A 71,387-nucleotide genomic window follows, 5' to 3' on the forward strand; every position below is an offset into this window, starting at 1 on the left:
TTGAAGGAGCAACATTATGAGGAATTTTGCAGTAATTCCCTAGATGTTTGTTTTTTCAGTAGGCCTACAGCTATCAGTGCAGGATGATATTCTTATCCCTTTGAGGGTGACTACTGTGGGGTAGAAAGCTTTCTCATTTACATCATTTACATTTTCATGAGTTTTTAAACTACATTTCAGTGGCACTGTTTATTGAAGGCTGAAGTTCCTATTACAGAAGTCCATTAAGCACCAACCTTCTCCTGAGCTGGCTAAATGGAGTTGATTGTGTAATGCTATTCCCAGAGCTTGAATTCAAAGCAAACCTGTGATTTTTGTACTGAAAAAAGACTTACCCTTATTTAATGTACTTGCAATTTTTTTTACCCCAAATAAAAATAGCAGACTTTTCTCTTAGGAACTAACAACAAATCTGACAACCAGTGTCTGTATTAAAAGACTGAAAAATATTTATGTATCAGATGACAACAATCACAATTAGATCAACATCTGTAAAGCCCAAATTATTTCCTATCCTAAAATATAGAGGCAATAAGAGACAGCATTTCCATACTATAAATGCATTGCTCCCTGAGCAGCTAGGAAAAGTTAATGAGAACAAAAATTAATTTATGAAAATTCACCAGAAGCTGAGCCTATTCCATTACACAATAGCCAAAGACTTTTTTTTTTATAAAATAGCATTGTTATTTTTAAACAAGTTTCACATAAGTTCATTTATAAACATAAGCCTAAATAATTTAAACACAGCAACTTTAACAGTTTGGTCATGCTACAAAATTACAGTATACAAAATGTCATCAAAAGTAGATGTTAAAAAGTGCTTTCTTGCTTGACGATTTTCCTAGATGGATCTACTTCTCTTGTAATTTGAATCAGCTGCTGGTTCTTGGGTCTCTTCTCACATTTTTCCAGCCATTTGAAAGATAACCACTGCATACATCATCTCTTTGAAGAGAGGTCTGTGCTAACAAGCAAGTAAAATACCTATTTTCTATCTCTAATTTAATTATAGGATATTTCTCTATATAATTAAGTGGATGCTAATCCTCCATAATTTCTGTGGGAAAAGCAGAATTCCACATGGCTTGCAAGTTTTACATGGGTGCTCTTCTCATCCATGAATAATAATGTGCTTAGGACATCATTAGATGTGGTGAGATGTGGAGGCGCAAAGAATAATACAGGAAGAATTCTTTCAGCATCTAACTGCTGCTCAGCCACTCCCCTGGGCACACAGTCTGATCTCTGATAGTGTATCTATGACGCAGTGCAGCTCCATCTGCATTGCAAATCAGTTGCTTAAATTCTATCATCTGTATCTTCTACCACATCCAGTGCATAATTTTTAAAGTGCAAATTTTAGAAATTGATTGAAACTTAATTTATTTGGGGCTAGTAAAGTCCATGGGATTTTGATTTGTGCTAGGCAGTAACCCACAATTCATCACATATAACGTTAAGCTAAAACTTAGAAAAGGGTTAACTTAAATGCAAAGGTTCTGCAGTATGCAGGAGGGTGAAAGGCAAAGGAAAAGCTTCTAAGTTTACCTTGCTGCTGCTACAATTGTGCTGAGACTGGATGCCCTGTTCCTTTCAGTAATGACTGCTTTTATTTTCATATTTATAACGTAGTTGCAAAAAAAGAGAACTTGTGCTGTTAATTTGTGAAAAGAGCTGATGCCAACAGGCATGTGCTATACCCAGCTCTACCAACGAACAACTGCAATAGTTATTGCTGGACTGATTAATGGTAATTAATCCATGGAGCCTCAACTTGTCAATTACAAGAGCCAGGAACCTCTTGGAGGTTCCTCAAGCCTTGGCAACGGAACTATCTCCACCTAGAATGCTAAAATTTTATTCTGTTCTCAGATTGTCCCACAATAGTCAAAGTAGAGTCTTTGCTGTATCTAATGCTGCCTTTGTAAATGTACAGAGTTAGACCATATTTAGATATTACAAAATTAACCAGTAGGATCATGTAGCACTGGACAACATTCTCATCTCTGGAGAATGGATCTGTCTTGTTTCTTTTGAGGAGCTAATTTATTTAATTAATTTAAGCTATACGTACCATAACTGCACACATTGGTTTTTGAAGGCGCAGGGATTTAAATGCATTTCCTCTTGGCCAGAATCCATGCATATATTCTGCATATTCTATCCTGAAAACAGCTGCACACACATCTGAAATTGGCTTTTCTATTTGTTGCTAACATTTGAAGTTCTCACTATAAGCACACTTTAATCACTTCATGCAAGGGCCCAAGCCTATTCCCTGTTGCCCTACCACAAAAGCTGAGGTCAGTGAAGACCATGTGTGCCCATAAGCTAGGTGCTCCTTCAAATCACATCCACTTTTCCAAAGCTGATTGGCTGCAACTGAACTGAGTTGGTTTTAAGAGGCTAATGTGAAATGGTTGTTTGCTGTATAATGCTCCCTCCCTGCGTGCTTCTTAATCAGTGCTGCCTTTCCTAACGATAAAGCATAACACTAGAAGGAATTACAAGAGACTACACAATCTGTAAAATAAATCCAGCTTTGGCCATTGTTCTTCTGACCTTATTTTAAGAAATGGATCTAAATGAAACTCGAGACTTATTTGTATCTGCCGGTTTAAGTTGGAATGCTTAAGCATTTCTCTAAAAATCACAGAATAACAAGAAAGAATATATTGAAACTAGGCTCTGCTTTCCTTGTAATCTTCACACCTTTTACTTAGATATTGATGAGCAATAGAATTATCTTCTACTAAAATCACACCTGGAGCTTGAAATCAATATCACTGTCGCCTGGGTCCCTTCCACCCTTTTATCCCTGCCCATGACTTTCCAGGATATCAACCCCTGCCACTCTTTCACAAACAAAAGTGGTGTTCTGAACTTCGTCCCTTACATGTCTGCTCTAAAACCTGCAAGCACACTTTTCTAGTTTAAACAAAGATAATGCACTGAATTAGAAGAAAAACTTAAAAACAATAAAAACAAGCTGCCAAAAAATCCACTTAGCTGAGTTGATCTATTTTCTAAAGGAAGTAGAGAGGAGGGAATGTTTTTTGCATCCAACAGTGCAATTATGTCTGTCTTTAGCATTATATAATGCTTTTCACTAAAAATAGTTACCTGCCATATAAGGAGGTTCACTAAAACAGTTAACGTGCAACAGAGCATGTTTAGTACATCTTCAATACTTATTTTCCAATACCCATTTCCCACCTTGTCTCACCTTCCTCAGTAACCACGTACACATTTCACTCATCTGTGCTTTAGAAAAAAAATTAGTATCCCAAACCCAACACTTTACATCTCAAGCCCAGGTCTCTTGTTCACTGTTTGTTTCTGAGTTTGTTTCTGAGCCCACTTCTAGTTACACGAAAATTCCAGAGCTGAGAAGGATTACGTCCATCAATGAGCCAAAACAAGACTGGGAACAGGAACCAGCTGTAGGCCAATAGTCTACTTATTCCAATCAAAATAATTTATAAAAAAGAGAAAAAAAGATACTTTAGTCTCACTGAAACCATGCAAAGAATTCCCACTGCCTCTTTAAAATAAATAACATCATATAAGTTATACATGGCCTTCTAAGCAATGAAGTTAAGAGTTCCAATGCAAGAAGCCCAATTCAAAACTTGCAGTCCATAACAAGAGATCATGAGCCCATTACCTTTCTTGTGCGTATGTCCACAACTTCTGGGCCTATTTGGCATAATACTTAAGGGGATGAAAAGGCAAATTCACATACTTAAAATATTAAGGGATTCCCGTAACAGGATTAAACACAACGAAGTCTATAACATAGTTCTAAAATGTAACATTGTTCCTTTAGCAATGGTGTTTCAACTGAATGTTGGCCAGCTGCATCTAACAAGCTAAAATTGCTCTGTTGTAACACAAGAGCGAACAATAAGCACCACTAGTCAGGAATTAGGAATAGCTAGGTATTAGCTCAGGTAAAGATCTCTCACTAACCAAACAAAAGATGAACTCAACTCCACTGGTCTCTGCAGAAGGTGTCAGAAGCTTGACGAAACTGGTGTGCCTGAAGTTTGGTAAATAACTCTTTGGGTAAGAGACTGTGGAGATAAGCTGGTCTTATAAAACTTGCCCAAAGCTTTTCTTCAAAACAAACATTTATACAAAAGTTCTATGTGCTGAGCAATCTGGAGATATTTAAATTATTAAACAACCAACGCAAAAGTCTCATCAGTTTCCTCCTTCTTCATCTTCTTCTTGCTTAATAACAAGGATACCTACAAGGAAAAAAAAAGAAAAGAGAAGATCTACAGCTTTATGAAGAGATTATGCAGAGAAAGGTACAGTTAATGGTGATCTGCTTGAAAGCTAATCTGGACTATCAAAACTAGGAAAGAGTCAGGCTGTCAGAAAGAGGAAATAATTCTATTTCCTGCTGCTGTCCAACTCCTGGCTCCACACAGGACCACCCTAAAATCAGAACGTGTCTGAGAGCGTTGATGCTTTGCATTTCTTTGATCTCTGGCAAGCTCAGTGCCATGGCCACTTCTCTGGGGAATATAGTGACATGCTAAAACTATTTGGCTGGTTAATTTCAAGAGTAAAGCCCAACCTGTGGGCTGCACACCACGTCGACAACTTTTCAGAAGATCCTGCAGCTGGTGCAGGATTGCACAGATGAGGTTTTGAGGTTACAATTTATTTCCCTGATCTTTCTACTATGCTTGTCACTTCTTGTCACTTAGATCAGTTGCCTCATGCCCCAAACTTACCATCCAGCTTTTTCAGCTTGGGCACCCGTTTGGTTGCTTCTTCAATCCAGTTGTTCTTCTGATCAGAGGCGTATTTCTCTTGCAGTGGATTGCCTACAAACACCAGATCCTCTAATAATGGCAGCTCTGCCAGTCTCGCAAACTCTGCTGCAACCACAAATATGAAAACACTAACCAGATTATGAACAAGGAAAGGACATCTGCACCAAACCTTCCTTTCAAACTCCATGCACACATAAATAGCTTGGGATACAAACAGACAGGGATCATTTGGACTTGAACTGGGAACAGGTTAAGGAACAAGTACACGTTTCAAAAGAAGTCCAAGCAAGGTGATTCAAAGAACAAACTCCATTGGGCTTAGAGTTTAAATTCAATTTCCTATTTTTAATTTCTTGCATGAATTATTTAGGGATTCTGTGTACTTCTGCAGGCTTATCAGTAAAACTTAAGCCCCAGGACACGGAGAGCTTTTTTTTTTAACTTGCTTACTCATGCATTCACCATAATTTATAGGAAGCTGCAGAATAGACTGGAATGGCTTACCCCAGTCTTTCACCAAATTATTGGACATATAAAGAACCTTCAGCTTCTTCATTACACGGATACCCCTCAGTTTCTCAATGAAGTTGTATGAAATCCACAGCTCTTCTAGTGTATCTCCAACTGCTTCCTGGAAAATGACAGAGCTACTCAGGTAAGTGAAAGTAAGTCTTCATTCTTCAGACTCTCTTTTCTTCACCCCTGCAGGTCACCTCATGTAAGAAAATACTAAGATCTACTGGTCTTCATTTCCTTTTAAGCAGGTTTCTAGTTAAGTATTACAAATACGCACGGGAACAAGAGCAAAGGATGTGAAATATATTTAGGATGTCAAAAATCACAGTATTAGAATAAGAGAAGGAACAGCAGTTGTTCTTAAGGCATAGGGACAGAGGAGACAAATGTGGCCGTTTGTGCACACAGTGGCTGCTATTCAGCAACTCTTTCATTGGGGTTTTTATGCAGTACTAGGGAATGGTCTGTCTCAAGTGCACGTGTATTTTGGTCGTGTAGGGCAGAAGTTGCTTTTATAACTCCCTCAAGAAGAGTGTTTTTATAAACCAGTTATTATAAATTGATTTCATTTTATGCTTAAGAGATAACGGCACCTCTAGAGGTGGCAATAGTTTTAAGCTGGAATATTCTGCAGGAGAAACACACAATACCTGAGAAGGAAGAAAATAATATCTATACTCATTTTTAACAAAGTTAATTGAAAAATATTCTGCTTTAATAGAGATATAATACAAATATAATAAAACTAATCCCATTTTTCCTCCAAGTATTCTTCCTATGCCCAATAGATTCAGTCCCACCAGGATCTTTTCCGCAAAAGCAAACAAACAAACAGACAAAAACTATCTGAATTTTCAGAAATAATAGGAAAGAGAGTAAACATACCATTGTGCCAGAATAAAATCAAAATTTAGGGAATACAATTCAGCCAAGACTTATAAACATGGGGCAATTATCCCACATCCTCGATAGCGCTCCACTCGGTTAGTAAGGAGTTAAGATTAAGATGCACATACCAATCCATTCAAGTTCTTAATATTATTTCTTCCCAAAGACAAAATCCTCAAATTTTCTGAAATAGATAACAGAAAGTTTCTCATTCATAAGTGATTTCTTAAGCATAAGAAGATGTTATAATTCAGGTAAAACTCCATACTCCTAAAAAACCTACATTCCAAAAAGATTGTCTTAAGAAAGAATGACACAACAGAAATAAAAACTGACGATGACTGGGAGTTGATGCAGAGGATAACCCAAAAATGTGCTCACAAGTACAGAGTTGTTCATTTGTAGGTTACCTACTGAAATTCAGTCTACATAAATACTGAAAAAAAACTAGAATTTCATCCTACACCTGAGCTCTGTTGGTTTGCTAGCACTGATTTCAAATAGTTCTTACCCTTTCTTTTACAGGTTAAAAAATAAAATTGTTCTAATCTCATTTTAATGCTGTATAGAGGTAGCATATAAAGCTGTCAGACTGAAGTCTGATAAGAAATATTTCAGCTTAATTTAGAACCCTGACAAATAAGCTTCTGAAGTGAGCTATTCTTGCTGGAGGTCAGTGTAATATTAGTGTAACTCAGATCTATGACAAAATAGCAGTCTTTCCAGAAAACTCCTTTTCAGTATTCACATAAGCTTTCTTGCAGGTATTAACAAGCAAATAACTAATAACTACAATAACTAACGGTGAGACTAATGAATGTCCCAGTCCAGTAGCAACAGGCTGCAGAAATAGCAATGTAGTGCCTGGAGATTGCTACAGATAAAGATTTGAGGCTGATCTAAAACAGGTAGTTGTATGTTCTATCTACAGGAATGCAGGGATGAAACCACAACTGGCAGACGTTCTAAAACAGAAAAACTAGTTAGAAAATAGTTAGAATAAAAATAGTTAGAAACTAGTTAGAAAAAATATGAGGCACAATCAGAATTCTTTTTCTCTTTAAATACAACAGCTTAACACATGGCCATGGCTCAAAATATGAAAACTCATCATCAGTCACAGTCTAAAGTCAGCTACAGCTAATATTCTCCAGACTATCCCTACAGTTCCCCATCCACAGGAGAGAGACGATCCAGCTACCCTCATTCTCTCTGTACCACATGTTTAGAAAGTACAAGCCTGCACTAGCTTTAGAAATTCCTAAGAGGTGAGAGGATAGTGACAAACACAAAAATGAAAGACTGCAGAAAACATCACACCTTCAAGTCATTTCTAACTGCCATTATTGTTCTTTAGTGCTCCTCTTCTGAGATATTAAATATTTTAGAAGCAGTAAGAAGTTCCTCAAGAAATATTTTCACACAATTGAACAGGAATGTAACACTTGCTGCTATCATTTAAATCCTCCTCACGTGCATGGACACTGAGGTGTGGTGCTTTGCACAGAATTACCTACTCAGCATGGTGACGGTATCACTATGCACACTAATATTAATCTTTTCTATCTGAAAACAGTGCTGGACGCTTAAGAGGATTTCTCAGTGTCCTATTTGCAATGAACAAAAGCAAACACGTAATAATTACTTGATGGTTTTTCATTGCTGTAAGCATCGATTTCTCTCAAGGAAGGCAATAGTAACTGTGAGCTCCTCCCATTCTGTACCTTACAGACCGTGAAGTTCCATTTTGCCTTGCCTCCAGATTCCATCCCGGCCCCCAACACTCTGACCTCAGCAACAGACTATGCCACAATTATTACGCTGTTCAACTGCAGACTCTCCCCAACATCAATGTGGAAATTAGTTGTTAAATCACTCTAGAATCAATTACTGTTTAATATCATAACTCAGTCCCACTGGAGACTACATAGCTACTTCTGGATGGATTTTTTTTACTAAGCTTGCACAGCAAAACAACTGCCCAGACTGCACAGAGACACATGCATTAGTATGCTTTTACTGCTAAACATGCATTCTTCAGGAAGACTGACAATTTTAAAGTCAACTGCAACCTTCTAAGAGGAAGAAGTTAAAAAGGATAAGAAAAGGTATAAAGCTAGACACACATTACAAATTGTAGCATATTTCCTATCCACAACTAGAAAACAATTATAATCACTGGTTTGTCACTTACTTAGGCTGTTCAAGTTGGCAATTCTTTCAATGCAGTTTGTAGACAATGAAAGCTTCCTTTAAAAGCAAGAACAATCAACTCAGAACAAAAGGAATCACTATATTAGAAGAGTTCCACATCTAAACACCACTGCGCTAGACATATCTGTCTATTCTTCTCTCAAGCATCATGATTTCTGTGACTTTGTTTAGCTTCTAGGAAAGTACCGCATGTTCCTAACTTCACATACAGGATGACCTTTGTAAGCACAGCCTTAACAAGTGCACAGAAACTTAGTTCTGAGGCAGTTCTAATTTCTTTTGGAAAGCCCTGACTCTGTCTCTTTTTTTCCTCTGTCTTATCGCCTACACAGACAACACTACATTTTTCTCAGCTGAACAGCAGCTGAGCTGACTTGGTACCTAGAGCTAATTAGATAACCTGCATGCCACTACATGTTGCCATTTGGGCACATTAACCAAATTAGTACAAATAGAAGAGAATGCTTGGTTTCCAATTTGTCTTTAGCTTAACTTACTCGCAGTTAACAAGGGTGGAGAGAGATTCATCCATCTTCTCTACAGGAGGAATCTGGCCGTACAGTTTCACTTCTTTTGCCTCTGAAGCCTTCTGGCCATTTTTTTCTTCCTAAGGAAAAGAGAAGGTGAAGAATATGCTCACTGCACAAAATCTCTAAGAACTGTTGTACTATAACATTCCTATGAAAGTAATTACTACAGAGGTAATTCCAATATATTAATAAAAGAGATTACTGAAAAGAGAAAGCATTTTTAATACTGTGCTTCAAAAGCCCTGCTAGTGCAGTATAAAGAGTGGAAGAGTAGCTTAGTTCCAACATACTAAAAGCAGATATACATTAAATACCCTTTTTTTTTTTTCTTTTTTTTTTTTTTAAATTGGAGTTACATTTAATCAAATTAATTCAGGTGTCCTCTACTAACAAGAAATTGAGAATAACTGGAGGTCTGAAACTCTGAATCACGGTGAAGACTGACATGCGGGAGCCAGAAGCCTACGTAGCAGAAACACATTCCTAAAATCTCTGACAGAAATCTCCTTTCCTCTTCGCTCAGAAAACTCAGAACTCACACCCATCTCGCAGCACAAACTCAGAAGGCAGGGGAGTGCATTCTGGGCGGAAATCTCAACAGCACTTTCCCCAGATCTTCCCTCAGCTTTAACCATTTTTATAGCTCCCATGTATTCCTCCTCCTGAAATGGGAGCTGTGATTGCTGCTCCCCTGAGGTGGCGCTAGCGCTCAGCCTCAAGCCCGTAACTCAGCTTTACCTCCTACAGAACACACATGAAAAGAGAAACTGATCACACTCTTCAAAAAAAAAGGAAGAAAAAAAAACAACAACAAACAGTGTAGGTCAGAAAGGAGAGAGCTCTGAGTCTGGACTGATAATATTCCACCTTTGAATCAAAGGCCAATTAGAAATCAGAGAAATTGCAGTGTAAAGTAATAAATCCTGATAGTTCACAGAATTCTCCAAACAAACAAAAAAATCCCTTCTAGTTAGTCATTAGAAAGGAGTGGAAGATTTCACGCTTCAGAGAGTACATTAGAAGACAGATTTTCTATTTACAACTAAAGTTGGTGACTTTCTAGATTAAATACTTCATAAGAGTTCAGAGATTTGGAAGAATTGTCGTAACTGCAGCACTTGGGTGTGTTTATTAAAAAAATACACCCTGTGAAATCTTTTAAAATTCCGAAGTGATGGTAATTATCCACTCAACACTTGGACCGAGTATCTTTTTCAGCAGTAACACCAGTTGTGAAAGCTGCTTCCCTGACAGCACAAAGGGAACGCTCTGTCGATTCACTCGGCGCTCAGTGGGAAGACTGGAGCTCTGTTAACAAAGGGGAAATCTGTTCTGTTTTCAAAACAAGGAGTCTTGTTTTCTCCCCCATTTTTATGCAGCTAATGAAAAGTGAGAGAGCTGAGGTCAGTTTTATATCCTTACTTGAGAAGAAAATGAATTGCTTCCCAGAAACACGTAAGAATAGCACAGCACACAAGATCAGACATCATTTTGTCTTACGTGCCCAAAATACTTCAGGCAACTTAATTTAATAGAGCATTATTATGTTGCCATGTTTCACTAAAAATTCCAACCTCTGTCCAAATTCAGTACGATAGGATTTTTATTCATAATTAGCAATTTAGTAAACAAGTGCGCCACACGTTTTGCTAGAATATGGTGAACTGCTCAGACTGAGTCACCACACAAACTTGAAACTTCAATTTCCTTTGCTAACGACAAGGACAACCGTGTATCTATCTGCATTTAGCCTTGGCTTATAATCTTATAGTCACCTTAAACCAACAGACAAAATTACATTATCTCTTAAAACAGGACAGAGAGGGAGCCCCTAACATGGCCTGTGGTGGAGAGTGTGCAGCTAAAGAAAGAAGATTCTTCCAGGCTGCCACCCACCTCTGAAACAAACCTCAGATGGAATACCACCATAAGCACTGAGAAACCACAGGTAGAAGAGCACTTTTTTTAAGCACAGGCTACCTGGTTGCCAAGTTAAAGTTGCTTTGATTTAATTCATTTCGTTCTGACTGTAGAACACAGGTAAACCATTATGCCAAAGGGAAGAAATACATCTGGAATGCAACACAACAGCAGATCCAATGTTATAAATCACATGGACACACATTAGTAGCAGGACAGGGAAAATTTTCCTCCTCCAAAACAACATGAACAGAACAGCACACTCAGCACTTTGTCGTTAACATAAATGGAAACTCGCTGACATGGATCTACTGCTTCTGAGAGACACGTGACAAAGGAGCAAATGTGAAATAAATCTTTAACAGAAAACATGAAGTTCAGGTTTTGGAGGGCAGAAAGAGTGAGAGAGGAGAAGGAAAAGCACTTTAAAAAAAACCTCAGCTCATATCTCTAGTAATAGAAACATCTGTAAGCTGTTGTATTCTCACCAAGGGAGCAAGAGTGAAGTTCATGGGTGAAAATAAAAATAAATGTGAAAGACTGAAGGTACTAAATGATGACTGTATTAAAACAGTACTTTAAAAACAAGAAGCTCAGCTTTGCATGGTGCACAATGTGAGGGACAGCACTACCTGCCAATACAGAAGGTTCACTGACTTCAGTACAGTCAGTATTTCATACTTGTTCACCCTGTGGGAAGAACTGTACTCAGGTAAAATGAACAGGGCATAATGCAACATACAGCATCTCCAACTTTAAATTTCTTTGTAGCCTCAGGCCTTCTATCAATGCATATTCAGCAGAATACGGTGAGAGAGCAAAACAGGCTCATCTTTACCAGACATATCAATTTAGCAAGACCACACAGAAAATCCAACAGAACTGATTATTATTCGATAATAGGAATAGAATTTTTACTCTGTGAAACTTCTAGCAAACATTTGTTAGAGTAAGCCTGAAAAAAAAGAAAATTAAATATAGTAAAAATCCATGCCACTGAGTACTGCAAAGCAGCTAGATACTCTTTTATTACTTACCCATTTGGCTAGAGCTTCTTTGATAGTTGTTGCTTTTGCCTAAAACAAACAAATTAAAATGAATGTTCATTGCAAATTTTCAACTGGCTTCTTCACTTCTCCCCTTTTTCTTTTCCTGTCCTGCTTTTCTCCTCTCTTCCACCACTTCCCTGCAGGATCTTCCTCTGGCTGATGCTCAGAAGCTATGACTCCTAGAGTGGCTCTTCATTTTATTTTGGGGAACTCGGAAGCATTTTCAAAAGTAATAAGCTGGACTTCTGAGAGCACATTATTCTACTGATTTTATTCTCTTGCCCAGCTTGGAGCATAATCTGGGCACTGTCACCTCTGACAGTGAAATTCAACTGAATTCAAGGGCATTAGAAATTACTGCATTGAAAAATGTGGTCTGACACTCTTATGAAAACACACTATCACTGTGCATTAGTAATCTCCTGCTCATCTGTGAATAGACAGAATGATAAAGCCTGTTAGAATTCACTGGGGAAAAGAAGATACCTCTTACCAAAAAATTAAGAGCAATCTGAAATGTGTATATTTCTTTTTTTTTAACAATTTTGTCATCAAATCACATAACATGAACACATATGTTATCGGTTAAAAACAATCTGAGTGCTCCTCTAGGAGGCTCTTCAAGGATCGACTGTGCCACTAACTTTCAACTTTTCTGCCTTACATCAGTCCCATTACAACCAGATGGCAATATCCGTAACAGCAGTATGAAGAGAAACTGATATATTCTGAACACATTCAAAGACATTTTTCAAGTTAAAAAGGCTCCAGAGACTGACATCCCACCAGCACTGACCAACAGCCACCTTCCTAGCAAGCCAGTGTAGCACAACCACACATGGCAGCTTTTCTGGTAGTCAGATCCTCCCAAAAATGGGAGAGGGAAGGAAAAAAGGAAGAAAAAAAAAAAGAAAAGAAAGAAAGATAGCTAAGAAACTACTGCCAAAAATCTCAGGGGAATTCACCTCGGGTCACAGAGCTTTAATGCCAGATACTTTAGACCACTGAAAGTTCTGGACTCAGTGGTAAAAGACCCATGACAGCTGCCAAGAGAACAGCTACAGGCACAGAATGCCCAGCGACACTTATACTTATCCAGACCAAGGACTTTGAGCTTCATCTTGTCTGTCCCACACAGCAGCCAGCTCCAGGCCCAGCTGCAGACAGGGGGTGAACTTCTGCCACAACACAGCCTCCTTGGCGCCTGCTGCAAGCCATCCCAAGTGATCACCTTTTGCTCGGAACACAACCCCAGCTCCCACTCCAGCAGTCTTCCTGAGACTCCAGTTAGCAGCCATAGCAGTGTGACAGCTAAGCCAAGTGGCTTCTAGTTGTTTCTTTTTTCAGAGGGGAAGTTTCCAGCACTTTTCCACAGTTCTGCTAGCTGACTGTTGTACTATTTGAGGCCATGACCTCAGTCCCTCACAGAGCCTCCTGCTGTCCCAGCTCCAGGCATAAAACCAGACCAGATTTAAAGCGGAGAACCAGGTGCACACAGAAACAATCAGCACAGGGCTTATCAAGAGAACGTGTGCCAATGACTTTGTTTTGCTCTTTGAAGCGCACTGGAAATTTCCCTAGATAAGCAGCCTCCTGCAGCAGAAGGCACTATGGCTGATGGGGAAGCCTCTCTCGGAAGGCTGCTTTCGGAGTCCCCAGATGGATACTGAACAACCTGCTGCAGGGATGGAGGCGAAAGAAAGTCACACAGCCTCAAGAGCCATCAGAGGCTGAAGCGGCCACCTGAGACATCGGCATCAGGGCTCCAGGAACAAGAAATATAACATCTTAGCAGAAAACAAATGTATTTAAGCTATAATGGTTGAAATATTCTTCTTCCCACAAAGAGGTCTTTTGAGCACGGGGCGTACCGACACCAAGCATTTACAAACTTCGGTCCCGCCAAGACACCGGCGAGGCGCTGCCTTCGCTTGCATCCATTTATCGGCAGTCAGGAGCGGGTCGGAGCCGCCCGGCAGGAGAAAGCAGGCCCGTCCGTGCGGCACCGCAGACGCCGCCGCCCCACAGCCGAACGCCGGGAGCACCTCTCACGCGACGGCACCGCAGCATCCGCGGGCGGGATTCCTCCGCTCCCGCCGCCGCGAGCCGCCCGGAGCCCCGCTTCCCAGGGCACGGCGAGGCCGCACCGCCCGTCCCACGCGAGCACCGCTTGGGGACGGCGCCGAGGGACCGCCACCGCCCTGCCTCGCTCGCTCTCAGCCCTGAGCGGGGCCCCCCGCCGCCGCGTCTCGGGGACGCCGCAGCACCGTCTCCCCAAGCCGCCGGCCTTCCCCGCGCGCGCGGCCCTCCTCCCCCCGCCCGGCTCTGACGGGACCCACCATCGCCGTCGCTACCGTCGACGCTCCGGTTGCTATGGCACGGCCGTCTCCCGCGCATGCGCGGCGCCGCGGACGCGTCGGGGCCGAGGGGCCGAGCAAGAAGGAGGCCGCGCCTGGCGACCGCGGAGCTCCGCCGCCGCGCGCGCGCCCGGCCCGGAAGTCGCGTAGGGGGCGCTCCGCGACGCATTGTGGGACGCGGCGCACGGGCTGCCGCGGTCCTCAAGCCCGGCCCGGCTCCGGTACCGACAACAGAAAGGCCACGCCCCGCCTCCGTCGCCGTGCGCTTTTTATTGAATTAAGATCAATGCTCTGTGAAAGTTACGGCGATTGGCGGCGGACGACCCTTGCCCGGGCCGCCCCTCACGGAGCCGGCGCCCCCCGGCTGCTGCCCGCGCTCCTTCAGCCCTAAAGCGGGTCCGGATCCCCACGTTGCCTTCGCCTCCTTCGTGCGGCACCTCCGCGCCCGGCTCATCAGGTGAATCCAGCCATCGGAGAAGCGCTACGGGACGTCTGCCGTGGAAGGCGTGCAAACGATGTAAGTGATACTTGAGCCGGGCACCCAGCTTAGCTTTCCTTCGCTTCGGGCAGTGGCTGCGCCTGTCTTTGCGGTGTCTGTAAGGTAGTTTTGGTCTCCCAGCAGCGATGTGAAATACAAAACACTAGTACAAAAACTGGTCGGTTTCCTACGAGCCATCTAGTGAATGTTTATGTTCAGAAGCATCCTGACCTGTCCACCAAAGTATCTCCACAGTAAAATAATAACATTTTATTTAAACAAGGGAGGAGAAATAAAGATACCTCATTGCCAAACAAATGAGCTACTCAAAACACAGTATCTAATTCTCACACTGCCTTGCTTTTAAATAAGTACTTTACTTGTCTTTAAATCGCAGGTACCTGATGATATCTAATATTGAATTACTTTAAGGGCTTGATCTTTTAAAACAAAGTTTGGAGACTTTTAAGCTACCTGTCATGGTTTGGGTTTATTTTTGTCCGTCTCATTTCCGAGTCTCCAGCTTGCAGTGCTGCACAGCAACTGATGTACTGTGGTCAGACTGCAGTACAGAGACAGGTATCAGTCCTGAGCGGGTCACGAGTGTTAAAGCAGGTCGTTTGTACTGGCAAGGACAGACAGAACAAGAAACCTATATGCAACCCTTTTCTCAATAGCTGCAACTTGGAAGAAAGGAAGGGCAGTAAGGATGAGCAGCGCCTCAAGGTGCACATCACAGCAGGATGTGCTGTGGGATTCCTGGGGCAGCTACGATGAGTGGAGGTCCGAGCATCAGATAAGGCTCTGCAAAGGCTCTTCAGCCAGAAAGTTGAGGAAGGCTGGGTGTGAGGACATCTTTGCTGGAGTTAAGTGGATGAAGTTTATCTTGTAAGGAGTGTATGGTTAAATAACTGGCAGTGATGGTGTGTGGAGAACAAGTGACTTAACTCAAATGATAAGGAGTAATATGAGCTGCAGAAAGCTAATCAGGCCTGAACATAATGATAGTCAACAGGAGAGAAAAGATCCCTGAGAGCAGAGCAAAAGTCACTATCGTTTATGATGGTTTTGTTTCTTTTTGGGCAGCTCTGAAACAGGTCTGACTTGGAAGGAGAATTCTATCAGTTGAAGCCCCTATTAAATAGGCCTTCAGCATTGGCAAGACCCTCGTCACAGACAAGAGTCATTTGGGAAGAAATTGTTTCTTTCTACCTAAATGGTAGAGAACAATAAGATACTAGGATTAATTAGTATGAAAAACAATCTCAGGCAGGCTGGGTCAGAAGATCCTAGATTACCCTTTTCTTTAGTATTATTTTGTATTATGATCATTACTGCAAGAGGACAGCTTTTTACAACCTGTCTCACAGTCTTCTACTTGCCAGCTCTTCTGTCTCTCACCTTCCTTCCTAATAACAGCTGTCAGCATCTGTTGACATCATTAACGAAGAGTTCCACACGTAATTAAACTCTAGCTTAATAGCAAGTGTTAATTATTTAAAACAAGTAATGAGAGAAGCAAGATTTGCAGATGGTAATAACTGCATTAACTGTGCTACGCAACAGAATATCGATACTCCCAAGACTCAACTGCCCACCCAAGGCATTACAGGAACAGATGGTTACATCCCCAATTCAGGACACCGCTGGTGCTGCCTGCCTCTATAGCTGGAAGTACTCTTCCCTTTCTGGATTTAAGCATAGCTGTTGTTGGAAAGAGTCAAGATTGTTTCCAACAGAAGACCACTGTTTCAGGCCAATGTATAAGAAACTTATTAAAATGAAGATCCCCAGCTTTGTGTAAGTAGAAAACACATCCAAAGTACCAAAGTGTATGGCTATAAATCAGAAAGTTCTAGGCTAAAATAATCTGAGACCCGAAGCCAGAATCATTCATCATTTTGATATCAAAGTTCATGGCCCACAGGTTGCCAATGTTCTCCCAGGCAAAAAACAATCTCTCATTTCTAAGGGTACAGGCTGGCAGTGAAGTTCTTTGATTCATAAATACTGAAGCAAGAAAGCAGCTATCAGAAAGCACTTTCTTCAGACACTTGTTTCTTGATAGCATGACCAATTCAGACTCAAATTTGTACTACAGTGCAGCCCACTTATTATCGCTTCACTTCTCTTCCGCATACCTACTTAAAATAACTTGGGCTAGTGCAAATCAATCCCTTTCTGTCTTGATTTATATATGTAACTGTCATTTGGCTATTTCACATTTCAGAGCTTTTCTCAGTCAACACCTCCAATTCTCCAGTCACTTTGGCGGCTCAAGTTCAGCGGCAACAACTTACAGGTGCTGAAGTGTTCATCCCAGATGCAAGTGCAGAAACTCCCGAATCTTTCTCCAGGAGTGTTCCTGGGCATAAGCGTGCGCTTTGCTCTCTCCACCCCCCAAAACAGGCACCCCCAGAACACGATCCAGAGCTACCTGACAAAACGGAGTAGAAGGAGGATCGATTCGGTGGCCTGCTCCTGGATAACTCAGCAGTTCAAAGTTTTCTTTCCCATGCTGGCGTAGGCGCCCAATTGCTAGCTCAGCGTATAAGGAGCTCTTCCACATACGATCAGCTTCCCCTACTACTAGGAGAAAGTGACCTTCTGCTTTTTCTATGGGGATTGTGCAAGAGGAATTGGCAGGATTTGCTGGGTCATCCAGAGCTTCAAAAGTGTCAAATACACCAGTGTCAGAAACGCTGACCTTATTCATATCAAAACGCAGCCCAGGCAGAGTTATCTCACCATAATGGAGGTCTGCAACCGTGTTCGAACTACAGCCGGAGATACAGACAGCAGCCACTACTTCTGGTAGGAAGGTGATCATGGAGAGTGCTAATTCTGCACCTTTCCCAGTCCCAATCACTCCAACTCCTGGCCCCTTCACCTTCAGATTAAGATGCGGTTGCAGGGAAGAGAGGAAGAAAGGAATAAATACATGTTATAATAGGGTTAGCCATCAAATGTCTTTGAAGTTGTGTTATTAAAAAAAAAAAAGTTAATTACTGATGTGACCTATTGGAAAGCTATAGCCTGGACCCAGACTTCTCCCAGGTGTCTTATTCTTCAGAGCCAATAATAAATGTCAAACACCGTAAAATAACACTGGTATCACATTTGTGCTAGGAACAACAAGTACAATCACTTGGAACTCAACCGCTGTGTATTTTCTTGCAAATATTTTCCCCCAAACAGGTAGCAGGAAATTCAAATACAGTCAATTGCAAAATATGTCCCTGGCACATAAAGTCATCTCACAAATGACATTTGAGAATTAAGATACATATTCAGCCTTTTCCTGTTCTAGCCTGGAGAGTAAAACAAAAGAACATCTCAGGTTATCAAATCAAATCATCTGTAGCACTGAGCAGTGCTGTGCCACCCTCTCGTAAGCTAACTGCTTTCATTAAAACAACAAACAAAACCCCACAAAAACACCACATACATACATCACCACTGTTCCAGCTGAAGGTTGTTCCAGCACTTCATTGTCCTCGTGATCAGCATTTGTCAATTTTCCAGTGTGCATTTATTTAATGGCCTGCTTGTGGTGGAAGAAATACACTCTGCAGTGATACGCATTGCTGCCTACATAGGACCTACACTTTTTCCATTACGGAGCCTAAATCTGCCCAAAGACATTCCAAGAAAATCACTGCCACCACGTGGGCATGGCTACCAAATCTTCCCTAGTTCCTTGTCTGGAGAGATCTCTCCTTACACTCACCTTTGGGTGACGCTGTAGAAATCTAGCTGCCTCCTCAAAGTACTCAAGTTTAAATTCTTTCATGACCTTAGGCAGATCTTCAAAGTCAAAATATGGCAGAGAAAGAGCTGCAAAACCACGGGTAGCCAGGAGACTGGATCTAAATTCAACCAAACCTCCTTCATCACCATACATGTCAATGACTCCTGGAAAGGGGCCATCCCCTGGATTGAGAAGAGGTACAGAGCACAAGTTATCAAACAGGACTCTAAGAAGCATCTAGTTAAGTTTGAAAATCAAAATATAGAAAGCATTAGATGTTTTCTGTAACTACTCATAAATTTTCCATTTGCACAGCTGAGATTACAGACTGGTGCTGTGTGTGACTTCAGCTAATTCAGGTTCTGAGCTTACTATGAAAGTAAGAGAACAGCTAAACATATTTTGTTAAAAAAAACTGTTTTCTCAGTGTATTTTGCAACGATCTTAAACTCTCACCCTCAGAACAATCATGCTTCAAATCAGCTTTTTCCCCACAAAGAAGCCATTCCTTAATTAGCAAAGTGAAAACACGTTACTAATGAGGCAATAGCATTAAGGCCAAGGATATACAAATCCCGAAATAAGGCACACCAACAGAAGCACAGCAGAGACACCCACTGCAGGATGAAATCAGCTCAACTCACTCGCTCTATCTCGGCATCAGCACTGTCACAGCCAGCAGCCAAATTGCTATTGCAAGTGTGAAATGACAGAGTAAAACTGAGAGCCGCGTGGGTGCACTTAGGTGTGTGTGACTGATGCACAGATAAACATGCATATATGTGCTTGCCCTGTAAAACTACAGGGATTTCCAGAACCACAACTTCAAGCAACCATGATTTTGCAGTGAAGTTTGTGTTGTTTATATTTCAGTCTGTTATTCAAACAGATTTTGTGTTAAAAGCTCTTGCAACCATAAAGAGCCCGGGTATTTTGGGGGTTTATTCTGGGGAGGTGTGGTGTCTTGCCACCAGATGTCACCACTGACGGATTCAGACCCAGATCACAGCTCTCATTAGAAAAAGTACCCTTTTGTGCAAGAGTGCATTGAGCCTCTGGCATTATTTTTATGCTGCAGAGACCTCTGATGTTTCAAGGTGCTTAAGAAGATTTGGGCAAGACAATTAGATTGGAGAAACCTCCTAACGAAATGCAAAAAAAGTCAGAAAAGTGCTGAAACATGCTTTTGGGTTCTTTGTCAGTTCCAAAACTTCTCATTAAAGTTCAGTATTCTGTATGAGAGCAAAAACTGTAGCATTCTTTTATTTCTCACCCCTACACATTCTAGTGAGAATGTGCAAGCAGGACACAGTCAAGGTTATCTTCTCTTTCATGAAGATAACCTTCAACTTACACAAGGACACCCAACTGCCTTCCTGAATGCCTGCAAAGCCCAAGCGTAGTTTCTCCACAGTTCACGAAAAAACAGGATAGCTTTCTAGACAACTTTATTACTACTTAAAAAAGATTACAGCCTGTAACTTTATAACTGAAATGAGAAATATCTTTCATACCATAATTGCAGCATAAACCCATTTACGTAATCTCACTTTTACCAAGGATGGCTGACCTTTAAGGTTCCTTTCTCAACAATCCCTGAAGCAAAGAAAGATATGGTGGTAATGTCGTAACTGGATCCTTTATTTAAAAGGATGCCAGCATCATTTAAGCAATGATCTCGGACTTTTCCATAGTATTACAACACCAGACTTTCTGAAGGGAAAAATACAGTTCCAGATTGCAGATCTCTGGATTTCCCCTGAGTTCAGCAGAAATTCGGCTCGTTCTCTAAGGCAGGATGTATCAACCACATCTCAGCGTTAGACATTTCAGAATGCTGACTAAACATTTGATCGAACATTCAAAGTCCAATCTATGTTGGGTTTTTTTTTTCCTTCTTTAGCAGACTTTGGATCCGTACCTAAAAGGTTAATAAAGATTACTGGTTTGGAAATCATTCACCAAGATTTTAATCCCTGATAATTGTAGCAGCGCTTACAGGATTTGCAGAACCAAGCTATTCCAGAGGCAGTGCGGATGGCAGTTCTCACAGTACAACAGCCAGTGAAACACAGAAGTTTAAATCATGTCTGAAGCATTCCAACACCACCAGCAGTGTAAGGTTTCAACTTCCAGCAGCCCATCGGAATGTCACACCTCATAGAACACAGCCATCCCACGGGGAGAACAGGCAGAGCTTCTTCAGATAACGATTTGTATTTATACACAGAACAACAGAACTTGCTAGAACTTGCTAAACTAGCAGCTTAGCTTGAGCTCTGGCGTAACAGAACCGTAATGCTTTATTACAGAGTCTCCTCTGCGGCTCTGCTTATCGGCATATGCTTTGCAGGGAGAAAAATTGCCTCTTACACTTAATCCTCAGGATAAAATCCTGCACAGAGGCTCACACGGTCAAAGCCTATCACCTTTCCTGAGCGTTACGGGTTCCGGGAGCTCAGGAAAAAACCCACAATCTATAGAATCTCCCAGCCCGAGAGCAGCGGCGTGGAAAACGACAAGCCTTCGTCTCGCTCAGCTTCCACCCACGCCAGAGGCACCTGCCCGCGCCTGCGCTGCTGACCGGCACGGAGCAGCGTCCCCAGAAGAAGGCGACTGTCCTCGGGCGGCCTTCGGTGCTGCTCTGGAACACGGACGCCCCCGGTGACCCCCGTCCCGGGCAGAAGCCGGGCCCCACTCACCCGGCGGCAGGAAGAGAGAGCCCCTCACGCCGCCCTCCTTCAGCCGAATCCTCCTGACGCCGGGGGCCGTGAACCACCTCTCCACCTCGGCCTTGGCCATCACCGGCCCGTGGATGGCGCCGGACTGGCTGTGGCCCCGGTGAACCAACATCTCCACCTTCATCGGGATGCCGGTGCTGCGGGGGACGAGCCGCTGGTACGGCCTCTCCATGCCCGCGGGCGCCAGGCTCCAGAAGAGCCCCATGGGCTCCACGCCGGTGTAGTCCCCGCCGTGCGAGGCGTCCGTGCCCAGGTGCAGCTCGCCGCGGCCGTCCGCTCGGTAGTGCGCGCACGACTGGAAGAGGCAGCCCCGCTCGTCGGACGCCACCGCCCGCAGCGTCACCGGCTGCCCCGGGCCCAGCCCCGCAACCCGCGTGTCCACCCGCTCGTCCGCCAGCCCGGCCGCGGGGGTCACGGCCACGCTGACCGCCCTGCGCGCCGGGGCGCGGCGCACCGCCCACGCGGGGGCCTTGGCGGCGATCGCCGCTCTCCACATGACGGCGGCGCGGGGACGAGAGCCACAGAGCGGACGGCGCCGACGGCGGTAACGGCCGCCCCCGCCAGGCAGCCTCAATCGAGAGCGGAGCCCTCCCGACCGGCGGGCGTTCCTGCGGCGCCGGCGGCTCGGGGCGGCCTCGCTCACCGCCCGCCCCCGCGCAGCGTCCCGCCCGCTGGGAGCCGGGGGTGTGGGTGTGCGGCAGAGGGGCTGCCGGATCCCCGCCCTCCCGCCGCGTCCAGTCCCGCGTGCACAAACCAAGCTGTGCTCGAGTTAACGTTTCACTTTAATGAATTAGAAAAGCGCGGAGAGTGCAAGGTGCGTTAATAACCCGTGGAAATGACGCGCAAGTCGAACGCTGGATAGAGCCAGTTAGCTGCGTGCGCTCAGCCTGCCGCTGTAAGGCACTGAAGGGTTTTTCAGGTAACCGCGAAGAGTCGCCAGCACTTCTCTAACAACATTCAGTGCTTTCTCTTTCACGTGCGTGCTCGGGAGCCAAAAACTGCTCAGCATCTCCAGAACAGAACCCCACTGCTCCCCACGCCTCCTAGAAAGCCAGAGGGGAAGCCTACCAGTTCTAGTATGTATACCCAGAATGCACTTTTGGGCTGTGGGCTGTTGTCATCTCTCCCTGGAGACGTGCTAGATGCTAGATCTCAAAATGGACAGAGTTAAGGCAGACACACAACTTAGTGACATGAGATTACTGGATGTTGATAGAGGGAACAGCTGCTTTCAGACAAAAAAGAAGTGCACTGTCTCCAGTAAGGACAGCAGCATCCAACACACTTCTTATAAGGAAGATTTACAAGGTAAATAAATTTTCATCCCACTTCTCAGCTGATTTCTTTCCACTTAAACTTGCATTCAAAACAGTCCCAGCCTTGTCATCATCATGCTTCCACATCCCTCCCGTACTACACACAATGGGAGGCCAAGATATCACTGGGTGTTAGAGGAAGGTGTGGAGAGGATGCAACTCTCAGCCACCACCTGCTTGGGAAAAAAAACCAACTGTTTATTCTCTGATGTTCTTTGCTCTCATTCAGAGCCAATTAACAAAACAACTGTGAAACACAGAATGTGAAAAAACGTGAAACGCTAGCATCTTCCTCTATACAGTAACCCAAATCACATCACAACTTATTGGCCGTCCTGAAAGGCTCACCATTAAGGTGTCTGTGGAAGAAGGCCTGGATCTGCTGCCAGGAGTCTATCTGTGCCTCACAGTGCGCCTTGGGCTCCCCACCCCACATCACAGGCATGCCAACAAGCAGGTGCATTGAGGCAGCACACATTGGGAAAAAAGGGGGTTCAATATAATGTCCTGCTCCAGGATAACAGATTATCTCAGGCTTTTCCTTCCCATGAGCTTGCAAACGTTTGCTCCCCTCAATTGCAAAGAATTCACTTTTCCAGTTGTGATCATCCTGGCCAACAACGAACAAGAAGCGACACTCAGCTTTCTCCAAAGGGATAAAGCTTTGGCGGTCAGGCCCTTCTAAGGGATTGTTAAGTGCATCGATGATATCACCGATCCCAGACTTGTTGACCTTGATACGTTTTGTGTTGGCACCGAGGGGCGGGATGGTGACGTCCTTGTAGCGGACCACTGCGCCCACGTTCGCCACCGAGCCATTGATCACAGCGGTGGCCGTGATGCCCTTCAGGAAGGAGGCCATTGAAATGCATAAGTCACCCCCCTTGGAGAAACCGAGCAACCCAATCCCGGGACCTTTAACCTGGAAGGTAAAGAAACAGAAATCATAATCAATGAAATATGCAAACCATTTCTTGAAAGTGCTGCCGTGTCAACACAGCCTGTCCTGATCTGCACTGCAGGTATAAGCATCTAAGGTCCTGTGTGCAAGGGACCCTGCAGCACTGTTCTGTGCTTGGCTTATGGCCAGAAGCCCTGCTGAGACTGCAGCAGCATCCTAACAAAACTACAAAGCCTCTTTTCTTTTACACAGACAAACTATAATAGGAAAGCTAAGTGATCTTACAGGGTGCTGAAATTCAGGGTGTCAATGTCACAATAGCTCCTACATTCAAAGACCCTCAGGGCTAAAAAGGCTCTGAGAAAATGCTGAAATTTAGTATCTTTTGTACTTTATCACCAGCATGAGAAGCTCTACACCCACCGAGTCTGAAGCAGAGAAAGGGGGTAATTTGAAAACATGGCTAAAATTTTGCCAAGTGTTAAAAATGTGGCATGAGAGAGGCATCAGTGAAGGTGTTAACAAGAGTCTACAATACTGTTCTCAGGGGAGAGAAGAAAAAGAAAAAAGTGCAAGATTTGGGGCATAGGAGTGGCATAAGCAGTTAGGGTTATTGCAACGGAAAGGCCACCAAGGCCTTTACTCATCTTTCTAGGAAGGTATTTATTTTGAGCTCTCCAGAGAGGACAGACATTGCCATGTGGAATTCTAGCTATTGTCATGTGCAGCTACTTGGAAAAAGATGCAGAGCTAAGCAGGGCTCTCTTCCAGGAGGTGCCAGCTTAGGAACTCAGCTGAATTTGCAGCCAGCTACCAACAAGCACATGCACAACATATCAATATTTGGACTGACTGTAACTACAATACACAGCAACAAATGTGTATTTATAGACTTCCTTGAGCCTTAGATCACAGAAGCATATCATGTGCTCCAAGGTTAAAAAAGCCATTTAGTCCTCAAGCACATTACATGGAATGTAAACTTAAAAGCCCCACTGGAAGCCTGATGTGCCTCTAGGCAACTGGTTCCCTTGTTAGGACACTGGGTTGAACAAAGCAGAAATAACTAGTATGTGACTCCACGTCACTGTGTCACCTGGCCAGTACAAAAGGAAGAATTGGAATTATCTGCTAGAGAGCCACTGTAATGGGAGTTAAGGATATGAAAGGAATTATTTTCAGTTGACCTGAACAGAGATGCTATTCCAAATACAACAGCTTTGCCCCACTTGCAGGCTGGTAGGAGCTGACTAATGACAGTTCCCTGTAGTTAGGCTGTGTCAGTGTCTATACCAACCTGCTTGTGTTGTAACATATAGTTAACAGCTTCTTCAAAATATTCCAGGTTGATCTCCTTCATCTCTTTGGGGAGATCTTCATAACCATAGAAAGCCAGTGCCAGCACAGCAAAGCCAGAGTTGGCCAGCAGGCATGCCCTGTATTCGGGGAGTCCTCCTCCAGTGCCATACAAGTCAATAACTCCTGGAAAGGGACCGTTTCCTGAAAGAGGCCACAAAATGGGACAGCTTGACCCATCATTTCACATTTATACCCCAAATTCACAGGCCTGGGAATGTGCCTTCAAAAAACCAACCAACCAACCAACCAAAAACAAAACACACACACAAAAGCACAGAATGGTAGTAAGCATTTCAAATTCTGTACTACATTTCAGTAAATGGCTGCATTGCTTCAAGATTAAACATTAAACAAAGGTACAAAACAGTTGCCTAGCCAATGTTTTACTGAACATAAGGAAACACATGACTGGCAGGGAAAGGATGATAGTCACAGCTAGCTGTCTGTATCATGTAAACTCACTGCAAACATAACAAACTCTGCTCCAAAAATACCCAGGAGGCTTTTCCCCACTGCATTTCTCAAAAAACTGACCCAAAAATCCCATCTGGCATGGTTCCAGCTTCTTAGTTTCAGTGTAAATGCACTATAGCTTGTTTATTCTGGCACTAAGGGAAGAAAATATTTGCAACCAACCTTGCCACTCTCATGAGGGAGGCTGAGAAGAACTGCAGGAAACTGATGAAGACTAAAGGAGGAGGACAGAAGGAAGACTTCCATCTCTGCTTCCACACATGAGCGTGCGGAACTTGGGCAACAACTGGAAACTCACCACCAGCCACAGGGAGTATGAAAGAAGGTGCTGGCTAGGACATGTATGATTGCAGTGTTCCAATGGAGAAGATACAAGGGACAGGCAAGGGAAAAAGGCAGGGGAGGGGAAAGTAAGGCATATACTACGTAGAGATGCTCCTTGACCACATGGGATTCCAGCACAAAACCAGAGACATGCCTGGTGAGCCTCTGGGTCACAGGGAGAATTAAAGGTGTGAATGTGGCGGTGGTGGTGGTGACAGCTGTAAATGAGCACCAGATAAAGATGGGAAATGGGAAGAGGCTTCCTACAGAGAACTAGCATAAACCTGGGCAGCTGCTGGGAGGACAACACAGGATTTGTAAGGCAATCAGGAGTAAGGAGGACCCCAGGAACTACAGGCCGGTGAGTCTTACCTCTGTGCCTGGGAAGATCATGGAACAGATCATTCTGGATGACAGGCGTGAACACATGAGAAATGAGCGTGTGATCCGAGACAGCCAGCATGGCTTCACGAGGGGAAGGTCATGGTTGACCAATCTGGTGGCCTTCTATGATGGAGTGACGGCATCAGTGGACAAGGGGAAGGCGACTGATGTCATATACCTGGACTTGAACAAGGCCTTTGACATGGTCCCCCACCACATCCTTATCTCCAAATTGGAGGGACATGGATTTGATGGGTGGACCTGATGGATAGGAAACTGGTTGAAAGGACACAGACAGAGGGTGGTCATCAATGGCTCTACATCCAGGTGGAGGCCGGTAATGAGTGGTGTCTCCCAGGGGCTGTCTTGGGACCGGTGCTCTTTAACATCTTTGTCAGTGACATCAATGACAGAATCAAGTGCACCCTCAGCAAGTTTGCTGACGACACCAAGCTGAGTGGAGCGGTTGAAGGAAGGGATGCCATTCAGAGGGACCTTGACAGGCTGGAAAAGTGGACCCGGGTGAACCTGATGAGGTTCAACATGGCAAAGTGCAGAGTTTTGCTCTTGGGCCGGAGGAATCTCAGGCATCCATACAGACTGGAAGGAGCGGTCCTTGAGAGCAGCCCTGTGGAGAAGGACCCGGGGGCCTTGATAGATAAAAAGCTTAACATGAGCCAGCAGTGTGCCCTTGTGGCTCAGAAGGCAAATGGTATCCTGGGCTCCACCAGAAGACGGGTGGCCAGCAGGGACAGGGAGGAGATTGTCCCCCTCTACGCTGCTCTTGTGTGGCCCCATCTGGAGTACTGTGTCCAAGTGTGAAGCCCCCAGCACAAAAGACAGGGAGCTGTTGGAGAGGGTCCAGAGAAGGGCCACAAAGATGATCAGGGGACTGGAGCACCTCCCCTGTGAGGACAGGCTGAGGGAGCTGGGCTTGTTCAGCCTGGAGAAAAGAAGCCTGCGGGGTGACCTCACTGCAGCCTTTCAGTACCTAAAGGGAGCCTACAGAGGGAAGGGGAATCAACTCTTTGAAAGAGTTGGAAGAGAGAGAGTGGTGAGGTGCTGGAACAGGCTGCCCAGAGAGGTTGTGGATGCCCCATCCCTAGAGGTGTTCAAGGCCAGATTGGATGGGTCCTTGGGCAGCGCCTGGCCTAGTATTAAATGGGGAGGTTGGTGGCCCTACACGTGGCACAGGGGTTGGAGATTCATGATCCTTGAGCTCCCTTCTAACCCTGGCCATTTTGCGATTCTGTGATTCTGTGAAGCAGAACTATGACAAAAATGCCATAATCACAAATGTGTGCAATGGTCTGCTTGACTTTCTACTCACAAATGGAGAGAAACAGGGCAAATTCATTCGCAAAAAGAAGCTTGGGCTGCAGCAACTCTGAAATGACTGAGTTGGGGATCTGGAGAAAGGTCGGGAAAGGAACCAACACAGTCAGGACTTAGGACTTTTGCAGATGAACCTTGTAGCTAAGGTACACAAGGAGGAGCGTGGCAAGCAGGTGGAAGCTGACTGCGCCGATCGGGTTGCGTTGGCCGGCGAGTCCTAATTCTGCGCTGCCCCGGCACCGCGCACAGGGGCCTCTTGGGAAGACACTGCCAAAGGAGGCGGCACCGCGGACGGCGGACGGGGCCGCGCCGGTACTCACCGGGGGGCAGGAAGAGCGTTGCCCTGATCCTCCCGTCTCGCACCGGCACCCTGCGCACCCCGTCGCGCAGGAACGCCCGCTCGTGCTGAGCCTGGGCCAGGAGCCGCCCGGGGTCATCCCCGTGGCCCTCCAGCACCTCCAGCCGCAGGAGGAAAGGGGTCTGCACGTCCTTCTTCACCAGCCGCCAGAAGGCCTTGCGGGGCTGCAGCGCCCACAGCAGCCCCATGGGCTCCAGGCCGCTGAAGCTGCCTCCCGGCAGCGCGGGGCAGCGGGCCAGGTCCAGCTCGCCGTCCTCCGCCGCCTGGTACCGGGCGTGGGCCTCGAACAGCTCGCCCGCCTCGTCCCGCAGGGACGCCCGCAGGGTGACCTGCTGCCGCGGGCTGAGGCCCTGCACGGCGATGCCCAGCGGCTCATCGAAGAGGCTGCGGGTGGCTGGTGAGAAGCGGATGGTGGCGGCCATGGATGAGAGGCGTCGGGCCGGGGACGCCCCTGCTACTCGCCGGGGGCTGCGGTGCCGCGAAGCGGGGCCGACCCGGGAGAGCCAGCTCTGCCAGCAGCGGGAGCCCGCTCGGCACGCCGTCAGGACGCTCATTTGCCTCCGTGGGCGGGATCCGGAGGGCGGTCCGCACCGCGGCGGTGGGTGGGTCTGCGCCGAGAGGAGCTCGTCACGGAGATTCGGGGCTGCCGGTGAGGAACGCTGGGTGCTTAATACGAATATAGTAATATTAAATACTTATAATTATGCTGCCGCGCTCCGCCCCTTGTGGCTTTAAAGCCTCTCAAATGCTTGGTGCAAAGTGTAGGGCTCACGTGCCCGCTTCCTGGCGCTTCCTGTTGATGACTGCTCCAAGGGGCCGCGCTGTCCTACTGCCTGTCCCCACCTCCCTGCCAAGCCGTTGGAAGGGGCGGTTGGGACGGGATCCTCCCAGGGTGCGTGTGTTCCTCCCCTCCCCTCGGACCCGAGGTACTTGTTGGCCGCCTCGTGTAGAGCCGGTCTGCCAGCTGCAGAGCGTGGCACGGTCCGAAGGAGGGCACTAAGAGAGCTTCCTTCACCTGAGGATAGACAGATATCCCACGCTTTTTAGGGATCTGCAGTGTTAAAACGCCTGGTAATCACAGGCCAAGTTCATGCCGTTCTTCAAGTGGTGAATGAGGAAGGCACATAGGCCATCCTTTAAGAATCTCCTGAGGTGACAGGCTGTACGTCCTGTTTACTGTGCGGTTGCATATATGTCAGCAGCAGTGCTTCTGGCTGCTTCAGTCCTGTTTCTTAACATACCTTGGCCAATTCACATCTCAGGTCAGAGATTCTTCCTTCTGCACTGCTGGGCTGAGGCATAACATAGGTGTTGCTAAATGTTTAAAGCTGTGCAAATATTTTTAATAATTTGGCTTGTGAAATGAGCACCTTGATTACTATCTATATCAAAGAAATGTCAAATCAAAGTATCAAGTCTCTTAAAGGTTTCTTGGCTGTAGTAGTGGCATCAGTATGTTTGCAACCCTGACTACTCATAAAGGACAACAAGCACTGTTATCTGAATTACAGTGTTTGGCCATCTGGAGGACGTGTATCTGCTGTGTTTGAAATATACTTGTATCTGATGTTTGGGATGTGCTGCAGGTGTTGGTTTTGTACACTGGCCTGTGTTATGGACTAGGCAACTGTTATGGGCAGGTACAGTATGGACAGCAATACTGCTGTGCTTTACAGAAAAATTTTGGATTTCTGCTGTACTGCAGCGGTAATTCTCTCTTGCTAATGTGAGCCATGCGGTATGACACATAAGCAGGGAGGGGTAAAATGGAATGAGACACGACCATAAAGTGTTGGGTATAACTGGCAACCACTGCAGAGCCAAGAATCCTCCAGGACTCTTCCTTCACAGTTATAGGTTCATTGTTCTATAATAATGAAAGTTCTGAAAGAGAAAGTGAATCTGAATCAGAAAGATAATTAACAACAAAATTTGAAGCCTGCAGCCAAGGTCATCATGATCAGCCAGGTCATCTCCTTGTGTGACATCTTCATAAGAAGTAGCATGGGCCTGCATTGTCATTTCCACTGATGCTTTGCTCTGGATTTAGGAGGAACATAATGTTGGTAACACACTGATGGTTTTGTTGTTAGAGGGTAGTGCTTACAAAGAGCCAGCAGTGTTTCAGCTTCTCACACTGCCCTGCCAGCAAGGAGGCTGGGGGAGCACAAGGAGCTGGGAGGGGTCACAGCTGGGACACTGAAATTGGGCAGAGGGATGTCCCGTACTGTATGGCATTGTGCTCAACAATAAAACTGGGTGAGTTAGCTGCCACTGCTCGGGACTAGCTGGGCATCTGTTGGTGGGTGATAAGCAATTGCATTGTGTGTCGCATCTTTTGTGGTATTTTTCATGTCATTGTTTCTTATTTTCCATTTTTCTTTCTTTACTATGAAGCTATTACTATTTACTATCAACCCACAAGTTCTCTCCCCATCCTGTTGTGCATGGAGAGAGTGAGTAACCAGCTGTGTGTTGCTTAGCTGCCTGCTGGGTTAAACCACAGCAGACCAATCCTATTACATTGTCTCTTGCATATGTTTTTGCTTTTGTCTAAAGTTAAATAACTATTTAAAAATACTACCCAGAAATCTGCAATGATGCAGGATGGTTACAGGTAGCAAAGTGTATGGGAGGATATAGGTGTATGGGATCACAGTTGCCACCTTTGATGGTTTTAGAATTCATCTCCAAAGAACTACGGAATCATAGAAAGCTGACAGAAATGTTTGAAAAAGGTACATCCTGACTGTGGCAGTGTCAGAGTTACAGCTCACCACATAGTGCTGGAGTCTGGTTTATACCTATCAAATAATCATCACATTATTCAGCTGCCTCAAGGGGTAGACAATGTCTCTGGTTCTGATGCAACTTGTGCAACAGGAAGTCCTTATTTTGGGTCCTTTCTTGAAAAAGCTGTTATGGTTTAATCTGGCAGGCAGCTCAGCACAGCACAGCCATTTGCTTATGCCCCTCCCCCACAGCTTAAAGAGAATTGTGAAATCTCATGGACTAAGGATAGTTTAACAAAAAAGGAAGAAAAAAAAAGAAAAATAAAAAAAGAGGGAAAGAAAAGAACAACTGTGCACATCCATGCTCCACGCTGGCAAGGTAGCTTGAGAAGCCAAAACATCTTTGACTTAGAGGAAGCAGTGCTCAGCAACAATTAGAACATAAGTGTGCTATCAACACTATTTTCCTCCTCAATTCAACACATACTGTCAATGGTTTACGGGCTGGTTCAACCCAGTTCTGTGACTAGCGTGGCAGAGGGATTTCACAAAATCTGTGCCTCCAGAAAAGGGAAACAGGGAACCCCAAAATAATTAAAAGAGTGGCAATGATCTGAGGAGAAACAAACTAATTTACTAAGTATAGTATCGGAATGCAAGATAATGCACTATAATACAATATAATTGGAATTGAAGCCAATAAATCAAATATAATGAGAGCAAGTGTCCGAAAGGTGGATAGGCCTCACCATAACGCTCAGGTGAGATGTGCAGTCCGGTTGAGCAGCGGGGAGATGAAGAAGAGCACATCAGGTGACCTTGCCAGGGGTTAGATCTCTTCTATGACTGCAAAGCCCCCTGGGGTATGTAGCTCTTCTTCTCTTCCAGACAGGTGCCCGGAACTTGAGCGTTAACACTTTAACTCACAGTATCACAGAACGGTCAGGGTTGGAAGGGGCCTCAAGGATCATGAATCTCCAACCCCTGTGCCACAGGCAGGGCCACCAACCTCTACATTTAATACTAGACCAGGCAGCCCAGGGCCCCATCTAATCTGGCCTTGAACACCTCCAGGCACGGGGCATCCAAGACCTCTCTGGGCAGCCTGTTCCAGCACCTCACCACTCTCTCTGCAAAGAACTTCCCCCTGTCATCCAACCTAAATCTTCCCTCCCAACTCCTAGTGCACTACATGATGTTATGATGTGGAATACTGATAACAAAAAATCACAAAACCATGATGCACACACAATGTGGTACCAGCTACTATAAAGAAAATTAACTCTATTCCAGCCAAATGGAATGGGTGGAATAGAGTTATGGCAGACTGACATTTAACAATAGCTAAAGAAGACAGTAGAAAGGCTTGTAAAAGAGCATCCACATACATAACATCTATCCTTCACATGGGAACCTGCTGACATAAGAAAAGCATGTTGTTTTCAGAGCTGACCAAAATGATACGCAACACCAAACACAAGGCAGGAGTTGGTGAACATAGCTGCAGATTGGCTATGTGCCATAACACAGGCACAGATAAGAACAACAAGTTTAGCAGTTTGTACAGAAGGAACAGAGGAAATATACTGCAATATATCATGCATCACAGACAGCATAGCTGGAAGCAAGTTTTCCACTTGAGTCACAAAGGCAAGAGCCATCTACAGAAAGGATAAGATCTGGATTGAGCAAGGGTACATTCCGGAGATCAGGACATGGGATAAAGGAGCTGTTCAGTAAAAGATGGTCACAAGATTCACTATCCATAGGGGCTGCAACAGGGAATCAGTTACCAGTCAGATACCTTCCTCAGCTTTCTTTGAGATAGGATGATGAGGAACACACAGGAGAGGCATTTCCCTATTTGAGTATGAGGTTCATAACTTAGCATGCGACCTGCTTCGTTAGTGTGAGAAGACAAATCTGGGAAGACACTTGCACTAAGATGTCCTGAAGAAAAAGAGGGGTCTGGAGAGATAGGTGTCTATGCATAGAGAGATGAATTCTTCCTGATGCACTGGTGAAACATCAGTAAACATTCAGTCGGGGTAATAATAATGGCACATCCTAGTTTAAATGAGAAATCTTTGCTTGACAAGTGAAGTGGAGCAGTAGGGCTTAAAAGAAAAACAGAATAATCAGAAATAGGACCGTGTGAAGCACATAGGGAAGTCGTTACAGGAGGTGCGGTGGATTATCTTGCAGTACCCATACCTTCAGAAGACAAGGCAATGTGCAGAAAGTCAGAGGCATGTGAAGTGGAGCAAGAAGTCCCGGTACCAAGGAGATAAGTTACAATTTCCTCTGCAACAGGGAAATTCAAATAAGGTTTGTTTATAGAGCTAGTAGTGGACTCGATTTCCTCCCCTGTTCATCCAGGTTATCTGGAAGATATGAGGAGGGCAAGATGAGAAAAATAACCTAAAGATTTAGGGTATTAAAGGTCATCCACAACATAATAAGTGGATGATAAGGCCATCCACAACATCTAGCTGTACAGGAGCAGCAGTATGTGTGCCAGAAATATATCGATGTTGAGATGATTTTGTTTGTTAATCAAGCAATTTTGATTTTAAATTTTTATTGTCTTAGCTTTTCCTGGGAGTCTTCTAAGCTCTGAGTTCTGTGATTCAGTGCACTGTTCAGCTGCATCACCTTATCAACTAAAAAAAGCATCACACTGAATGTGTGCTATCTTGCTTTCATTTTTTTTCCTGTTTTTTTTTCCTCCCATCTTTTATCAAATTTGAAAGTCTCAATGGGAAGCTTTTGAGGGAGATCATCCCAGGTGTAGCTGTTTCATTACGAAAACAAAACAAACAAAAAGACCAACAACCTTGCCAATTTAGTAGAGTAATCTTTGTATATAAACCGGGCTGGGCCACCATTAAGGGCAACCTCTCTCACTTCGGACAATCCAGTGCCCACCTGTATTCAGTCTCACACACACACATGCCATAAGGTCAAATTTCAGGGTATCCACGCCTATGTATTATCCTCACCAAAATGAATTTTGTCAGCCTGTGATTTTAAAGGTACCTTCTATTTACTTGTAAGACTTATTTTTATATAAAGATGTTGATTTGCTGTTCAAATCTCAGCCCAAATTTTAATCACAGTGATTGAGATGACAGCCCTCCCAGGGTCTCAGCCTGCATTTCAGTCCCACCAAGACCAATGCATTTCATCTCCCACCTGAGACTTGAGTGTCTGCTCTCATTTTATCCACACTGATATGGCTTGTACAGTGGGTATGAGCCAAGGAAGGAGACACCCACAGTAGGGGTCTGCTCAAAGTCACACTCTGCTTGATCTGGCCGTTCTAATTGAGGTCAGACTAATTTGGCAACGGAGCTAGAGCAGTTGAGTGCAGTGGTAAAATATGTAAGATTTGAAAGGAATGGCTGAGAATTTTATCCAACCAAAAGCTAGCAGTGTGTGATCATTTCCAATGCCCACTGCTACCTCCACTTGTGAGCTCAGCTAATACTGCTGTGCCTCTCCTACAGGGCTATCAGAGAGCCCTCTCTGTTTTGTCAGCTGTGGCTGCTAACAAGCTCCTTAAGGACTGCATCCCTCCTAGGCGTGGAGGGATTTGGCCTTTCAGGCATATTCATAGTTGTCTAGAATTTGTTTTTCCCAAGAATATACAACTGGCTTTGCTAACATTAGGAGGATTTTCCTTATTTGAAACAGTACTTTCCTTTATTTGAAACAGTACTTAAGAGAGGTCTCTACAGACATCTGACAGAAGAGGAGAGCAGAGGGGCTGATGCTGCCCCAATGTTTTCTAACTGTGACTGTAGTCAATAAGGCTTCTTCTGATCCATGTTAAGTTGTACTTGGGCTACTACACACTTGGGGTCTCCATATTCTCTGGCAGTCACGGTGCCATGACTCAGATGGCCCATTTGGTGCTACAGCTTGAAGGAATTACAGCCTCAGGATTCCAGGTGCCACCCTAAAAAAAGCACTTGAAAAAGCACTCCCTATTGGGATTATCGGTGAGGATTGTTTGCAGGCTCTTTGCTGTACTCTGACATTACCACTTTGACTTTAAATACAGGTCAGTACAGAACCTGAAAACCCGATAAAGTAAATGTAAACTGACAAGTAAACTGACAAATTTGGTAGGAAGATGTTATTTATTGAGGTAAATGTAAAGTCTTAATTGTTTGGAGAATTAATTTTAATTTGTCTGCAATTATTTGTGACTGTCTGGTTAGTTGTCAACGTGTGGATGAGAGAAACTCTGTTAAGATGTGAACCACTGACCAAGACCAAGAGTGGATCTAGCTACACCTAGGCCATCAAAAGGAGTATAGAAAGCAAGGGCGTCCACTCTGAGTCTCATGACTCAGCGGAAAGATCCCTTCACGCCTTTGGTTCCTGTATGAGCTGCTCTAGCTCTGTTCCCTCATTAGTCTGACCTCAACCAGCTCTAGTAACAAAGCTGAAAAGTTTCCACATTTTATGGGAGAAGATCACAATGATTGTAAATTTGGGTTTTTGCATGACGTGTTAGAGTTGGAAGTATGCATGAAGCAAAGCACTTTCTTCTGAAGGGGAAATGGAAACAGAAGACGAACAACCCTTCCAGAGGGCTAACCAGAGAGACCATGGCATTCTTGCCGTAACATCCATTATTGCACACTTCCAGTGTCTTGGAGTTCAGAAGCATTTTCATTTATGATTTTTACCATAACAGTAGTGAAGTCCATGCACCAAAATTATTCCTTGAAAGGTTTTGCTTTGAAGTATGAGATGTGAATAGCATATGCACGTGGAGGCCACATTAATGTGAAAAGCAAATATAAAAATAGAAAACAAATGAGAAAAATAACTGAATATTTTTCCTATTCTCCCTTCCTTTTCTTGACACTTGACCAAAATGTAAAACAGAAAATGAAAACCAATTCTTTTCTGAGTTATGGTTGTGCAAAGTCACCAAAGGCACTGTAGCTGTATTGGTACAGCTGGGAAAGGGAGTTGACCTGATAATTTTAAAATAATTCATCAGATGTTTGTTCAGAGTTGTGCATTTCTTGTACATGCATCACTTGTCATTTAAATGTTTGTGGAAAAAAGCCTGTATCTGTAGCCAAGCATGAACCTGTGCCTTAGAGTAAGCTGTGAGCTCTCCACCCAGGACAGCTCGTTTGTGAAAAACTGGGTGGTTTCCTATTGGATAAAAAGGGGAAAAGGGAGGATCAATGCAGTGCCCTGCTCCGGGATAAATGAGTGTCTGAACATTTTCCTTCCCTCGAGCCTGCAAATATTTGCAGGCTTCAGTGACATAATACTTACTGTTGATAATATGATCATCTTGTCCAGCAATTAATAGTAAATGTGCCTCAGCATTCTCCATTGGGATCAGGCTTTGGTTGCCAGGGGCTTTAAAGGGGTCATCAGCAATATCAGAATAATCAAGGATATTCTTATCATAAACCTTCACAAGGTTTTCATCATAAATCAAAGCGGGAATAGTTTTATCTTTGTAGCAGAGAGGAAAAACTGTAATGGCCACAGGGCCATTAATGGAAGCTACTGCTGTGATATTCTTCAGGAAGGCAGCCATGGCGAGAGACAGATCACCTCCTTTGGAGTAACCGAGCAGGCCAATCCCTGGTCCCTTTACCTGGTGGATAGGAGGAAAGCCCCATCAGTATTGAGCTGAAAAACACAACAGCTAATTACTGGAAGGGGATGTTGTGTAATGTCAAGAGTTTACATAATAGTACAGAGGAGGATGATTAGTTTTTCTGCTGGACAAGTGCTAAACACCTGCCCTGAAGGAGAAGGAAGAAGGGTGGTGATTCATGAAGGCTCTCCTGCTTGAGCCTTTCTACTTCGTTACGTCTCAGCTGTCTCTTTTGAGTGTGCTTTATCTCTTTCCACCACCCTTCCAGTGCATATCTGTTTAGTCCTTCCTCCTTTCCAGAGTTCAGACACCCTGCAGATGCCAGCCATGGGGTTGCACAAGCATCCAGCAGCTTCCCCCAGTGATAACTCTGGCGAGGGGATAGGCACCCCAGAGAAGAAGCATTCTCTGGATGCCAGAGGGCCGGGAGCATGCTACTACCTGTGTGTGCTGCAGCATGTAGTTCACTGCCTCTTCAAAATATTCCAGATGGAGTTTGGTTGGCTTCTGGATCAGATCCTCATATTGGTAATAAGCCAGGGCCAGTGTGGCAAAGCCGTGATTGGCCAGCAAGCTGGCTCTGTGCTCACAAAGGCCTCCTCCAACTCCATCTATGTTGATGACTCCTGGAAAGGGGGCTTGTCCTGCAGCAGACAAGAGCAGTATCACATGAAATTAGTCTTTTAAATGTTTCTCTGATTTAGAACACATAAAATCAGATGCACAACAGGAACTGCAGAAGACTGTTTTTGGGGGAAAGGACACGACAAGTCACTCAGCAATTCGGCGTTGGCTGCTAAAAAGACCTCTTCCATTGCTCTTCCTCTGCTGTTTGCATGCAGATGACAGCACATGCACTGGCTTTACATAGATTGTGAGCATTCACAGCAGTGGCCGTGTACTGCAGAGAGCAGAACTGCAGTTGCCTGTGACCCAAGGCTCAGCTGAGTGTAGCACAACACTGTTGGCTTACCCTGAACATGCACAGAAAAGGTCCTAATACAGAAAAGGTCTGTGGGGATACTCAACGGAGGTGGGACAGCATTGTAGCAAAAGCCATTTGGACTCTCCACTTTTAGACTTTAAGTTGTTTGCTAAGTGGTATCCAACTCCTAAATGGCTGCAGGATGAAAATAAAATCCTTCTATTCTATGCCTAGGAAACATTTCAAAGAGACAGGGACTGGCAAAGGTTTATAATTTTAAAGCACACACTGTTTGAAGGAGCAGGCCTGGGGACACTGAGAAAACAAGCCAGCTTACCGTAAAGCAGCATGAGTGAAGGGAAGCAGGAAAGTTTGGAAACAAAATGTATGCAAACAGCTTTCTTCACCTCCTGGTCAGCAGGCAGGGGGAGGAGCCCTGGCCTCACCTCCAAGGGGGATGCTGAGGGTGAGAAGTCAGCACACCCTGGACTCTGGCAAGGAGGTCTCTGTTTAGCAGCCCAGCACATACTGAAACCTGGTGGTGTCTTGAGCAAGTCATACACCTCCAAAAGGAAATCTTTTACTAAAGCTATTCAATGTTTGTCTTTTTCTGCTGGAAAGATTTCTTCTCCATGAAAGTTCTGGAGTCCCCTCCAGGAGGAGGACTCCCAGGGTTTTTATGTGGAGCCAACTCTGGGCAACAAGGCAGGACTGGCATATAGACTCTCTGCACAGCTTTTTATCTCTCGGCTCCAGACGCCTACTGGCACACTCATTGCTTGCTGTGCGTTCCTCCACATTTATACCACCTGGCTTTTGGAAAGAATAATTTCTTTGCCTGTTTCTGTAACCTTGTTCTGGCATTCAAGTGCCTGGGTGAATGTAAATGATAGTCAAATGGGTCAGTGGGACGGTAGAGAGGAAAAGAGGGATGGAGCTTTCATGGGCTCCTCTTTATGTAGGTCATGAGATAGCTTGTCCTGACAAACACAATACTTTTGAAAAAAAAGGACGGCTACAGCCGGTACTCACCGGGGGGCAGGAAGAGCGTTGCCCTGATCCTCCCGTCTCGCACCGGCACCCTGCGCACCCCGTCGCGCAGGAACGCCCGCTCGTGCTGAGCCTGGGCCAGGAGCCGCCCGGGGTCATCCCCGTGGCCCTCCAGCACCTCCAGCCGCAGGAGGAAAGGGGTCTGCACGTCCTTCTTCACCAGCCGCCAGAAGGCCTTGCGGGGCTGCAGCGCCCACAGCAGCCCCATGGGCTCCAGGCCGCTGAAGCTGCCTCCCGGCAGCGCGGGGCAGCGGGCCAGGTCCAGCTCGCCGTCCTCCGCCGCCTGGTACCGGGCGTGGGCCTCGAACAGCTCGCCCGCCTCGTCCCGCAGGGACGCCCGCAGGGTGACCTGCTGCCGCGGGCTGAGGCCCTGCACGGCGATGCCCAGCGGCTCATCGAAGAGGCTGCGGGTGGCTGGTGAGAAGCGGATGGCGGTTGCTGTGGAAGCGAGGCTGCGAGATGTGGGCACCCCAGGGATCTGCAGGGGCTGCGGAGAGAACCTGGGCCAGGAGAGCCAGCTCTGCCAGCAGCGGGAGACCTGTCGGCACGCCGTGAGGGCAGTCATCTGCCCTGTGGCCCCAGGTCGCTTCACACTGTTTGCATGTGGGCTGGAGCTTTTTGTACAAGTGCTGCTTCCCACACACAGGGAGGAGAATCCTGGGCAGGGACTGCGTGGGCCCATTCTGGCTGCGAGGTTTTCAAGGCTGCCTGGAGCTGTGACTGCAGCCCTGTTGCTGTCTGTGGTAAGGCATGCTCGGTGCTCTGACATCGTAGGAGCATTTCCAAAGGCTTTCAGCTCTGCCCAGCACTGGCAGTTGATTTACAATGTGCAAATATGCTGTGGCGGTGATCCTCAAACCAGGGCTGCTGATAATTGCTCCTTGCAGGACTGGACCCAGTTTCTCCCACAGGCTCTCCCTGCCATCTCCCAAACAAGCAGCAGGCTCCCTACAAGACAGGTTTCTGTTTTGCTGCCTGCAGACCTGCAGACAATGGACACCACACACTGGGAGCATTATGGCAGCTTGCTTCTGCCTGCTCCCTCATGAACTGCTGCCCAGGGCAAGCCCACCCCTAAGAAACAATCCTAACATAGCATGGTTGTCTTCAGCCAACTGTAGGCGTGGAACAGTCTTGCACCTCACACCAGATGATGGCAACTTTTATGAGAGAGCATTGTTAGCGTGAGGGCGTTGGCTGGGTCTGCCAAGAGAATCAATTACAAAATACGCTGGGTAGGGAAGGGAGTTTCATTTCTAATTCTCTTTTGCCAGTTCTGATCTCTTGCATAAGAAAGATTTTTCAATCCAAACACCAAGCTGAAGATAGAAATATTTTGGGAGGAGATTATAGTAAGCAGCAGAGTTTCTTGGATGGTCAGAGCACAGTGGCACCAGAAATAGAAATTACCAAGCAGAGCATGTCCTTCCAGAGGGCAGGTGAACCCATGGTACAGAGGACACAGCTTTTCCAGAGGGAAGATCTTATTCCCAGCAGCCTGATAGCTCTTAACTAAGGACACTGGCACATTTCTTCTAACATCCCACATTGCATCTTTCTGCAATTTAGCAGTTGGAGATGTTCCCATTTGAGATGGGGCATTCACTCTATACGTGGTGAAATCTCTGTACCAAAGATCTGAAGATGGTACATAGACGAGGAGACCATAGTTTATTGGAAAGTACAGACATTTATCTGAAGTTCACAAACCACCAGGGAGATAACAGCATATTGCATATGGTCTATGCAGTTAAGATCAATTCAAATACTATTCCTTTTCTCAATGTCTGATTGAGAAAGATCAGGGAAATCACAGGAAATGTAAATGCAATTCTAGTGGCAGCTGTATGTGAAGTTATTGGGTTTAAATTGGTACAGGAGTGAACAACACTAATTCCATAAATGAAAGGGCATCTGTTAGCGTAGGTCCTTCAGACCTAGGCATGCTCAGGGTAGAACAAAGCTAAATCTCTTGCAAGTGTCTTCCTGGTCCTGAGTGAACTTCCAGTGGCCTCGTCCCCAACCTCAGAAGGTCATTTGTTTCAAAATTGACCCCTTGCCACTTGGTACAGTGGTGAGAAAGGAGATTCAGCACAGGGGATTTTCTTTCTTTGAGGTTACAAGGTTTGTGTTTATTTGTTTAATAAAATAATTCCTTTTAGAGAAATAACTTTCCTGTGCAGTGAGGAGGAGAGCAAATGGACTTGTACCTTTAGAGCTTGTTGAGAAGAGCAGTTTCCTCAGTACTTCAAAGGCTGCCTTTAAGACTCGGTCAACTAATGCTGGATTGAATACAACCCGAGCCAAATGCCAGCACAGCTTTTTAGCTGGACTGCACTTGAAGGTAACTGGTGAGGATACTGAGATATGCTGAGGAGTTGCACAGAATGTATAGGGGTGTTGGCACCCACCAGGTCTTCTGCTGTGTTTGCTTCATGTACCTCAGTACACATCCCTGCTCTATATTGCTGCACTCCAGCACCTCAGACACTAGTGCTTCTGGATGAACAGGCACATATAGCAGGCATCTGTTGGCTATATCCCAGGCATACAGTCCAAGCAAGCCTTGCCTTGCCTTATGGCATGCTGAGCTTTCCCTGCTATTAGCCATAATTTGGCCTGATTAAACACTTCCCCAGATCCCTCAGAGCAGTGTTTTCAGAGGGCTTGCATCAAGCAGCAGGGGTGACAGTCTACCCTACTGCCTGATGAGACAGGGAAGTTCTGGCTGCTTGGTGAATCCTAGTGCTCCATGGTGGGAAGATCTGTGGTCCTCACTGAGATGGTCCTTATCCATACCATCCTACACGCAGGCAGAGTTACTGCAAGTGAGGGACACCCGTGTGCTGATAGACATTGAGGCTGCTTGGAGCCATAGCTGCGGCTCTGCCAGTGACTGCAGCAGGGCAATCTCATGACAGCTGGTCCTTTGGCACTGTGGGAGCATCTCCAAAGGCTGGCAGCTCTGCTGAGGCCTGGTGTCTCGCTGCCAAACAGGCCGTACCTGCAAATCCTGTTAGGTCAGCTGCCACAAGCACTGTTTCCAAATGGCAAGTCCAAATACAAGGCACAAGGTTTTTGATAGCAATCTGCCTTCAGGCTTACTAGTTTTCATCCTTGGAGCAACAGACTCAGAGGAAGGCACAGCTGCAATCCTCCTCCTTTGGATGTTATTGGTATTGTAGTGGCGTATCTGTGAGCAGGGATTTACTAGAGAAATATGAGAAACAACTATAAGTCAGGTCATATGCAGCCATTTCCTAGCTCATGTGGAAGGACTCAAATGTAAGAGTACATCAGATAGCCTGCACTCGGGGGCATGTGTCTTGCAAAAGAAATTAATAGAACAGCTCAGGGAAGTGTTAAATAGCATGGCCACTTCACTGTTGCAAGACAATTCAGTTTGTCACTAGGCCTGAAGTCCTCAATAACATGTCTATAAATATCTAAGGTGTGGGAGGCAAAGGGATGAGGCCAATCTCTTTTCAGCAGTGTGTGGCGATAGGACAAGGGGAAACCGCCACAAACCAAAGCATAGGAAGTTCTGCACAAATGTACCTAAGAACTTCTGCATGGTAAGGGTGATGGAGCACTGGAACAGGCTGCCCAAGGGAATTGTGGAGTCTCCTTCTCTGGAGATATTCAAGACCTGTGTGGACACCTACCTGTGCAACCTGGTTTAGGGAGCCTGCCTTGCAGAGGGCTTGGACTAGATGATCTCTAGAGGTCCCTTCCAGCCCCTACAATTCTGTGATTCTGTGATTTAGGCATCTCATTGCTTTTCTCAGTGGAAGTCAGCATGGTTATCATGACCAGAAGACCATTGTACATCAAGAAATGAGTGATCCACAGTGATTCACAACTGACCTGAGCACGACTAGGCCTGTGCCACATTGCACATACAGCATGGCCTCCAGGCCTTCTGACTGCAGGACTCACTTGGTCAGCTGTTCTTAACTAGAGAAGTCTGTGAGCAACTCCCATTTGGTACTGGTGAGCATGCTGCCTGCATGGCCTTTCCTGTACAGTAGAATTGTAGGACACTTTGAGTTGAAAGGGACCCACAAGGAGCATGGATTCCATCTCCTGGCTCCACACAGGACCGTGCAAAGTTCAAACCACATATCTGAGAGCACTGTCCAAGCGTTTATTGAAGGCCTAGTACTGACCTTGCAGGCCTAGTGCTGACCTGGTGTGCCAAGGCCCACCAGGGCACCACCCCCTGGTGAAGAACTGTTTCCTAACACCCAACCTGACTCTTCCCGACACAGGTCCATGTCATTCCCTCAGGTTCTGTCACTGTCACTAGAGAGCAGAGACCAGTGCTGCCCATCCGGCTCCCCTTGTGTGGACCTATAGGCCACCACAAAGCCTCCCCTCAGCCCTTTCTGCTCTAGGCTGAACAAACCATGGGACCTCAGCCACTCCTCACATGTCTTCCCCTCTAGACTCTTCACCATCTGCGTACCCTTCCTTTGGACATACTCTAACAGCCTATATAGTGGTGCCCAAACCTGCACACAGAGGTCAAGGTGAGGCCACACCAGAACAGAGCAGAGCAAGACAACCCTTCCCCTTACATGGCTTGCAGTGCTGGGCTTGGTGTACCCAAAGGTACAGTTCACCCTTTTGGCTACCAGGGCATGCTGCTGACTCATGTTCAACTTGCCATCAGCCAGAACACCTAGATCCCTTTCCACATGGCTCTTCTCCAGCTTCTTGCTCCCCAGTCTGTGTGTACAGCCAGGGTTGCCCCATCTGAGGTGCAGAATTCAGCACTCGCTCATTAAATTTAATGTGCCTGGTGACTGCCCAGCCCTCTAATTTGTCAAGATCCCTTTGCAAGGCCTCTCCACCCTTAGGAGAGTCAACAGCTCCTCCCAGTTTATTATCAACAGCAAATAACTTGTTAGATATTAACAGTGCAGCAAGTTTTCTTGCACACATCATTTCTCCCTGATTATAAACATGAGCTGTTTCCCTTAAGAAAATCCAGTAATAAGTTCAGTGACCAACAGAGAAGGATTTCTGCTACGTGCTATCTGCATAGCATTGTGTACATGGGTCAGAGTCCTGTCTGATGCTCAGTATCTAAATGGACCTGAGACTATCAGTGCTCTTAACGTTAGCTCAAATAGCATTTTTGAATTGTTGCCTCGCCAAGTCTTAGTCTTTCTTACTGGGATCACAACCAAACAGCACCTCCCTGCAAATACAGTGACCATCACTAGATATGAATGTAAGCAGTAAGAGTACTTCCCACTGTCACACAGGCTGCTTTACAATACTTGAAAAACACTAACAGTTTACAGACTGTAAAAAAAGTTCATTGCTTTCTGAAGTTACTTAATGTGTAGTAATATGGCTGGCAAAGCAATGCACAGATCTGCTCTTAAAGCAGATGCTTATTTTAATCAGAACACATCGTTTCTCTACTCAAGTCAAAGCCCTTCTGCTCCCAGGTCAGATGCTGAGATCAGACTGTGCATTAACACCCAGCAGCTGTAATGTGAAAACAAGAGACAGTATTTTCTAAACAAATGCATTTTTATTTTGTTAAAAAATAAGAGTTACACTTGCACCAGTGGCTTCTTAGTAGTCAGAATGCCCTTCTCAAACAGGAGCGTAGCTAGAGAAATCTTGTCCTCCAAGGCATCACATGGGAGGGTATCCACGCTGACGTGGTTTGGATAGGAGGACAGGAGAAATTCAATACTGTCTGTGTACTCAGGATCTATCTCAAGGTACTTGGGGTCTTCCTTATGATACACTCTTGAGTTTTCTGTTGTGTAATATAGCATCACGCCTGCTTCTTCATTGCACAATCTAACAATGCCATGATGGAGAAGACGTATTTCTGTGTCTTTTGTTATTAGTATATCAACACTGTGGGGCCTTCCATCATGCCACCGGGCTGGAAAGCCATACACGCTCAGCTGTTTCTCACTTTGTGTAAGCACTGGTGGGAGACAGTCGTGAAGAAACGACTTAGCCCTCTGATCCATGGCAGCATCAATGGGTGCATAGTCAACAAGTTTCTTTATCAGGTGCTGCACCTTCTCCACAAACGCTGTTCGGCGAGCATCGACGGCATCTGAGTTAGCAACCCCCATGTACCCCAGGCAGTCCATGGGAAGTCCTTGCCGGTACTCAAGGTCCTCCTCCAGGGCCATCTGCAGGGCAGCAGGAAGAAGCTTCTCCAAGAAGTCTCCCCAGGAGTTCCTCTGATAGGAGGACACCGTAATGTGGAGCGAGTGCGCATCTGGCAGACAGTCGGCCTGGTGGATAAAGCCCCGGGGAAAGTATAGGAGGTCTCCAGCCTCCAGCACCACTTCCAGCAGGGGCTCACCGAGCTCCGCCTGCGTGAGGTTTGCACTGGAGAACTGGGGCAGTGCCTCTGAGCTCGTCCGGGGGCTGTAAATGCGCCAGTGCTTCTTGCCCTCTAGCTGCAGAACGAAGGCCTCAATGTCGTCATAGTGAGGGGCGAAGCCCTGTGTGCCTGGTGGCGTGAGGTAGGTGTTGGCCCCAGCCATGCTCCCAAAGTGCTCCTGCAGGACAGAGAGGAAGTGCCAGACAGTGGTGGAGAAAGCCTGGGGGCTGAGGAGCCGCAGAGAGCACCCGTTCTGGTAAAAGTCCCATACGACGGCAGGCAGCACCCGGCCCACGGGGTTGTGCGTCTCCCGCACCCCCTCAGCATAGCTGGTCACGTCCAGGTGGGTCCCGAAGCACACGTCACCGCTGCGCAGAATGGCGTCGAAGTCAGCCGTGGAGAACAGCCCCGCGTAGTAGCCGGGGTCACCCCGCTGCACGAGCAGCGGCGCCTGCTCCCAGTGCCGCCTCGCGAACTCCTCCGGTGCCACCGGTGCCACCAGCCACCGGAACAGCTCTGCCGCCCTCCGTCGGCTGTCCTCCAGCCGCCCCAGCCGCCGCAGCAGCCCCAACACGCCTCCGCCGCCCGGGCTCTTTGCGGGGTCTCCGGGCGGCTTTGCTTCGGGGTTCCCGACCGGAGTCTTGGCCCGCGAACCGCCCGAGATTGTCAAAGGGCCTCCGAGCGACTTGGTTTCGAGGTTTCCGGCCGGAGCGTTGGTCGCAGCGTTGGCCGGAGAGCCGCTCGGTTTCGTCTTAAGGTCTCCCTGCTTGGCTTCGGGGCTCCCGGCCCACTCCACGCGGTTGGGGATAGCGGCGCTCTGCGGCGGCGCAGCCCGCTCTGGGCCGCCTCCTCCCGCCGCGCCACGCCTCAGCCGCGCTTTATTCCGCTTACCGCCCGCAGGCAGCGGCGTCCCGCGGAGGCGCCGCTCCAGTCGCCCGGGCCTCGCCGCCCGGCGGTACACCGAAAGCGCCGAGAGCCGTCCCACCCGCTGCCGCTCCTCCGCGCTGCACGCCGCCATGGCCGCCACGCAGCCCCACCCCTCCCGGCGCGCCTGCTTCCGGCGGGGGTTGGGGGATGAGTGCCGGGCCTCGCGGGAGCGCGGGCAGCGCAGGTTGGCTTCGGTTCCCCCCGGTTCCCCCGAACAAAGGGCTGCCCTGTCACGCCGTGTACCCTTTTGCCACGTTCGCTCCCCGCATAACCGGCACGTTTGTCAGTCTGCGCTCTCTCCGTTCCTCCGCTGCGCTCGGAGCTCGGAACAGAATGGCGGTGCCGGCCCTCTGCTCTCAGTGGCTGCCGAAGCGGGAAAGGAGAGGCGCCGTGCCCGCCCGGCGCTGCTCGGGAGCGCGTGGAAAATGGCGCCGCGTTTATACGTGGGTGCGTTTCTGATCACGAGCAGACTTCAGGAGCAGAGACTCGCCGTACGGTGCTTCCGTGAGAGGAATCTCTGGCGGACTCAGATAATTGTGGCAATGGATTTTGCATGGGAGATGTATCTCCGGTGACTCCGTTAGCCTCGGGTGTTTAAGGAGCAATTACCCACGCGTGCTGCTGGTTCATAGAGGTGGCGTTACCCTCACGTAGACCTGAATATCGGCGTCTGCTGAACGTAAATAAGCAGCTAATGCTCCCGGGGCACGTGCAAGTCGCTTGCGTGCGCCACGCAGCGTAAATAACAGGCCTGGGCTGGAAGGAGAATTCGGACCCGACACTCCTGACCTCCCTTCGGCATCGCCAGGGTCTCCGCCGGCAGCCTGCAGCCTGCAGCGGCCTGGGCTCATGGAGCTCTGTTAGAGCTGCGCGGCGGTTCCCGGAGCTCCGTGCCGTGCTGTGCCAGCAGGTGGCGGGGCAGCTTGGCGCTCCGCAATGCCGCTCCGCCCGCCGCCGCGTGGGGAATGCCCTCGGCGGGGTTACTGCCGCGGGTGGGGTTCCAAATGGGAGGGAAGGGAAAGCGGGCTGCGCGTCCGTGTGCTGTGAGGGGACGGAGGGGTGAGCGCTGCGTTTCAAGCCGCTCTTTGTTTTCCAAGGTTAAGCCCCGCTTACCAGAATAATCTTATCAGCTGAAACCGTATCGGCGGAGCTGGGCCCTGCATAAAACCAAGATGCAGCAGCTTTGAAATACAGTAGAAGTTTGGCTATTGTATGCTTAAATTGTATGTAAGCATGGCTAAGTAGGCTTTGGGGGCAAAAAGACCTTTGAAAGCTCCGGGCTTGTGAGGTGTTGTTTGTGTTACTGTTTGATTTACTCAAGTGTAAACGTTTCTCAGAAGCTGAGTGCTTGTGCGGAGCCTGACCCGAGCTGCTCTGAGCAGTGGCGCTGAGTCCAGCAGTGCTGTCCTGGGTGTTTATCAGCCCGCTGGGTTCAAAGTCTCACTCCGGGGCTCAGATCTTGGCACAGATGTCTCCTCCTGATGCTGACAGATAGATGACTGCCGTTGGAGTTCTTGATGTGTAACGAAGTCCCTAAGTGAAGGATGTGGTAGCAAATAAGGGTAGTGAGATCTGTGTAACACATTTCTTCTGACAGTTGAGCCTTTCTAATAGTAGAGGCTTTCAAGAAAGAAGTGTGTTGCTATTTTTTCTGTGCCACATAAGAAAGGATTTTGACCTAAGGCACAAAGAGGGAGCTTTAATATTGCTTAAAGAATACTCAGATGGTTGTCTAGGAATAGCCAAAAGGTCTCCATGCTGTTTCCATTCATTGTCCAATATTTCAAGGGAATTTGTCATAAAGAAAGTAGTGTGTCACGTAAAGCTCTTTAAATAAACATAGGGAAAGTAGCACAGATCTTTGCATGATTAGGTGGTCCCCAGCTGCTGCTCATATAGACATAGTAGCAACTGGAGGCTCAATTAAGTGTCTTAATTAGAATTTAGCACAAAGTCACTGAGATGTTATCAGTATATAGACTGCATTGCCAAGAGCCACACACATTTTATTTAAGAGGACATAAAAAATGTGTGCAATACAACTCATTAAAGAGTCACAAATGAATTCAGAAGAAGTAAGGAAATGGCACCTCAAAGAGATGCAGGGCTTATTTGATGTATTACCCTTTTACCACTTATGATTCAAAGAATTGAAATCTTAAATTTGAAGAGCAGATCATATAAGGCCTGATCCTGCAGAGCTACGATCCATCTTTGCTGGTAAGTGGAAAAGGTAAAATTCTTTGCACGATGAGGCTTATTCCACAATTTTCCCTTCTCTGTTCACCACAATGCACACTGCCCGGCACATTCACTTTGTCCCTGGCAAACTGCTAATGTAAATCGGTCACTTTTAGAAAGTTAAACTAGGTTTAATCCTTTTTCTCATGATCATTTTGCTGGCAGCCTTCCTCTTGCACTGTCGGTTTTGTTCTTGTGCCAAAAGCAATACCCAGTAAGGAAGAAGAACATTTCAAGCCTTCACTAACAGGTTTCCTCAACTAGAGCCCTGACAGTCTTTCTCATACAGCCCAATGACATCCAGTATGTCATCACTGGAAGGACACTGGGCAGGATTGTGAAGCCTGCTCCTCTTTGTGAAAGCTATAAAGTTCACTGCCAGATAACAAGACTAAAAGCTAATTCAGGAACTGTTTCTCAAGAGCTATCCTCTGGGCCGCTCATCAGAGTGAATGCATTCACTCACTGAAGCATCTCTTGGCAGAGATTTTGGCCTATCTCCAGCTGTTTCTCTTTTCTCAGTGATTTTCTTATTTGGTGACTGGTTGCGGTCTTTAATCCTGGTTCTCTGGCACACAGAGCCCCACTGAGAAAATAAGCCTTCCCTGCCATGCAGTAGTCCAATTAAAACAAGTTTATAAAAATAATACTTACAAGATCCAGGCTGCCCTATGAAATTATCTTTTTGGAGGGAACTGGAAGCACAGATATATCCTCTCATCCTACGTGACACTAAAATACACTCTTTGTAACTTGAAGCTGAAATTACATAAAATATTTGAGTAGGACCTTCTACTGAGCTGTCACCTCATTCCTACTGGGATCACAGGGCTTACTTTGTAAGCATTTTGAAAGCATTTTCATGAGGGTTTTTTGTGCTCTTAATATATGTCATCCAGCATGTGGTAGCGCTGAGCAGATACCATCTGCAGTGACTCCGTGGGCAGTGACTAAACACAAAGCTGCAGACTCTGAGACTCCAATCTTCTCGCTTTTCAGCAGGAGGAGAAAAGTAAACGGCCATGAAAATCCATGTCATAAAATGGAAGCAAAGAGAATCTGAATGAAGTATTTGCCCTGTAAGATTACTCACACACAGATGATTGAGATAAAAGGGATAGTCAGACTGTTCTGCATGCGTTGTGTGTCTGGTGGTAGAGAATATGCTTTGCACTGTACAGAGCTGGCTCTTGGCGAGCTGTTTGGGTGAGGCTTCTCTGTGGAAGAAAGAATATAAAGAATTCATACTATTCAGATCCTTGCCTTATTATGATAACTGCAAAGCGTTTTACATTACCAGTATATATGCCCACTGTTTCAAAAGGAACATGTAGCAGTTCTGATGTATAGTAGCGCCATTCAGCAGTTGGTTCTCTGGTACATTTCTCATTCTCAGAAATCATGCAAAAATCTTCATCTCATCTTTCATGGTAAGTGGGCAAAAAAAAAGCTGTACTGATTTTTTTTCTGAGGCATTCTGAAATCACTCCCTCATCTCTGACGCAGCACCACCAAGATGGCAATGTCCATACAAACAGGATGTTTTGGTTTAGCAACCATATTGTTCAGGTCTGCTCACTGAACAACAGGAGAAAGCCTGTGTGTAACACTTTGGTTTTTACTTCCCATAGTAGATTTGTATTGCTACTAGAGGCAGTCTTTTTGAAATAGTTTTGAACATTTTCAGTGCTCAGTCACACAAAAAAAGCTCTCACATTTTACCTCTGATGTCAAAAAGGTGGAATTCCTCTGGGGTGAGTGCAGTTATAGCAACATAAAAATGCTTATGTTATAGTATTTATACTGGTATGGCTTGTTCCTAGAAGGGGTAGTATTACAGTGTGATTAGAGAAGGGAGATTTAATCGCCAACATTGTTTTAGGTAGCCAATAGGAAGGGATGATGTTAAGCCTCTGGGTATCTGCGCTGAGGACATGGAATTTGTATTATCATGAGCGCGTGTGTAATATACTCTCAGCTCCTTAGGGGATAGCAAACTATCCTGCTGTCCCAGTGAGACCAGAAAGGATCTTGTCTAAAATGGTACCGCTATCAGGAGCTCGTGGGCACAACATACACAGCCAGCTCCACAGAATGCTTTTCTCTTAAAAGGTGGGAAAGAAGCAGTCGGGCTGGATATCTTTGATGTGCTATCATGTCTCTTCCATTTCTTTGTTACTAAAAAAACCTAAAGCACCCTGAAGCCCTGCTTCCAATATAAGACCTTGGAGAACTGATTTTCATCGCAGCTCTTTGCATGAAGACTGACTGTACAGAGAGAGACCCACAGGTCAGCGTAGCAAGTGTGTTGTTCACTGTGTTGGATGCTCAGCTGGTTCTGTTAAGGTGACCTCTAGGGTCATCTTCCTTTCCTTTCCCACCAAAACAACCCCTTTCCCTTTAGTCACCGATGACTATATGGGGAGCTGGGGAGATACAAATAGCTGAGCAGACAAGTAGTATAGCAACAAATCAAATTAAATCTCTAATAAATATTTGTGAAAGCTACATATAGCTGAAGCACATACAGGAACTTTAGTTACAATAGGATGTCCTATCCTTTTCTTTACCTGTCCTCAGATCATTCTCATTTAAGAGCAGAGTGTCTTTATAATACAAAGATGCTTAGAAATTGCTTAGAAATTGAAGTGTAATGTACCATGCTTTATCAAAAACATTGTCACAGGCCCAGAGGTAATGAATATTTTGAAGAATTAAACCAAAGTCATGGGGAATGCAATATATTAAAGGCTATGCCAGGTCAGAAATGATTCCAAGTTTTGTAACTACATAGGATCTTCGGGCTGGTAGAAATGTCTGCCTAGCCATTTTGGGACACTGGCTGAAACGTCGCTGCATTGTGCTGCTGTCTGAGAGCAGCGCTCTGAAAATATCAGAGGCAGCTGTGAGAAGGAGAGCAGCTATTTGCTTTGGTTTTGCATTCTGAGCAGAGTGATGTGAGATGTAAGAATATTTCTTAGTTTAATTCTCAAACGTGGTGACTTGAGGGGACAGAGCATCAGTCTGAAACTGAGTTTGGGTCATCCTCCTGCTTCTGTCCCAGCACCTCCAACGTAAATGATTTTTGCACACCGTGTTTTGAAATGAGCACTGCTTCCAGTTCCCTTATGTTCTGTTCCAGTGTGTGCCAGATCACATTATAGCCCATGTTCTTTGTCGCTCTTTCTTCACTTGATTCAGGAACAAAGAGGAGCATGGGGTACTGGTGCATGCAGGGAGGAGACAGTGGAGATAACGAGATAATGATCCAGAGAAACCTTAGGTAATCTTTGCATTTCAATTTCCTGAGGTGTTGTGTTTGTTGGTTTATTTATTTATTTATTTGCTTATTTATTTTCCAGCTGAATGCTGCAGGACCTATTTCAGCTTGCATTTTGGATCAAGTAGCCATTCGAATGCCCGGTGAGAGGAGGCAGCGGCTGGGAACAGTCAGGCCAGGTAAAGTGCTTCAGCCTGGCCGGATAAGAGCAGTCAGCCTTGGGGTGTCTGCCATGCGTGGCACAGCCTCCCTGCTTTGAAAGCAGTGGCACGCCTGTGCTTTTTTTGCACTGGGGAAGGAGGCCGGGGTACAACATTTCGGGCCTTAAGAGTGGACCGCTCACATTTTCCCTGTAACCCAGACTCCAGCTGATGGAAGACATCTGTGGAGAAAACGGTGCATTTTATCGTGGCCAGTGTGGAAGGAAGTGGTTCTTAGGGGCGGCTGACAGGGTAACCGAGGGGTAACCTGGGGTGGCACCAGGCCCCGCGGCAGCACTGCTCTTCCACTCGGCCCCACCAGCTGCCTCCGCCATGCTGCCGCCGGCCCGGGGCTCCCCCTGCGTGGGCCTTTTACAGCCCTCACACGGGGAAGGCACCCCACCTGCGGAAAAGCCAGGACAGCGATAGCGAGGGATGCTTCTGGCAACACGACGCTCCTTGGCCCCCCTCCGCACGGCTGCCGCAGCTGACATCTGCCCGCAGGGGTGACTGCTTTTGTAGGGAGGGAAGGAAGCCGACGGCACAGCGAAACCCGAGAGCCGTTCTGTGCAAGGCAGGGCCGCGCTTGTGGGGCGGCCGCACTGCCCTGAGGGTCTCCAGGCCTGGGCTCGGGGGCAGGAGGCAGATTTGCGCCCGGGCCTCTGCAGCGAAGCCCCCGCCACGGCCCGGACGACGCCCGCCCGACCCCCACGTACCCCCAGCTGCCCTCAGCCCCAACGCGGCCTAACGCCGAGCGCGGAGGCGGGCCCTCAGCCGTAGCTGGCACCTCTGGCAGCCTATCGCGGCTCTCCCTTTCACCGCCTCACCCAATCGGGAACGGCAGAATGGAGTGGGGGCGCCAAAGCCCCTGAGTGAATAAAACACTCGGGGGCCCGTGGGCGGAGAGGGGCGGGGCCGGAGCTTTGACGGGAAGCGGCGCGCGGCCATCCCAGGGCAGAGCGACGGGAAGGGCGGCCAATGGGCGGCCGGGATGGGCGTGGCGGGCGGCGGGGACGAGAGCCGCCGTGGGGAGGGGGGGGCGGCGGCGCCGCTCAGTGGCGACGGGCGGCCGAGGAGGCGCCGGAGGGAGGTGGCTGCGGCCGGCAGGTGAGCGCCTCTGGGCCGCGGGGCGGGGTGAGGCCGGGCCGGAGCCGCGGCGGGCGAGGGGCCGCGGGGGGGATCGCGGGCACGGGGCGGCGGAGCCTGAGGGGATCGGCGGGGGGGCACGCGGGCGGCGGCGCCCCGGGGAAGTATGTGAGGGGCCGGGGGAGGCGGCGACGCCCTGCGGCGCCCGCCCTGGGGCGGGGGGCCGCGGGCCGGGCACGGGGTGGGGCGCCGAGCGCGGCGCAGGTGGAGCCGGCGGGGGCGGCCGCGAGGGCCCGGCGGCGGTGGAGAGACCCCGGAGCCCCCGGCCCCGTGGAGCGGCCCGCGACGTTTCCTGCTCCTCCACCGGCTGCCCGAGCCCTCATCCGGGCCCGGCGCCCTGCCGAGGGTCCCCCGCTGCCGCCCGGCCCGCGCCGCTTTGCAGCGGCCCCGGTGCGGACCGGCAGCCCTCAGCCCTTCGACCCCGGCCCGGCGGGGTGCCCTCGCCGTGGGGGAATCCTGTGGGGCCGAGGCGCCCGCCGCTCGGTTCGATGCTCGGCCGGAGCTGTTGGAGCGGCCCTCGAGGTGAGGATCGTGTCTTCCCACCTGGGAGCGCGGCTCTCGGCTTCGCCTTCCTGCGTGGAGCAGCTGCACAATGGGAGCTGTTATCGGGCAGGAGGCGGCGGGGATGGGCGAACGACAGCGTGCGGCTGGGGCCGGAGGGAGCAGCGGGCAGCCGCTGCCCGGCATCGTTTTCAGGAGCTGAGGGAGGGTTAAGCACGGCTCCTGTTGAGAATGTGCTTAACTCATTTTATTCCACTGATGGAAACGAGTCGTCCTGGTGAGCGACGTGGTGCATCCCTGAGAGGAGAGCCCCTGCTTCGCAGCAGCCCTGCTCTGAAGCTCCCTCGGCCCGGTGGGTTTATGTAACCTGCTCATTAGTGCTCCGTGAAATGATTAGGGAGCTCTTGCTCTGATTCCTATTCAGTGTGTGTGTTACTGCGTTATCGAGGGTATTGTCAGTGCTTCGCGATCCAGCCGTCTGGACTGGGAGATGCTTCTAACCACCACAGCGTCTGGCTGTAATGTCGGTGGATTTGGTTTTGTGGTTTTCATTTTTTGGCTTTCTTGCCTCTCCAGCTGAGGTCCAGCATGGGGGGCTGAGACAGAAGGCACAGTCATTCCGTTTGGCCGGAGTACTACCCTTGCTATGGCTTGTAGAAATAGTGTAAATATTGAAATGGATTTCTGACTCATCACTTCTATTTGACTTATTGATCTATGGTTACTGCTAACACGCTCTCTACGATTATGCAGAAGTTAATAGTTACCATAGAGCAGCAGAATTGTTTTTCTGCTCATTAGTGTGTTTTCCATTTCTTCATCTCTTGGCAATTCTCTGTGGAAATGTTGCTTTTTTTTTTTTTTCTCCCTAGCAAAAATCTCATGGAAGGAATACAAAAAATAATGTGAGCAAAGTCCAAGAGAACAAATGTGAGATGCGTTCGTCCTCACCCGTGATTCTTATGTTGTTTTGATAGCCTGGGTTATGTGACGGTAAACTGTTTCATCTGTAGCTGAGTAAGGTGTTGGTTTTAAGGCTCAGTGAAAACTCTGATTTGTACAGCTCCAAACATAACACATCAAAGAACTTTTCTTTCTTTCTAAAGCCTAAAGAAGAAATGCAATTGAAATAAAATATTTAAATCCTTACTAGCTGAGAACTTATTTTTCAGCCTGGAAATGACTTCCCTGCACTTATTACTGCTCTCAAGTTCGTGGAAGATGAAGACACTTGTAAACTAGGCAGAGTAGACAAATTTATCTCTTATTTTGGTGTCATAAAGCCCTCTGGCATTGCACTAGTAGTTGACAGCATTATGCGTTTAGGAAGAAGAAAAACAAACCAACAAGCCACACTGGGCTCTCAGAGCTCACTAGACCCCCAGCATTACGTTTTGTAGCATGGTTTAGCTGCTTGGTCTTGGAATGATCTTTAAGTACTTTTCTTTCTCCGGTAATGGGAGTGGTGAGTGAAGAGCTTGCTGAAATAACAGTAAAAATGCATGGAAAAGTACTTACCTCCCCAGTGACAGGGGCTAGAAGGAAAACATGCAGCTTTAACAGTGTTCTTAACACTTGCTTCAGCGCTCCATAGGGCTCTTGAATTCTGCTTGTAGCTGGCTGTATTCTGCTACTAATACTGGTGAAGCTGCATAATATTTAAACAAAAACAAACAAACAAAACCAAAGCACCAAGTTGTCCTAATGTTATAGAAAAATAAGTCTTCTACCTCTGGAAAAGATGTTCTGCAGAACCTTGATGGTGAGGGATTCTTGTGGCAGTCTGAGCTCATGCAATTGTACTCATCTGACCCTCTGACCTGGTATTTTTTTCTTTTTTAGAGTAGATTAGATGTTATTATAGCATTTTATTAAGCAAGCTTGGCTTACACTTATGTGAAACTGGGGCTCTGATGTTGCTTTTGAGGTTCCTTCAGCAGTGAATACATTGAAATTATAGATACTTGTTCAGTCCAAGGATCTTGATTTTGCTGAGTGACATCAGAGCCTGTTGCCTTTCTGTAGAAGACTGAGCATGAACCTGCTCATGCTAAATGTTCTAATGTGTCCTCCAGGGCATTGCCACCAGAGCAGATGTCTCTAGTGGTACTTTCACCAAAAAGAATTATTTATTTGTCACTCCCTCTTTGCTAATCCAGCTGAAAATGGTGGTACAGAAAAATATTTGACTTCATCTGGATCGGCTGCCTGAACAGGCTGTCTGCATGGCTGTGTGAATGTTACTGCCTGTATGGGGGAGGAGGTTGTGACCTCTTCTCTGAAGCAACTCTCCTAGGTTTGCCTGAGCTCGCCTAGAAACTTGGCAGTTTAAACTGGGGCTGCGGTTGTTCATCCTCCTTCCTGTCCGTGCATCTTTCCATGCTGGCACGGGAGTCTTTGTGTCTGGGAGTTCAAGTCCGGGAGTGAAGTCAAGCTGGTGTAATGAATTGCTTCTTGCTCTGTTAGGTTTTGGCTGGATCGTGTTTCTGACCATTGGCTCGGTGAGGGTGGTGGTGGGAGGTGGGGCCGGGGTTGATTTAAATTTGCTTGAGGTTTTTTTGGATCTTTGCCCTTCTATCAAATCACCTGGGTTAGCAAAGACCTATGGCAAATTATTTTACGTTGACTTGGCTGATGGAAACTCATACTGGAAAAAGTTCTTCCATTTTTCCCAGTGATGCATTGGTGTGGGCGGCAGCGGCAGCGAGGGGAAGGGCAGCAGCCTCAGAGTGACACAGCTGTGTCTGGGAGAGGATGTGCTCATCTCAGCTGCATCATTTTGATGTTCTTTACAGCGTGTAGTCAAGGCAGATGTTGCATCAGGAATGAGGACTTTCCTAACAAGATCAGGAGGATTATTCTACCATGCAGGAGGCAGCACTCTTCCTTTTTTCATTGACTAAGACTTGTACTGATAAACTCACGAGCATTAATAGACTGCTATCAATCTGGAAGTACAAATGGCATCACATCATGTTAACTGCTGTTGCGCATCCATCCAGAATCCTTTTAACTGTGTTGAAGGAGGCAGATCTGCGAGAGCTGCAGTTGCTCCCCTCAGCACTTGTCTTTGCTGAGCCATTTGCACAGTTGTGATGTTTCATAGGTTACCAAACCTGATGTTTCTATTAGTGATTTATGCATATACGTCTTCTATTTGTGCAGTGTTGTGACTGAAAGGCTGTCAGGACAAATGATTTGTATATGAGGTGTTGGCTGACATAGGATTGGGGATACCAAACTGTGAAGAAAAAGTGGAGCCACACAGCAGAGTTTGAGGGTTCCTTGTTTTTGGCTTCCTTGGATGCCAAAGCTGTAGGATTCTTGGGCTGCGATGTTGAAGCCAGACCTAAAATTCTTAGCCTTCTAAGTAAAATACTATTTGGCTTGGTGATACTTTGACGTTCCCAAGGCTTGCAGTTGGCTGATGGGCACTGTGTGCATAGCTGCTGAGCTCAGTTACTGGCTTTGCCTTGCGAGCGAGCGTTTCATGGCTGTTAAACTCCTGGGTCTCGGGTTAGCTAATAGCTCTGTGTTGGTTTTAGGTTTTGATGAGGGTAGTCTGCTTTCAAAGTCTTCATCAAAGAATTCATCAGCTGTCGAAGTGGGAATCTGGGGGAGCATGGGAGTTGGTTCCTTGGAACAGAGGGATGGCACGAATAGAAGCTGGGTTGACAATTCCAGTCAGTCAGTTCTAAACTTCTAGTAACTAATGATGAAGGGGTTGGAGTTGTGCTTTGCGTTTGCATGATATGAGAGGAAAGAAAGTATGTACTTTCCTTCTAATGTGCTTAATGGAAATCTTCCAATCTTGTTCTTGGATGTTTTTCTCTGGAGCTCATTCAGTTTGTTTTGTAGAAACTTCACTGCTTCCTTTGCTTTTTGCTCTAATATTTGTCTCTTGCTCAAGCTGTCAACCTGAGTTCTGTAGATAATGGTCATGGGGTGCTCCTGCTCATCAGACACCAGGTGATGCCCACTCGATTGGTGCCGATCACTGTAACTGCTGCTGAGCCATCTCAGCAGGGAGAGAGATTAATGTGCAGCCATTTCCCCTGGTGTGGATATGTGGAGAGCTTCACTAATATGCCTTTAAGGATGTACTTTTTTTTTCCTGGTTGTTTTGTTGTCAAAGGCTGCTTAATGTGATCTTGTGTTGGGCTGGGGGGATGGAGGGTCAGTTTGTTTGTTCCAAATGCCTTTCAACATGGATTTTCCTACGTAAAGAGAGCCTGTAAAAAAGCTGCTAGGTCTGTGCAGCCGGGCAGCCCAGTGGAAAGTCAGCCTCGTGCAGGCAGGTGAAGGGCTGCCACTTAATCAGCCTCTATCTTTTTGTCCAAGTATTAATCCATATCCTTCTGTAAAGTACTTGTCGTTGTAACAGCCTTTTCATATTTGGTTACATGTTCTACATTTAAGCTGTGTTTTGGATTTAATATATGCAGTCAGCGCATAGAAGGCAGTCTGTAAAATTCTCGTGATGCCCTTTGGACAAAGGCCTCGCGTTACTGCAAAATCTGGACTGCTTATCGTTGTGTTTACATGTCTGTAATAGGGTTGTGCAAGATCAGTTTTCTCTTTAGGCTTTGATTTGTTTGAGTAAATTCTGAGCTGGCCTGAGGGCTTCTCTACCAGTTTGGGAGGAGCGGGATTGTCCCTGTGTTTGGTCATTGCTGTGCCTCCCCAGGAGCAGTGGCACGTTTAGGACTTGTAGGATTTCCCTCGGCCCTTTTCCAACCGGAATGCTTCATGACTTTGATTTTCATAAGAAGTTCTCAAAGTCCAAGAGCCTTCTGAATGATGTCGCCCTGATGTTTCTTTTCCTCCACACTGCAATATAAAAGTCTGTGGTTGCACAAAGGCATAAAAGAAAGGCTTGTGAGATTGTTTTAGCACAAACTTGAACTGCCAAAATAGGTATTTATTTGTTGTGGTGCGGTGGGACGTGGCTCTTTAAAGATGTGTGTGCATAACATTGCCTGATGAATTTCCTCCTCCTTTCAAGTACAGAGTTTGTGCCTCAGAAATGGTAATTCTTGCTTGAACACGAGATGTCCATTAGCTGTTGGCATGTGTGTGATACAATTTCATGTTGGTTACCTCACATTTCTGACATAACTCATCAATTTTATTTTGGGATGAGATCAGCTTTTCTCTGTTTCATCCTTGCTTTGGTCTTTGTTTGCTTTGCATACAGGAGGTTGTTCCCAATGTGGTTTGAGTACCCAGACAGCCTGTGGTATTTTGCTTGGGTGCAAACTGGAAATATAAAGACTTGCCTACACTATTTGTTGACTTTTAGCTGAGGACCCAATTCCGCACATCTTATAGAGTAAACATTACTTGTCATTCAGGTGAAAAACAATTTGGCTCCAGCACATTGCAGTTTAGCGGTTGTGAAATTGGTGTTTTAATGCTGTCGATTTACTTCTTCCCTGCTTGTGTTTGAGGCAGTGCTGAGCATACAGGTACACTGAATGCCGTGAGGTCCTGGGAAGTGTTACTCTTGTCACACTACTGCTAAGGATGATAAATAAGTTGATCAAAACAATGTGTTTGTTTTTTTTTAAATGAAATTCAGGGCAAAATATCTGAGTCAGTCTTAATTTCCTTATTCCTCAATTTCCTGTCTTAATTTCCTAATAATGAACGGCAGTTCATTGCTAGGAACCAGTGTGTTCACTTAGTAGGAAAAAGATTTTCCACAAAATAGCTTGCCTTCTCCTATTGAATGTCGTGTCTGATCTGTAGGAATTTGGCTGATTGGACAGTTTCTCTCTTTCATCTCTCATGTTTCACAACAAAAATCCCCAAAGTTTAGCTGCAGTTAGGAAACTTAGGAATTGCGATGTGTGGTGGAATTGTCCAAGATGCTGGACCGTGGCTGATCTCTGGTCTCTCTTGCTGATAGCTAAGCTGCTTGCCCACTTTGCTGGATTTCCACTTTGGAGCATAACTCAAACCAGTCCTGGGATCCTGTCTTGAAACAGTTCCTGTCCAGAATGTGTCTCTATTGCTTTGGCCTGGTTTGCTTTCCACATCATTTTTGTTTGTTTTGGTGGTTAGTTCTCACTCTGCTTTTCAGGTAAGGCCCCGAGTGATTAGTAAGGGCCCACATTAAGGTTGCTCCTTTATGCATGCTAATTTGTAGGAACTCAGCTTAATAAAAAATGGTTTCTTTTTTGTTTCTTTCCAGGTTTGTTTTCAACAGGATCAGTTCCCTGTTTCCACTTCTGCAAGCTCTAGTACTGGAGCTGTGGGTGGGGGAGACGGCACGGAGGGGCTGTGCTGTTGCTAAAAGGAAGTGACACGGATCCGGTGCATACTGCCCATGGGGCTGTGAGCTGGCTCCTTCTGGAAGTGGTCCTGCCTGCCTCACCCTCACCTGGGTCCATCACCCATCAGAGGTGAAGATTGTGCACTCAGCAGCTCTTCCCTTGGCGTTTCTTCCAAATGCCTAAGTGATGCCTGCATAGGAGAGAGGCCACTGATAACTTGGTACAGGTAATGAAAGTTGTGTGCCTCTACAGTAGAGAGGAGTCTGTAGTTCTGCTCTCGTGGGCAACCAACTACTGGTTGTCTTGCCCTAGGACATAGTTTTCATTGATGAGAACACATCTCATAAAATTGCTATAGTGTTCATGACTACACCATTATCATACCTGCTACTAGTAAATAGCAAGATGTTATCTGAACTAGCAGGGTTCTGTTCATAGCTTTACTCTTGGTTCCCACTGCAGTGTATAACAATCCATCAACTTGCATAATACCTTGAGAAGTAGGGATTTCTGCAAGTAAGGGTTGCACAGCTCTCTACCCGCAAGTGAATAGTAGTGATTGCATGAATGTCTCTTTTTTTCTTTTAACTGCATTAGATCACATGGGAAATGGAACCGGTTGGAGTAGACAGAATATAGGCAAATGATAAGATAATTGGTGATTGTGATGATACAGTTATACCTTGCTAATGATAATGTTACTGTAACGGGGAAAGAAAAATCTAGTCTTGAGATCTTCCTACCTTTAGATCTCCAACAATGAATAAAAAGCACATTTCTTAAAGGAGCTAGGCAATAGGATGGCTGTTTTTTTTGTTTCCCTCACATATACATGACTGCCTCTGGCTCCAGTTATATCTGGAAATGTACAAACATGCTTATTCCAATCTCCTTAATGTGGCTTTTACATAAATGATTGCTTGTTACTCAGTTTACTGCTTTGGTCTTTGGTTTGGGTAAATTCTACATAAGCTTCCTTTCTCCTCTCAAAGATGGTCCTGCAGCTTTCCTAATGCACATCGTTCACTGTAAGACCAATCATATGGATAAAAACTGATTAGTTGCAACTGTGTGCCTTTTAGCTTTGTGAAATAACTAATGATTTGTTTACTCGTCTATCTGAGAGAGCATTACATCCGGTCTAGTTCTGTGCAAAGAGATACTAGATCAATCTGCTGTGAATTGCTGTCCCAGTTTCTTCAGTGGGAAGGGACTGGCATCTGCCAGCTTTACGTCATATCACCCCCACGTCCTGAGGACTGCTGTTTTGTGTTAGGTGTAAAATAGCTGCAGCTGCTGTGCTTGGAAATTCTGATCGGCATTACTTCCATCTTCCAGGGCTTGTTTTCAGATACACTTGGTTACATTTTGGAATATCATGAAACTATAGGTTTTTTGTTTGTTTGTTTTTTGCACTGGATGTTCCTTGTTTACCATGTGGTGCAGTGTTTGCAAGGCAGGTATGTCTGGCAGGACCTGCAACAATACTGTCCTAAAGCTACAGGCATAATTCTTGGGACATACTGTTTACAGAAAGTGGGGAATGGTGCCAGTATGAAGTATGCTGGGAATTGCTTCTCCAGGCAGCTGTTTTCATGGAACTGTGACTAGCTCTTCCACTCAGCACTTAATGGCTTTCTAAAGCATAAGCAAAGCAGTTTGTTGAATCCTGGTCTTAGATCTCCACTCCTTATAGGCACATCAGAATGACTGAAAACAATTGCTCGTTTAGGAAGGTAGCAAGGATGGTGGTTGTTTGGTTTTTTTTTTTTTTTTTTTTTGGCGTGTTCTTTTTTTTCCCACAGAGTACCACGTTAGGGGTTTTCTTCCTTTGCAAACATGTAATAGTCACTATCAGCTGCTGCTAAGGAGTATTGTTCAACAGAGTCTAGTTGGTTGTGCATGCTTCTGTTTTTTAATTCTTTTCTTTAAGGATGTAATGTTCTCCTAGTAATTCTGGTATGGAGTGTACTGGCATTAATCTCATTCACGCTTAGGTGCTCAAGGCAAAGGCCTTATTTTGTTAAATTAGGTATTTTGTAGTTCTATGGTTGAGCATCTAATCATCTGCTTTAAGTTTGGAAATAGGATACAGGTGTTCCTGAATTTTAATCCCGATTTTTTTCTTTTCCTATACAGTTTGTAAATTCTTACTCCTTTCTAAAGATAGGAGCTCATATCTCCTTACCACCCTAACGAGACCCAGTAACATTTGCAAAAGGCTTAACCAAGAGAAGCGTCACTAATGTATGTTGCTTTCTTACAGTTACTGTTCTCTGATGGAGTTGGGATCATTTAAGGTCAGATACTTGGAAAATGTGTTCAGTTGCTGATGAGACTGTAACATGGTTCTTTACACTCCATCTTGTCCAGAGCAAAGTTAAGGAAGCTCTTCACATGCGTGTAAATTTTCTTATGACTCATCTTTCTTGGAACCGAAGTATTCTTTACTATTTATCTGAAAGGTGTCACAACATTTCCTTTTAATGTACTTGCAATTCTCCTTAATTCTGTAGTCAGTTTTTGTGGCCTTTAAGCAGGTAGCAGAACTTTTCTTCAGCTGTGACTAGTAGAATATCTTGCTATCTAAAATTCAGGTGAAGCAGCAGGAGAGGCAGAACAGCAGCAGACTGAATAATTTCGTTTGATCAGTTAAATAAATCCAGCGTGTAGCTCTGATTTAAAATTGAGTTTTTGTGAAGAATGTTCGAGAAGAATGTGAATGTTGTGAAAAAACTTGGAGAAAATCATACGTGCTTCTAGCATTAACTGTTACGTTCCTGGCATGCCAGACTCAGAGTTGAGAGTCATGCTTTGTTTTTTTTTTTGTTTTGGTACATAATGGAAAGTTATGCATGCAAGAATGTCATTGAAAATCATATTTACTGCTCAGCAAACAGAATAGAGGCAATTCCCCAAACCTTACTTCCTATGGTTAAGGTGCCAGGCTAATCTGCAAGATGTTTATAATACTCAGGATTTAGGATTGCAAACCTCATTTGAAGTTTATCACCTTTCTGTGGTTCACAGGTTGTTCTTTCCAAAATACCATTGAAGGAGGTGGCGTGGGAGCCTCTGCACAAGGCAGTAGTATGGCATTCACAGGAACAGCCCAGGATGTGAGCTCTAAGCTCAAAATTGAATTTCCCCAGCAAATGCAGTTGGCGAACAAAAACATCTTATCCTGGCAGCGATGCTACTGATGATGTCCAGAGGGGGCCCTGGTTAGCTCGTATTATTTGCAGCCTATTTGTCACCACTGAAGGAGGAGAATTTCTGTGCTGATTATGTGCTTCTGCAGCATCTTTGTGTTTGACTCCTTGGTAAACCATAACCATTCATTCAAACATCAGGAAACTAAACCAGGAAAAGAGCAAATCTTTGTGATTTGCTGGTGTGGTGAGCTGAATCAAGAAGGTCGTTTGCAGCTGGTGGTTAAAGCTGGCTCTCGTTCCTATGTAGAGTGAGCATGCTGCTGGTTTTGGGCATGGTAGGAGAGTGAGTAGGTCATTTGTGTTCTGGGAGGGAAGTTGTGCAAAGCAGCAAACAAAGAAGGAATTGCCTGTGGAAAGTCTGTATTTCAGTTTTTCATGAGGAGGAAGTGTTTTATGTCATCATTTTTAGGATGTTCCTCATTGCAGAAAATAGTACGGGATTTGCTGGACTTCAGAGGTAGAAAAGGGCAAGTGTGGCCTTCGAGCTGTTTAGCAGGGCACCCTGGGGGTGGTCCTGGGGGCTGCTTTGAGGCCTGGGTAGGGGCTTTTCTGAGGTCTTTTTTTTGTATGGTTATAACTGTTCCTTGGCATATGTTTTTGGTTTTGAATGTGGTTTTCTTAGTCACAGGGATGTCAGGAGGGTGGTGGTGGGCAGCTACCAGCATTGAGGAGATTGGCCAAGTGCCACAGCTGTTCAGCCATGGCTAAAGCCAGCAAGTTCGGGGCTTGCATGGCAACAACCGGCTTAGAGAACCCGTGTTACACAAAACCTCTAGCAGTGGCAAACCTAGGCCATGAGAGGAAGGAAGTTATTGCTTGCAGGTCCTTAATGTCTGTTTTTATCTCCGCTCATTGCTACATGTCATTCCCTATGCTTCTAAAGAGGTGGAAGAACCTCTTGTCTGTGTGCCTGGGAAACCTCATTTATTTCAGGAACTGGTTCTTAAAATGCCGAGCTCAATGAGCATTGATTTTTGAGATGTTGTAATGGAAACAAGTTCTTTATATGTATGAGTGTTTGAATTTTTATTTTTTTTAATCAGCTCTGTTTTCAGAAAGATTGAATCAGATCTGATAGGTTTTGTATTTCTGTGCTTCAAATCCTGAGCTACTGTGCATGCAGGTGCAGCCGCTTCCCAGCAACTACTCAGTTCAATCTGTAAAATCCTGTGTTTTACTTCTTGAAGGTGGGAAGCTGCTCAGGTTACCTGTCTGTCGTATTCAAGAAATTCGGTGTTTCTGTGCTCCAAAGGCATCAAGTCAGTACCTTTTTATGATGAGCCCTACTTACCTTTCTGGCAAAAGGCTGTAGCAGTGCCAGGTGCTGTGCTGGGACTGGTAGTGTTGTCAGGCCTGAGTCCCCAGGGCAGCTCTGAATTCCTGACAAAATGAACTTGAAGGAGACCTAAAGTACAACTGAGCTCAATTCAGTTTAAAAATACATTGCATAGACCGGTCATTTTGAGGTAAACACCTTTTGTATTTGTGGAAGAGCTGAAGAATTTTAGTCATGAAAGCAATGTAGTATGATTATAGACTCAGAAACACTAATTTGGGAAGGAGGAAGTGTTTAATTTCAGTCTGCTCCCGCCAACTTTCTGTAATACTCCATGCTGCCAAATGCCAAGTTGAATCATTGCTTCTAAAAGTTATTTCCAAGTAAACCTGCATTGTACCTGTGACTTAGCAGAAGAACCTGAATATTAAGTGTGCTTTGACTTTTCCTGGTGGAGATGGCTACTGTGTTTACTCAGCTGTACTTCAGGGCTCGATCCTTAACATTTGCATGGAATTTTCCTGCTGTAAGTTGGCACTCATTATTTTTTTTTTTGTTAAAGAGTGGTGATTGAGCATTGCTGAGTGCAGGTCTGACTTTCCAAACAGGCAGCAAACAGCAGAGCTGAAAATACATGGTTTCTCAGTTTGTTAAGCTTAATGAGGATGGCTGATGTAGAAAAATATTAATTGGATAATACACGTTTTTATTATGAGTCTGGTTTTGCCCAACCCTCACAGCATAACTGTTGTAGGTTCAATTTCCTTGTGTGCACCATCAGGAGGCAACTATATATGCCATTACGAAGTCCATGTGCTCTTGCTATTTAAATGTTTATTCTTGCTCTGTGCTTTAAAAGCTTCTAAATTTGTTAGTGCTCATAACTTACTGATAGGACATTATTTGAGCTTGAGTTGCAGTAGCAATGATTGATTTTGAGAAGGGAGCTTTTACTTTTCTTCCTGCCTTTTTGGTCTGGTGCATGGCACCGAGAGAGCAGTTGATTTGCAGTGGCGCAGCTGTGAGTTGACTTTTCTTTGCCTAATGAAGTTGTCAGTTTTTCTGTATGTTAATACCATAAAGAAGACCCACTACATTCTACGTGTTGGATAAATACTACCTTGTGCCAGAAGTAATGAGGGTTATTTTTGTACAGTGATGTCTTCAAAAGTGGATGTTCTGGTGTTACTACAAAAGCTTTACCTGTTTTTCTAATAGCTTATGAGTCTGTATATTATCAGAGGCTGTATCAGTCCCAAGCAAAGCAGAGTCCCTTACCCTGCCCTCACTTTGCTGGTAACAAAGATCAAAGCTCTTTGTGAATTTGGCAAGTAGCTCTTGCATTGTTTTGTGAACTGATTTTTTTTTTTTTATTTAATTTTTAATGTGCCTTGATGCACTCATCTTTGCAAAATAGATTGGGCATGGGCACTGGGGCACTCCTGGTAGGTGGTGGGGTGAACTGCCTTGCAGTGAGGTGTGAGACTGCTGTTCAGATGGTCTTGCAGATAGACCCTGGGATAGCTGCAGAGATGTGTGAGCCTGAGGAGGGCGATAAATAATGGATGTCTTTGAGTGCTCTGTGATACCAAAGAGGTGTTGTGGTAATGAAAGCGATTGGTAATCCAGGTTATTTGCTGTGACATCCTTCCCCTGCAATGATTACTTGTGTAACTCCTCTAGTTTTCTTAAATTGTAGTGAGAATGAATTGCCTTCTGTGAGCTGCCTTCGGTCAGCTAGTTTTCCCATTTGTTTAGCTCTGATAGCAGTTACTTCAGATTCTAACTTTACAGTTTGTTTTGATGCTCCTACTTTCAGAACAAGCTGTTCTCTAGGAATGTGGACAGGTTTGTTTCAAAGTGAAGTTTCTAATAGAAATTAAACTAGGGAAAAGACTGAGAGTCTTCAAAGTGAGAATGTATATTAGCAGAAACACTGAAGGCTTTTGGAAGGCCGTTTTTGATTGATTCTGAAATAGGTTGGATGAAGTCTGCCTTCTTGAAGTTGACTTTGAAAGATGGTTTTTTTTCTACTCGTTTCATAAAACTTGAGCATGAATAAAATTCATTTTCTCCTTGTCAAACCCAATTTTCCATTACTCTTCAAACTGGAAGGCTTAGGAGTTAGGAACTTCTGAAAAACTTGAAAGGGAAGTTCTTATCCTGGAAAGCCAGGCTTTAATACTGTGTAGATGAAACAACATTTCATCCTTGTTTCCTCATTGGAAAAGCTTGCTAAAAACAAATAAACCTTAAGAGAAAGCTTCTACCTGGAAATGGCTTCCTATTCTAATCCCACTGGTGCATTTTGAAGAGCTTGCTGCTGTTGTAGGTAGAGGCTCAGGTGCTGGTTTCAGGGCGGTTGGTAACCCATAGGCTGTAAGTGCCTCAGATTAGATTGTGCAGGTAAAGATCTTCCTGCAAAAGCACTGGAGGACTGCACTGTCTCAGTGCACAGTTGCTTTATGTTGAAGTGGTTTATTTTATTAGCACAGAAGCGATGTCTGCCTGAAGAAGTACCAGTGGTAGGAATGAAGGCATGTGTCACTTGAAACACACTGCTGTTCGGGTATATTCTACCTTGTGGCTCTTAGAGGTCAAGCTTACTTAAACAATGATCTTGGAGCAGGCAAATGTAAGGCAGCCTTTTTCTTCCTCCCACGATCTTTAAGTTTGATCTTTATTTGGGTGTTGAAAAGCACATTCTTTCTTCAAGTTGAAAGGTGTGTCTATAAGACACTTCAAGGAGGAAAAAAAAATACAAGAAATAAAGTAATTAGATGTTACAATTTGGCAGTGAGGACTATCTGTTTAAATAGAAGTAACTTGCATAGCCTGTGTGGTTTTTTTCTTTATGGGTGCTGGAGTCATAAGGTCTACCTTGATGCTTTTGAAGTTAGTTCCAGATACAGAAGCAAGGGAAGGATCTCACAGTTAGGGTAAGTCACAAGTCTAACTTCATTCTGCAGTTAGTTCTGTCACACTGACTGAAGCTTCTTAGACTTGAAGTGTTGTAGCAGCGTTCGCAGTTAATCTAACGATTAGAAGTTGTTTTAAAACACACAGACTTTAACACCCAGAAATCCCCTGTCACTGCAGCTCTGCTGAGAGAAGATGAACCAGACAGTGTGATTGTTGGATGCTGGGAGAGCTGGTTAATAACAATGACTGAAAAAGGGTAGTGCTTTCCAACTCACAGAACTTAAATTGTGAAGCCCTGTCTGTAGCAACGTTTCCTCTGAAGGCAATTTCTGTGCGGTTGCTAGGAGAACCTTGGGTCAGCTGGTAGTGGCAGGGATGGAAAATTGGCCATTTCCAGTTTCTCTCCTGAGCCACAGCTCTTCTGGGACTGTGGCAGCGTTAACCACAAGTGCCAATCTAAAACGCTTAAAAGGTATGTGATGATTATTTTTCAATTCTGACTGAGAGAATGAATGCAAGCTGGTCCTCTCAAGAGAATGTATTTGTTGGCAGCCTTGAGAGCTAGCCTACTAGTAAATGACATCAAGAGCTTTCAGGAAAAGGGCTTTCTTTATTCTTTTTTGAGTAAAAAAGGATTTTAGAGATCAGAATTTGTCTTAATAGTACTAACAAACAAACATGAAGTCTGTTTCTCTAGGCGTGCTTTGTAGTCAACATCTCTGTTATTCCTTGTATGGGTTTTAGTGACCAAACAGAACTGGAAATAAAAAATACTAGCAATAGTGGAAAGAATAGGTATGTCTGGTAATTGGGTAATATGCAAATACTGAAACAGTTTGGTATTTGCTGTCTTTGTGTCTAGCACTTTTGGAATAAGCAATTCTTTACAAGGTGGGTTTACCAGTAAAATTTGAATCCAGAAGTCCTGTTGACTTGCAAAGGAGGGTCTCCTTGCTTTTAGAGTAACTGGTTGTGGAGGCAGTGTTCTTCACAAATTCACAATTTGTAAAGTAGCTCAGGTGTATTTCACCAGTAAAGTGAAAAACTGACTGTATTTATTCATTTGCTCTTCTATTGCACATCTGAACATGAAGGTAATTTGGGTATCAAGAACAGAAAAGGCTTAATTTCTCTCAGGTTTCCTTTTCTTTGTTAAACTAGATGTTCTTTACAATGTGTATTCAAGTGAAGAACTGAGACAAGGTCTAGTGATTACTACTAACACAAGTACCAAAGTCCAATCATGTATAGGTGTTCACTTAAAGCTGTATTAAAGCAATCTCTGCTGTTTTTCCATCTTAATTATCTTAAGAAAGGCAGACATCAGTTGCTTTGAAACTCTGCATAGTGGTGCAGGTCTTTCAAGCGTAATTTCTAATAACAAGTAATAACGGGAGAACACTGCCGAAGTATAAAGGAAATTGTGAAATGTGGTTTATGGTTATTGATGTAATGTTAAATGTTGTTAGCAAAGTCTATCTAGTAGAAAAACTACTGATATTAGAAAAATGGGTGCTATTACAGCCACAAAATTGACAAATGAAGATGGACTTTGATCATTTAACATTTGTCCTCTTAGAGTTTATATAGGTATGCAGAAACAGTTCCTAGCATTGGCAATGTTGCAGTTAACCCTTGTCAGCGCTTTGCGTTAGCGCTCCTTAATTGTGAAAGACGAAGCTCCAAGTGTAATCGATTTTGTCTGCACTGACAAGCCGTAAGAATCCAGGTTTTCTTCACTCTATCAGTAGTACTAACATATTCTTGGTGCAGTGGAGTGGAAGTTTGAGCTTGCAGACTGTAGGATGTCCACTGTGCTTTTTGGTGGAAAGATAAATAACCTTCAGTTGAGTTAGTTCAGTCTTGGTTTGTTAAGCTATTGGTGGCTGCTGTACTCGGAAGCCTGCTGGCTGTATCAGGGATGGCCAGCTGTTAGCATAGGGTCCAAATTTGCTTTTAAAACAGATTCCTCTCTTTATTGTTTCGTGCAGTGGTTTTTTTTTTTTTTTTTTTTTTTTTTTTTCCCCTTCTGACCCTTTGTAATGCCTAAATATAGTCAATACTTTTCTTTGGGGATTTTCTCTGGGTTGCTGAGCAATAGGTGCATAGATGCAAAGTCAACTCTCACCCTGCAAGGTCTATTAGCTGGTGCTTATTACTGTGCCTCCAAACCAGTGATGCTTGCAGGTCCCAGCTGGGCTGAGGAGGCAGCACAGCTGCTCTCAAGCTCCATGCAGAATTAGTTTCCACCCAGAGCTGGTTCTGCACAGAGCAGATGTATGTGTTGTGGTACTGCTCTGCTGTGCAGCTCTGGGTGTGTCACAGAGATGCTGCTTTTTGTGAGCTGCTCACACTGTCTTCTCACTGGGCTTTTTGCAGGACGTGGGGGGAGCAAGAGGGAGCACAGGCACAATCACCGGGTCCTGGTTAGCTCTGCAGCACTGCTGAGCACTGGGCTGTGCTGGGCCTCAGGCAGGAGGAAGATTGGTTGAGGAGGTTCTGGTTCTGAGGTTCCTTGGTGTTGAGGGCAGTGGCTCTGAGCTGACTCTGCTTGGGTGGCTTTGTTGCAAGGGATAATACTGCTATAGCTCAGCTTGCCTTTGTCCTAGGTAATGGGAGTCTGTTTCTTTGTATTGATTCAGACTGCAAACAGTGGGCTGTGTAAAAGTGGGTCCCGAGTTGACTGAGTTATCCACTCTTGGGTACTGCAGCTGCTGTAACTCTTTTTCTTCTATGTTTGGAGAAAGCAAAACAAACTTTGCATTGTAGTGTCTCTTCTTCATCCCAGTAGACAGAGTTAGAAAAGAATTAATATCTTCTTAACAGTGGAGCATAGCATTCATTCCCATAGCTCTATAAAACTATCTGGTGTGAAATATGTACTTTAGCACATCTCTGATTAAATTAATCTGTTTCCAGTATACTCAAAAGCTTTTTTTTATTAAAAAAAAAAAAAAAAAAAAAAGCAAACAAACAAAAAAATGAACAAAAAAAAAAAAACCCCACAAAAAACCAACAAAACAAAACCAGCAAATCCTCAGATTTTCAGTGAAGTGTCTCCTAGTCCAGAGTTTAAACGGGTAAAACTGTTTAAATAAAAGATTTGTGGGGCTTGGAGTACTGATTTGTTAAAATTAAAGGCAGCTGGTGTCTCCCTTGTAGTCTCAGATGTTTGTGATTGAGGCTGGAGTGCAGGTGCCCTTTGCCTGCATGAAGCACATCTCACCTGCTGGCCTTCATGAAATTTCTTATCAAGACAGTAAGGTTCCGAGTTGTCTCGTTGCCTGGAATAAGGACTCTGACACTTGTAGGGTAAGTGTGCTTATCTGGAAGGTCTGTGTGTTTGGGTAGATGTCCTTAAAGAGCCTGGCAAGTGATAGAACTGAGATTTTGTTTTGAGGATAAATACTGGAGAATTGCTTAGAGAGAAGAAAAGTTAAATGAGGTGTGTCAGCTTATAGAAGGGCTTACTGCACTGAATGATGACTTGATTTGGTGAAGAGGATTTAGGCACTGGGGGTGTGTTACTCAGTCTGGGTCTGCCTCCCCAGCTCCACTAGGAAGGAGAAGAGTGGCAGCTCTGAGATGCATCCAGTCTAATCTCTGGGGTGCAGATGTCTTTTCCTGCTTCTGCATTTACCTGCTCAGTGTTTAGATAATGCCTGCAGCTGTTTTCCTTGTTTTCTTTCCTTATGGCAGCATTTCAAACTAAACTAGGTAAGTCTAATTTACTTGCCCTTTATTAGGACGTTGTAATTAGACATTAGATACCATAATTTCTTGTAGTGACTGTGACAAAAGCTTACACAAAGTAGACTAAAGCAACAAAGCCGTCTTATATCTGAACTATACCTTATGCTGTTAATTGAGTTTTCCTTACTTTTTCTGTAAACTTCAAAAGTTGGATTTTCCTTGTGTGCCCTGGTAAATTACTCCGGTGGCTAGGAGGATGCAAATCTTAAGTCTAGTATCAAATAACAGCTATTTGATCTAGCAGGAAAAAAAGCAAAAGATGAAAAGAAGTTTGAAGTCTTTGTAACTTAGATTATGAGCAAGTTGTTGCTGATTTTTTTTGTTACGTATTTCAGAAGTCAGTTGTACTGAGTATAAGAACTCTATGTATGTTTATGTCGAGGGGAAAGGTTGGGCAGGACGGTGTTGTGACATTACAGAGCTTGTTTTAAAATGTGGGTACTGGAACTCTGGGCAAAGCTTCAGTGATAAGTGTGAAAGTGAGTGTGGTGCTGGTAGCTCTGCCCCTTCTTCTGTCACACATCCCTTCTGCCTTTTGCAGCATCCTGTGCTCACCTAGCGCTCAGCTTTCTTCTCTCTAGTAGCCAGGGTGGTCCCAGTGGTGGAAATAGACTGTGATATTCCTTCTTGTGTATATGCGATCTTACTTCTGGTCTGCCATATTGCATATTGAAATCAAATCACTGTTAGGAGGAATGTGTCGCTGTAAGTAGACCTTTATTACCTCTGAGCTTCTCAGTTGCTAGTATTTGCAGATTTTTGCCATTAATTGCTTGGTCCAAGGCATGAGTACGGCAGAAGCAACGTTAAGCCTAAAGCTAATCTGGGCTGCACACAAATAGAAGTACCTTCTTTCTCTTTCCCTAGTGGGCTCCTGTTTACCTTCTAATCCAATTAGTTGGGTGCACAAGTAAACATGTAACCCACTGGAATTTCAGATGATGCAGCTAAATGTTATGAGTATGTAACTCTGTGAAATTTGGGATTATGCTGATGCTTGTGACAGAAATAGTGAGACTGTGCTTCATTATTTATTTGTTAAGTATTTGTATCATGGTAGTCAGAGGACTTCTGAATACAGAGAAAAAGAAGAATTGATTACTGCATGATCTGCTTCATTTTCAAATGAGTAATGTAAGAAACTTTAATAAATGAGCTTCAGAGTACTTCCTTTAATTTTCTCATTAGCTTCTGTGGCTATTGCAGGAGCTTCCAAAATGTGAAGTAAACGTGAAAATCTGT

General features: G+C 45.5%; 3 protein-coding genes and 1 pseudogene across 4 annotated transcripts; all 4 read right to left on the reverse strand.

The window, feature by feature from the left end:
- Positions 1-4,209: 4,209 nt before the first annotated feature.
- On the reverse strand, positions 4,210-22,640 carry DNAL1 (dynein axonemal light chain 1; the record flags this gene model as incomplete). Its single annotated transcript, XM_079537446.1, has 11 exons — positions 4,210-4,256; positions 4,752-4,898; positions 5,298-5,424; positions 6,326-6,381; positions 8,392-8,447; positions 8,909-9,018; positions 11,899-11,937; positions 17,183-17,635; positions 18,476-18,678; positions 21,199-21,995; positions 22,543-22,640. The coding sequence occupies 11 exons, from the start codon at positions 22,638-22,640 to the stop codon at positions 4,210-4,212; spliced, it is 2,133 nt and encodes a 710-aa protein (XP_079393572.1).
- Positions 22,641-22,869: 229 nt separating this feature from the next.
- Positions 22,870-28,242, reverse strand: LOC306948242 (acyl-coenzyme A thioesterase 1-like; the record flags this gene model as incomplete). The annotated part of the gene is made up of 3 exons (XM_079537784.1): positions 22,870-23,475; positions 24,752-24,954; positions 27,651-28,242. The coding sequence occupies 3 exons, from the start codon at positions 28,240-28,242 to the stop codon at positions 22,870-22,872; spliced, it is 1,401 nt and encodes a 466-aa protein (XP_079393910.1).
- Positions 28,243-35,476: 7,234 nt separating this feature from the next.
- Positions 35,477-38,601, reverse strand: LOC306947986 (acyl-coenzyme A thioesterase 5 pseudogene; annotated as a pseudogene). Its single transcript has 3 exons — positions 38,019-38,601; positions 36,503-36,705; positions 35,477-36,058 (listed from the first exon to the last, which is right to left on the reverse strand). The product of its transcript is annotated as an acyl-coenzyme A thioesterase 5 pseudogene (transcript).
- Positions 38,602-43,606: 5,005 nt separating this feature from the next.
- RIOX1 (ribosomal oxygenase 1) lies at positions 43,607-45,424 on the reverse strand (the record flags this gene model as incomplete). Its single annotated transcript, XM_079537571.1, has 1 exon — positions 43,607-45,424. One exon carries the CDS (start codon positions 45,422-45,424, stop codon positions 43,607-43,609), a length of 1,818 nt encoding a protein of 605 aa, XP_079393697.1.
- Positions 45,425-71,387: the final 25,963 nt, after the last annotated feature.

Source organism: Tetrao urogallus (genome assembly GCF_951394365.1).
Source record: "Tetrao urogallus genome assembly, chromosome: 6".
Classification (NCBI taxonomy): Eukaryota; Metazoa; Chordata; class Aves; order Galliformes; family Phasianidae; genus Tetrao; species Tetrao urogallus.